This window comes from Phyllobates terribilis, unplaced genomic scaffold (assembly GCF_046119375.1).
Source record: "Phyllobates terribilis strain yellow unplaced genomic scaffold, ASM4611937v1 Scaffold_11__3_contigs__length_659146591, whole genome shotgun sequence".
Classification (NCBI taxonomy): Eukaryota; Metazoa; Chordata; class Amphibia; order Anura; family Dendrobatidae; genus Phyllobates; species Phyllobates terribilis.
Window position 1 is genome coordinate 96,671,672 of NW_027362771.1, and position 72,089 is coordinate 96,743,760.

The following is a 72,089-nucleotide window of genomic DNA, read 5'->3' on the forward strand; positions in this document are numbered from 1 at the left end:
TTTGTTTGCCTGCCATTGGTTTTAACGGTGTTCGAAGGTGTTCGACGAACAGTTCGACGAACAGTTCGGCGAACACACGGGTGTTCGACGAACCGAACCGAACTCGAACACTACGGGGGTGGCTCAACACTAATAAAGAGCCCTGACACACATCACCATCAATGAGTTTAACTGACAAACAAACAAATTCTTCCCTTATCACTCCTAAACACTTTTTGCATAATAATTTGGAACGCAGTGTACATGTGCTTTTCCACAAAACACCAGCGGTTCACGTAGTGAATCTTACAGTTCTAACTTGCCAACCGTGGTCTGTATGGAGTTGTTCAATAAAGGGCCCAAAATTAAGATAACATAGATGGGAGAGGTCTCTATGAATAGGAATTCCTAAGTATTCGATACCCTGTGAGGGACAGGCAAAGGGAAAGTTGGACTGGTTGGAATCCTATATGGATTTGGGGAGGGAGACATCGAGGGCCTCAGACTTCGCTGCATTGATTTTAAAATTTGACCATGTAACAAAGTGATCTATTTCAGCCATAACAGCAGGGATGGATATATGTGATTGAGTGATATATACTAGGACATCATCAGCAAATAGAGAGCACTTGTACTCGGTGCCTCCCACCTCAATCCACCTAATATTGGGGTTATGGCGAATTGATGAGAGCAGGTGCTCCGTCACTAGGATGAAATAAGAGAGGGGACAGAGAACATCCCTGCCTTGTCCCATTGGTGATTGTGAAAGGTGATGAAAATGTTCTGACGAGCCCCCTGGGCCTTGGGACACCCGGAGCCGGACCCTTTTTGGTGGATGCTGGTGGTTGTAGTCTCCGTGGCGGCAACCCGGTTCCGTGGCTCAGGGCGGTCAAACCAGTGGCGGAACTATTTATGTGGTTTTGATGTTTAAATGTCCGACTACGCCACCCGTGGATTGCGGTCAGAGTGAACCGCCGCTCCAGGGCAGACTGCTGAGGCTGGTGTTGTGGGTGCAGCAGAGCGTAGCATAACTCCCCACGGGAGGAGTATAGCCTCAGGGCAGTGTATGCGGAGGATGGGGGCGATGGTGCAGGGCAGCAGCAGTAACGACACGGAGTCAGTGATGCAGTCCAGGGCCTTTACTCACAGTTCTTATTATCCAGACCACGTCTGCAGGTAACGGCTGCTCACGTCGTACTGTGCTCACCAGGTGAGGGGCTCAGACAACTCCCAGATAACTTTGGAGCACTTCACAGGACCCCCTTTGTGTGTCCTTTGTCTGGCCTTTCTTACCAACACTTCTGTCCGGCTGCCTCGGGCCTCCTCTTGGTAAACTTGGCGCCAGTTTCCCTGACCCTATGTGGTGCCTTCCTAGCGGGTGTAGCGAGGGGCTGCGCCACATAAAATGTCAGAGCCTCCGGTTTCTAGCTGAGGGTCGTTTCCTGCCTCCACTAGTTCGGGGACCGGTCTCCCCCTTTGGCCTGACCCCTCCACGCAGGTGGATTCGGGCGTGCGGTGGCGACTCGCCCGTCCGCACCCCTGGGATCCCTTCATTCCTCGTTCCTGGAGCCTTCTCCACTCCTCTTCCTTCCTTCTCCCTCTTCCAGGCCTGGGCCTCTGTTACTAGGCCCGCCTCCGGAGCAGAGCTCATGCAGAGCCCCTGCTCCCTGCCACTTCTGCTCAGACTTCTCTGCACTGAACTAAGATGGTGCCCACCTTTTATACTCCCTTCTCAATGCACCCAGGAACTGCTTCCTCCCTGCTCCTGCACTACAGGGTTCCCCTTCCTCAGTGTTCCCTCCCCCCACTCCAGCCAGGGACAGGGACTGTCGTGCCCATCTCAGGGGCATATTGGTCGCCCTGCCCCACGGCAATGTGGTGTAATGCATGCAGGTGTCGGGTCCTGATCCACACTCCATCCTTATCTGAGAGTGAGATATCACACCTCTGGGTGAGGTGCAATACGTCTGTAGCAACCGAGCCCTCAGGGTGCTACAGTTCCATTTATCTTCAGCCTAGGTGACGTATTGCGATACAGGGCCGTGATTTTGGCTATAAAAGGGTCCCCTAGACCCCTACCCCAAGCTTTTTAAGAGAATCATATATGGCGTGCCAGGAGACTCTATGGAATGCTTTCTCAGCATCCAACGAGAGTATCTAATTACAAATTTTTAACTGCATCTAGCCCAGGAAATACTTTGTGCCTAGTAGCAGTGTCTGCTAGTCAGCGGATTATCCCGGCTGTTAAGCAAGCTACACCACCTGTAGTTTAGACACTTAATTTTTTCAAAGGAAATGATTCGGGACCATGGGATACTTAGTGAAGAGCATCAGGAGGCACCCCAAGGCATAGGGGCTGGGACTGGCATTAGGATGCCTTGCGGTGGACAGCCGAGCTCGATCCTTATAAAAGCTTTTTAACTGCAGCAGCTTTAGTGGACGCTACTGGAGCTGGAATTACGCGGCTGCTGGCATGAGACTTGCCCTCCAATAGATCCTTGTAAATGAATTTAAAGTGTATTCATTCAAATTAGAGAGACAATTTAAATTAAAAAGCTTAGAGCTGCCTCCACCACAGGGGGGCTCGCTCGACCCACCAGCAGACAGGCACCAGTATTGGGAGAGGGGGGCTGGCCGTCAGGGTTCACCGCGGCTCTGGCACAAACCCGGCGACACGGAGGTGGCACGGGCAGGAGCGGACTGGCCGTGTCGGCTTCTCACTTTTTGGATTTTAGAAGGGCATGACATGCCTATATCTGTGTCTCCCCCTCCTTTTACTCCTCCACCTCTTTTATTTTCGCATGACTATATGTACTTGTCACTTTTCCATGTGTTAGTTATGTCTTCTGAGCAGTTTGTCAGCTTTTGGACACCTTTGAAGGTGTTTTCTATGAGTTTCTATGTGTTTTTGTTTGCCTGCCATTGTTTTTAACGGTGTTCGAAGGTGTTCGATGAACAGTTCGACGAACAGTTCGGCGAACACACGGGTGTTCGACGAACCGAACCAAACTCGAAAACTACGGGGGTGGCTCAACCCTAGTCTTGACATGGTAACTTGCAGCAAGAAGTTTTTAGTAATTGATTATTTATATTAAAACAAGTCAATTAATAGTATCAACATTGAAATGTTTTTTGTTTTTTTTTAGAATTGATACTATTAAAAATTTGTCTTACCAAGGAAGCAATTTACAACTACAAGGGGATAAGTAATTGCCGCCTTCTTGGAAGGAAATGATCAATATGATTTATTATGATTAAATGCTTGAAGATTTAAAATCCCTCTAAGTGCTTTTATATTTGTACTATAGAATAATGTGTACATTGCTGCCTTCTTGATATTAAACATGACCTTTTGATTTCTGAAGGATGATATGCTTCCTAGTGTCATAGTGAAATGTGTACTATTCTCAAATTGCCTATAAATATTGAACAAGACTCCAAAATAGTATTGTTTTTAATTTGTAAAGCATGTAATGAATACAAAAAAAGGACAACTTCTAGTATTGTTTGTAGATGTTCTTAGATCCTTACATTTACCTTATTATAGTAGAAACCACAAAATAGTTATTACTAGTGTTGTGCGATACCTTCCGACATCGGGAAATATCGGATCGGATTGTATCAGATCGATACCCAAAAAATATCGGATATCGCCGATTCCGATACCGGAAACCAATGCAAGTCAATGGGACACAAATATTGGAAGGAAAATAAACCCTTTCTTTCCTTGTAGGTTAACTCTACATGAAGGAAAACAACTAAGAATAATGTAGAATGTATTGGGGGAGGTGGGGGAGACAATAAAGGCATAGAGGTTTAGCCCAATCAAATGGAATAGCAGGAATTAATATTTTTTTTTAGACGTTCTGAGTTACGGAAATATTGACTATGTTAGGTTTTTTTATATTTTGTCAGATATTTATGTTTCACTACTTCCATGCTCTTCACCTTCTTTTTTACTTCTCCCACACTTTCTCCTTCATCATCCTCAGCATCAGCATCTTTTTCATCAACTTCTTCACCTTCTTCATCTTCTTCTTCTTCACCTTCTTCGTATTATTCTATTTTTTTACATTCTTCATATTCTTCTTATTCAACTATTATTCTTCCTCATATTCTACTTCTTCATCTTCTTCATATTCTTCTTCTTCATCATATTCTTATTTGTGACAGGCATTCCTGTAGTTGTTATCTATGAAAGTTTGAACATTACACCTTTCGTTCTGCCCGTCACAAAAGATTTACAACAGGATTTGTCCGCGTTCAGTTTGGCCTGCAGCAGCAGGACCTTTCCACGGGCACCACGAGGAGGAACGGACTCACCCCCATACACTGCTTAGTCTTCTTCTGCTTATAATTTAGATAATATCTTTTGCTCTAATTTTTAGTCTTATGCTTAATGTTCTTCCTCTTTTTGTTCTGCAGCTTCTTGTACTTCTGCTTCTTGGTTTTCTGTCTCTTGTTCTTCTGTATCTTGGTGGTTGTCTTCTTGTTCTTTGTCCCCTTGGTCATCTTCTTCAGGTCACTTTCTTGGTCTTTTTCGGGGTGGTCTTCAGGGTCGTCTTCAGGGTCGCCGTCTTCGGGGTCCTCGTCTTCTTCGGGGTGGTCTTCAGGGTGGCCGTCTTCAGGGTCATCTTCGGGGTCCTCGTCTTCTTCGGGGTGGTCTTCAGGGTCGTCGTCTTCAGAGTCATCATCTTCGGGGTCCTCATCTTCTTCGGGGTGGTCTTCAGGGTCGTCGTCTTCAGGGTCGTCGTCTTCGGGTTCCTCGTCTTCTTCGGGGTGGTCGTCAGGGTCCTCGTCTTCAGGGTCGTCGTCTTCGGTGTCCTCGTCTTCTTTGGGGTGGTCTTCAGGTTACTCGTCTTCAGGGTCGTCGTCTTCGGGGTCCTCGTCTTCTTCGGGGTGGTGTTCAGGGTCCTCGTCTTCAGGGTCGTCATCTTCGGGGTCCTCGTCTTCTTCGGGGTGGTCTTCAGGGTCCTCGTCTTAAAGGTCATTGTCTTCGGGTCCTCGTCTTCTTCGGGGTGGTCTTCAGGGTCCTCGTCTTCAGGGTCGTCGTCTTCGGGGTCCTCGTCTTCTTCGGGGTGATCTTCAGGGTCCTCGTCTTCAGGGTCCACATCAGGGAGATCCAGAGTGATTACCAAGAACCATTTCAAAAATCTTGAACTTGGAAATGTAGCAGAAGGTACCAGAAGGCTGAGGAACTGCCGAGAACCAGCTGACGTTACTGGAACCCGGATGGGTAGCAGAAGGTACAAGAGCCAATGGAACTACCGAGGACCAGCTGACGGTACTGGAACTCAGTTACTAAGCAGGAGGTACCTGTGCCAGAAAGCACTACCAGGACCAGCAGACGTTGGTGGAACTTGGATACCGAGAAGGAGGCACCTAAGCCAAAGGCACTGCCGAGAACCAGCTGACGGTACTGGAACCCAGATGGGTAGCAGAAGGTACAAGGGCCAATGGAACTACCAAGGACCAGCTGACGGTACTGGAACTCAGTTACTAAGCAGGAGGTACCTGTGCCAGAAAGCACTACCAAGGACCAGCAGACGTTGGTGGAACTTGGATACCGAGAAGGAGGCACCTAAGTCAAAGGCACTGCCCAGAACCAGCTGACGGCACTGGAATCCAGATGGGTAGCAGAAGGTACAAGAGCCAATGGAACTACCGAGGACCAGCTGACGGTACTGGAACAAGGTTACTAAGCAGGAGGTACCTGTGCCAGAAAGCACTACCAGTACCAGCAGACGTTGGTGGAACTTGGATACCGAGAAGGAGGCACCTAAGCCAAAGGCACTGCCGAGAACCAGCTGACGGTACTGGAACCCAGATGGGTAGCAGAAGGTACAAGGGCCAATGGAACTACCGAGGACCAGCTGACGGTACTGGAACTCAGTTACTAAGCAGGAGGTACCTGTGCCAGAAAGCACTACCAAGGACCAGCAGACATTGGTGGAACTTGGATACCGAGAAGGAGGCACCTAAGTCAAAGGCACTGCCCAGAACCAGCTGACGGCACTGGAATCCGGATGGGTAGCAGAAGGTACAAGAGCCAATGGAACTACCGAGGACCAGCTGACGGTACTGGAACCGGGTTACTAAGCAGGAGGTACCTGTGCCAGAAAGCACTACCAAGGACCAGCAGACGTTGGTGGAACTTGGATACCGAGAAGGAGGCACCTAAGCCAAAGGCACTGCCGAGAACCAGCTGACGGTACTGGAACTCGGATGGGTAGCAGAAGGTACCCATGAAAAATAAAGTTGCAAGGCCGCGAGCCGGCCGCAGTTGCCAAAACCCACAGTCCCACAGGGGGTGCTTGTCCTATTGGCACTATGGAACCAGCCTTCATTGCCTGATGCCTCAGCCCACATAGGAGTCACCTAAACTGCAGGCACCATAGAGTCGGCTAACCCGACCACAACACGACAGGACAACGCATTGGAGGCAAAGTGACGTTGACACTACCCGGAAACAGCTGGCGTGCTGGAACCAGGCTGGGCAGGAGGGAGTACCCGTGCCAAAGACACTGCCGAGAACCTGCTGACGGTACTGGAACTCGGATGGGTAGCAGAAGGTACAAAAGCCAATGGAACTACCGAGGACCAGCTGACTGTACTGGAACCCTGTTACTAAGCAGGAGGTACCTGTGCCAGAAATCACTACCATGGACCAGCAGACGTTGGTGGAACTTGGATACCGAGAAGGAGGCACCTAAGCCAAAGGCACTGCAGAGAACCAGCTGACGGTACTGGAACCCGGATGGGTAGCAGAAGGTGCAAGTGCCAATGGAACTACCGAGGACCAGCTGACGGTACTGGAACCCGGTTACTAAGCAGGAGGTACCTGTGCCAGAAAGCACTACCAAGGACCAGCAGACGTTGGTGGAACTTGGATACCGAGAAGGAGGCACCTAAGCCAAAGGCACTGCCGAGAACGGTGCTGGAACTCGGATGGGTAGCAGAAGGTACCCATGAAAAAAAAGTTGCAAGGCCGCGAGCCGGCCGCAGTTACCAGAACCCACAGTCCTACAGGGAGTGCTTGTCCTATTGGCACTATGGAACCAGCCTTCATTGCCAGATCCCGCAGCCCACATAGGAGTCACCTAAACTGCAGGCACCACAGAGTCGGCTAACCCGACCGTAACACGACAGGACAACGTATTGGAGGCAAAGTGACGTTGACACTACCCGGAAACAGCTGGCGTGCTGGAACCAGGCTGGGAAGGAGGGAGTACCCGTGCAAAAGACACTGCTGGGAAACAGCTGGCGGTGCTGGAACACAGGGTAAATACTAAAAATAGAGTGGAGCCAGAGGCCTAATTGGAGCAACTTTAAAATCAGTAGTAGACTAGTAGTGTGAATGTGGACAGAGCAGGAGAAATTGTCGTACACACAGCAGGGGAAGAGCTGACATTACTGAACCCCAATAACAGGGCAGCAAGTGTTGACTGTGCAGATGGCACTTCTGAGTGCCAACTGGCGGTGTTGGAGCTCATGGATAATACTGAAAACAGGAGCCAGAGGTGTAATTGGAGCAACTTTAAAATCTGTAGTAGTGTGAATGTGGACAGAGCAGGAGAAATTGCCATACACACAGCAGGGGGAACAGCTGACGCTACTGAACCCCAATAACACGGCAGCAAGTGTTGACTGTGCAGACGGCACTTCTGAGCGCCAACTGGTGGTGTTGGAGCTCAGGGATAATACTGAAAACAGAGGAGCCAGAGGTGTAATTGGAGTAACTTTAAAATCTGTAGTAGTGTGAATGTGGACAGAGCAGGAGAAATTGCCGTACACATAGCAGGGGAACAGCTAACGTTACTGAACCCCAATAACACGGCAGCAAGTGTTGACTGTGAAGACAGCACTTCTGAGCGCCAACTGGCGGTGTTGGAGCTCAGGGATAATACTGAAAACAGAGGGGCCAGAGGTGTAATTGGAGTAACTTTAAAATCTGTAGTAGTGTAAATGTGGACAGAGCAGGAGAAATTGCCGTACACACAGCAGGGGAACAGCTGACGTTACTGAACCCCAATAACACTGGAGCAAGCGTTGACTGTGCAGACGGCACTTTTGAGCAGCAACTAGCAGTGTTGGAGCCCAGGGTAAATACTAAAAACAGAGGAGCCAGAGGTATAATTGGAGCAAGTTTTAAATTAGTAGTACAGTGGATGTGGACAGAGCAGGAGAATTTTCCTGACACACAGCTGGGGATCAGCTGACGTTACTGAGCTCCAATAGCACTGGAGTAAGCGTTGACTGTGCAGACGGCACTTCTGAGCAGCAACTAGCGGTGTTGGAGCCCAGGGTAAATACTAAAAACAGGGGAGCCAGAGGTATAATTGGGGCAAGTTTTAAATTAGTAGTAGTACAGTGGATGTGGACAGAGCAGGAGAATTTGCCGGACACACAGCTGGGGATCAGCTGACGTTACTGAACCCCAATAACACTGGAGCAAGCGTTGACTGTGCAGACGGCACTTCTGAGCAGCAACTAGCGGTGTTGGAGCCCAGGATAAATGCTAAAAACAGAGGAGCCAGAGGTATAATTGGAGCAAGTTTTAAATTAACAGTAGTACAGTGGATGTTGACAGAGCAGGAAAATTTGCCGGACACACAGCTGGGGATCAGCTGACGTTACTGAACCCCAATAACACTGGAGCAAGGGTTGACTGTGCAGACGGCACTTCTGAGCAGCAACTAGCGGTGTTGGAGCCCAGGGTAAATACTAAAAACAGAGGAGCCAGAGGTTTAATTGGAGCAAGTTTTAAATTAGCAGTAGTACAGTGGATGTTGACAGAGCAGGAGAATTTGCCGGACACACAGCTGGGGATCAGCTGATGTTACTGAACCCCAATAACACTGGAGCAAGCGTTGACGGTGCAGATGGCACTTCTGAGCAGCAACTAGCAGTTTTGGAGCCCAGGGTAAATACTAAAAACAGAGGAGCCAGAGGTATAATTGAAGCAAGTTTTAAATTAGTTGTGGCACAGTGGATGTGGACAGAGCAGGAGAATTTGCCGGACACACAGCTGGGGATCAGCTGATGTTACTGAGCCTCAATAACACTGGAGCAAGAGTTGACTGTGCAGACCGCACTTCTGAGCAGCAACTAGCGGTGTTGGAGCCCAGGGTAAATACTAAAAACAGAAGAGCCAGAGGTATAACTGGAACAAGTTTTAAATTAGTAGTAGTACAGTGGATGTGGACAGAGCAGGAGAATTTGCCGGACACACAGCTGGGGATCAGCTGACGTTACTGAGCCCCAATAACACTGGAGCAAGCGTTGACTGTGCAGACGGCATTTCTGAGCAGCAACTAGCGGTGTTGGAGCCCAGGGTAAATACTAAAAACAGAGGAGCCAGAGGTATAATTGGAGCAAGTTTTAAATTAGTAGTAGTACAGCGGATGTGGACAGAGCAGGAGAATTTGCCGGACACACAGCTGGGGATCAGCTGACGTTACTGAACCCGAATAGCACTGGAGCAAGCATTGACTGTGCAGATGGCACTACTGAGCAGCAACTAGTGGTGTTGGAGCCCAGGGTAAATACTAAAAACAGAGGAGCCAGAGGTATAATTGGAGCACGTTTTAAATTAGTAGTAGTACAGTGGATGTGGACAGAGCAGGAGAATTTGCCGGACACACAGCTGGGGATCAGCTGACGTTACTGAACCCGAATAACAGTGGAGCAATCGTTGACTGTGCAGACGGCACTTCTGAGCAGCAACTAGCGGTTTTGGAGCCCAGGGTAAATACTAAAAACAGAGGAGCCAGGGGTATAGTTGAAGCAAGTTTTAAATTAGCAGTAGTACAGTGGATGTTGACAGAGCAGATGAATTTGCCGGACACACAGCTGGGGATCAGCTGATGTTACTGAACCCCAATAACACTGGAGCAAGTGTTGACTGTGTAGACGGCACTGCTGAGCAGCAACTAGCGATGTTGGAGCCCAGGGTAAATACTAAAAACAGAGGAGCCAGAGGTATAATTGGAGCAAGTTTTAAATTAGTAGTAGCACAGTGGATGTGGACAGAGCAGGATAATTTGCCGGACACACAGCTGGGGATCAGCTGATGTTACTGAGCCTCAATAACACTAGAGCAAGCGTTGACTGTGCAGACCGCACTTCGGAGCAGCAACTAGCGGTGTTGGAGCCCAGGGTAAATACTAAAAACAGAAGAGCCAGAGGTATAACTGGAACAAGTTTTAAATTAGTAGTAGTACAGTGGATGTGGACAGAGCAGGAGAATTTGCCGGACACACAGCTGGGGAACAGCTGACGTTACTGAGCCCCAATAACACTGGAGCAAGAGTTGACTGTGCAGACGGCATTTCTGAGCAGCAACTAGCGGTGTTGGAGCCCAGGGTAAAAACTAAAAACAGAGGAGCCAGAGGTATAATTTAAGCAAGTTTTAAATTAGCAGTAGTACAGTGGATGTGGACAGAGCAGGAGAATTTGCCGGACACACAGCTGGGGATCAGCTGACGTTACTGAACCCCAATAACACTGGAGCAAGCATTGACTGTGCAGACGGCACTACAAAGCACCAACTAGCGGTGTTGGAGCCCAGGGTAAATACTAAAAACAGAGGAGCCAGAGGTATAATTGGAGCACGTTTTAAATTAGTAGTAGTACAGTGGATGTGGACAGAGCAGGAGAATTTGCCGGACACACAGCTGGGGATCAGCTGACGTTACTGAACCCGAATAACACTGGAGCAAGCATTGACTGTGCAGACGGCACTTCTGAGCAGCAACTAGCAGTTTTGGAGCCCAGGGTAAATACTAAAAACAGAGGAGCCAGGGGTATAATTGGAGCAAGTTTTAAATTAGCAGGAGTACAGTGGATGTTGACAGAGCAGATGAATTTGCCGGACACACAGCTGGGGATCAGCTGATGTTACTGAACCCCAATAACACTGGAGCAAGTGTTGACTGTGTAGACGGCACTGCTGAGCAGCAACTAGCGATGTTGGAGCCCAGGGTAATACTAAAAACAGAGGAGCCAGAGGTATAATTGGAGCAAGTTTTAAATTAGTAGTAGCACAGTGGATGTGGACAGCGCAGGATAATTTGCCGGACACACAGCTGGGGATCAGCTGATGTTACTGAGCCTCAATAACACTGGAGCAAGCGTTGACTGTGCAGACCGCACTTCTGAGCAGCAACTAGCGGTGTTGGAGCCCAGGGTAAATACTAAAAACAGAAGAGCCAGAGGTATAACTGGAACAAGTTTTAAATTAGTAGTAGTACAGTGGATGTGGACAGAGCAGGAGAATTTGCCGGACACACAGCTGGGGATCAGCTGACGTTACTGAGCCCCAATAACACTGGAGCAAGAGTTGACTGTGCAGATGGCATTTCTGAGCAGCAACTAGCGGTGTTGGAGCCCAGGGTAAAAACTAAAAAGAGAGGAGCCAGAGGTATAATTGGAGCAAGTTTTAAATTAGCAGTAGTACAGTGGATGTGGACAGAGCAGGAGAATTTGCCGGACACACAGCTGGGGATCAGCTGACGTTACTGAACCCCAATAACACTGGAGCAAGCATTGACTGTGCAGACGGCACTACTAAGCACCAACTAGCGGTGTTGGAGCCCAGGGTAAATACTAAAAACAGAGGAGCCAGAGGTATAATTGGAGCACGTTTTAAATCAGTAGTAGTACAGTGGATGTGGACAGAGCAGGAGAATTTGCCGGACACACAGCTGGGGATCAGCTGACGTTACTGAACCCAAATAACACTGGAGCAAGCGTTGACTATGCAGACGGCACTTCTGAGCAGCAACTAGCGGTGTTGGAGCCCAGGGTAAATACTAAAAACAGAGGAGCCAGGGGTATAGTTGGAGCAAGTTTTAAATTAGCAGTAGTACAGTGGATGTTGACAGAGCAGATGAATTTGCCGGACACACAGCTGGGGATCAGCTGACGTTACTGAACCCCAATAACACTAGAGCAAGCATTCACTGTGCAGACGGCACTACTAAGCAGCAACTAGCGGTGTTGGAGCCCAGGGTAAATACTAAAAACAGAGGAGCCAGAGGTATAATTGGAGCACGTTTTAAATTAGTAGTAGTACAGTGGATGTGGACAGAGCAGGAGAATTTGCCGGACACACAGCTCTGGATCAGCTGACGTTACTGAACCCGAATAACACTGGAGCAAGCGTTGACTGTGCAGATGGCACTTCTGAGCAGCAACTAGTGGTGTTGGAGCCCAGGGTAAATACTAAAAACAGAGGAGCCAGAGGTATAATTGGAGCAAGTTTTAAATTAGCAGTAGTACAGTGGATGTGGACAGAGCAGGAGAATTTGCCGGACACACAGCTGGGGATCAGCTGACGTTACTGAACCCCAATAACACTGGAGCAAGCATTCACTGTGCAGACGGCACTACTAAGCAGCAACTAGCGGTGTTGGAGCCCAGGGTAAATACTAAAAACAGAGGAGCCAGAGGTATAATTGGAGCACGTTTTAAATTAGTAGTAGTACAGTGGATGTGGACAGAGCAGGAGAATTTGCCGGACACACAGCTGGGGATCAGCTGACGTTACTGAACCCGAATAACACTGGAGCAAGCGTTGACTGTGCAGATGGCACTTCTGAGCAGCAACTAGCGGTGTTGGAGCCCAGGGTAAATACTAAAAACAGAGGAGCCAGGGGTATAGTTGGAGCAAGTTTTAAATTAGTAGTACAGTAGATGTGGACAGAGCAGGAGAATTTGCCGGACACACAGCTGGGGATCAGCTGACGTTACTGAACCCCAATAACACAGGAGCAAGCGTTGACTGTGCAGACGGCACTACTGAGCAGCAACTTCGGTGTTGGAGCCCAGGGTAAATACTAAAAACAGAGGAGCCAGAGGTATAATTGGAGCAAGTTTTAAATTAGTAGTAGTACAGTGGATGTGGATAGAGCAGGAGAATTTACCGGACACACAGCTGGGGATCAGCTGACGTTACTGAACCCGAAAAACACTGGAGCAAGCGTTGACAGTGCAAACGGCACTTCTGAGCAGCAACTAGCGGTGTTGGAGCCCAGGGTAAATACTAAAACAGAGCCGCCAGAGGTATAATTGGAGCAAGTTTTAAATTAGTAGTAGTACAGTGGATGTGGACAGAGCAGGAGAATTTGCCGGACACACAGCTGGGGATCAGTTGACGTTACTGAGCCCCAATAACACTGGAGCAAGCGTTGACTGTGCAGACGGCACTTCTGAGCAGCAGCTGGCAGTGTTGGAGCTCAGGGATTACAGTTCAGGTGGTAGAAACATGAACACAACATGAGACCTGGATACTCTTGCCAGCCAATTATTTATTCTGGAAGAGGACTGGCAAATTGATGCGAGATCCAGGCCTTGTTCATTTTCAGAAAAGTAAGCCGGTCAACGTTATCGGAGGATAGGCGCATGCGACGGTCTGTTAGTACACCACCTGCGGCACTAAAGACGCGTTCCGATAATACACTAGCAGCAGGGCAAGCCAGCACCTCCAATGCATACTGGATAAGCTCTGGCCATGTATCCAGCTTAGAGACCCAAAACTTGAAGGGGGAAGAGCCGTCTGGGAGTACACTGAGAGGGCAAGACATGTAGTCTGTCACCATCTGACGGAATCGTTGCCTCCTGCTGACTGGAGCCGTCTGTGATGGTGTAGACATTTGTCGCGACGGGGACACAAAACTTTGCCACATTTGGGCCATACTGGTCTTGCCTTGTGCTGAGGCGCTGCTTGTGCTCCCTCTTTGTGCAGAGCTTCCTCCACTGCCTCGACGCACTGAGCTGCATTGTAAAGCACTAGCAGCACTGCTCTCGGTTGGAATGGAGAACATGATGGAATGCACCAGTGCGTCTTGGTACTCCGGCATTTTACGCTCGCGGTTCAACGGTGTTATGAGGCTTTGTAAGTTGTCCCGGTAGCGAGGATCTAGGAGGGTGGACACCCAATAATCAGCCATGTTGAGAATGTGGGTGATGCGGCGGTCGTTTCTCAGGCACTGCAGCATGAAATCAACCATGTGCTGCTGACTGCCAACTGGCCAAGAAACGCTGTCCCCTGCTTGAGGCGTTATCTCTGCCTGTTCTGCATCACCCCACCCTCGCTCTAGATACTGACTACTAGAGCATTGTGTACCTCCCTCCTCTGGACAGATGTCTTCCTCCTCCATTGACTCATCCTCATCCTCCTCACAAAGTGTCTCTTGCCTAGGCCCTTTATGAGGAACCACGTTGCTCAGACTGTACAGAAGCAGATGGCATTTGTGACTCTTCATCCTCCACCTCTTCCAAAACCTCCTCCCTTAGTGCTTGCACTGTTTTTTCAAGCAGACAGATAAGGGGGATAGTCATGCTGACTAGTGCATCATCTGCACTCGCCATCCGCGTTGAATAATCGAAGGCACGCAAAACGTGGCAAATGTCCTTCATAGAGGCCCACTCAGTGGTGGTGAAGTGTGAACGGCGCGCACTGCGACTTGTTTGCGCCTGCTGCAGCTGGTACTCCATTAATGCTGCCTGCTGCTCACATAACCTCTCCAACATATGTAACGTTGAATTCCACCTGGTGGGTAGGTCACATATGATGCGATGTTCCGGAAGACGTAATCGGTGCTGCAGAGCTGCAATGCGCAATCTTGCGTTGCTGGAACGCCGCAAGTGAGCGCACTCTATGCGGACCTTGTGCAGCAGTGCATCAAGATCCGGATAGTCCCTCAAAAAACTCTGCATGACCAAGTTGAGCACATGTGCCAGACATGGGATGTGAGTGAGGTTGCCTAGGCCCAGAGCTGCCACCAGATTTCGGCCAATGTCACACACTACCATGCCTGGCTGGAGATTCGCTGGCACAAACCACACATCGCTCTGCTGCTTAATGGCATTCCAGAGCTCCTGCTCTGTGTGGCTTCGAATCCCCAAAGAAATTAATTTTAATACGGCCTGTTGACGTTTGGCCACGGCTGTGCTCATATCGGTCATCATAACAGGTAACCATTCACAGGTCGATGTGGAGGTAGACCGTGATGGCTCCTGCAGGGCTGATTCAGAGGAACTGGAGTATGAGGAGGAGTCAATGTGTACAGACTGGATTCCTGCAATCCTTGGAGTTGGCAGAACATGTACAGCGCCACTCTCAAGATCTGTACCCGGCTCCACAACATTTACCCAATGGGCAGTGAGGGAAACGTATCATCCCTGTCCATGCTTACTGGTCCACGCATCGGTGGTCAGGTGGACCTTGCTACTGATGGCGTTTTGTAGCGCATGTTTAATTTTTCCCTCCACATGCTGTTGCAGGGCAAGGACTGCTTGCCTGCTGAAATAAAAGCGACTGGGCACGATGTATTGTGGGACTGCCAATGCCATAAAGTTACGGAAGGTGTCAGTCTCCATAAGCCTGAATGATAGCATTTCAAGGGCCAGTAGTTTTGCAATGCCAACATTCAGAGCCTATGCTCGGGGGTGGTTTGCCGAGTATGGGCGCCTTTTCTCCCATGCCTGTGCTAACGATGGCTGTAGACTGAGCTGGGAGTGTGAGGATGACAGGGAAAGTGGTACTGTGGGTGGAATTACACTGTGTCTCTGTACAACAGTGCCAGAGGTTCTTCCATGGCGATCATGTGAGGAAGCCGAACCAGCTGTGTGTGAGCTGGAGGAAGAATCTACAACATGAGCTGATGAGGTGGTAGGTGGCGCTGAAGGTTGGCCTAGGTCTTCAGTGTGTTTTTGTAACTCCACCACGTGCTTGGTCCGCACATGTTTCCACATATTTGTGGTATTGAGGTTGCTGACACTTTTCCCTCTTTTCACCTTCTGATTACACAGCTTGCATTTGACAAAGCAAATGTCATCTGCAACTGTGTCAAAAAAGGACCAGGCACTACAAGTCTTGGGAGCGCCCGCTTTGGATTTTGGAAGGGCCATGCTCCTAATGGGTGCCGAAATGGATGCTACAGGCAACCAAGTCTGCCCCCTCCCTCTCCCTCCTTTTTGGGCCGTTCGGGGAATCTCTTCCTCAGAGCTGCTCCCACCATCTCCTGTCCCTCACGCCATGATGGGTCAAGGACCTCATCATCTACACCACTCTCTTCAAACTACTGCTTCTCCTGGGTAGTCTCGACTGCACAGTACGCACCAGAAATTGGCACCTGAGTCTCATCATCAGATGCGTACTGAGGTGTGCTGCTGACCATAGGCACTGGCCCACCCGCCTCTCCAGGTTCAGAGAGACAAAACGGTTGCGCATCACTGCATACTACCTCTTCTTCAAATTCTCGAATTCTGCTTGGCTGGCCCCCTCTTTCCAAGCCAAGAGATTCAGAGAACAGAAGTAGAGATGGCTCCTGTCCAGGGCTCTCTGACTGCCTTGGCAATTTGGCAGGTGGTGAAGAGACAGATGGGTGCTCTTCAGTGTTCAGGACCTGAGAGGATCTGGAACTAATTGAAGTCGATGAGTTAGCTGCCATCCATCCGACAACGGCTTCAATTTTGTCCTCCCGCAGCAGTGGGGTACGGCTAGCTCCTACAAAGCTGCCTTAAAGGACTGTTCCCTGGTAAAACTGGGGGATGCTGAGTCACTGGTGCTTGTAGCAGGCACAGAATCCCCACGTCTTCTGCCTGCAGGCACAGAATCCTCATGTCCTCTCCCTGCAGAAACTCCACGCCCACGCCCATGCCCACGACCACATGCCTTTATCCCTGCCTTCTTCATCTTGGTAGACTGATAAAGATAGGCAGATAAGTACTAAGGGCTTAGTGTGCTTATTCCTGAACAGCTGCTAACAGGTATAAAAAACACTAATTTTATAAAGTGTGGACTAGACTTTAATATGAGCTAATGTGGCCTACACAACTGTAAAGTGGAGTGTTTGGTGAACTTTATTTAGGTTTTTTTTGTCACAAAAAGACACTGGATGTGCCCAAAGATGTAATACCGATAGCATCACAAACTTTTTGTAGCTATTACAATGCAGGAAGGTAACATACAATGCTATAGATGAGGCTGCAAAAAATAGGCTAATACTGATCTGGCTGGGCTGCAGGGCACAATGCTGCAGAAAGGCTCCTCTATCTACTCCTATATAGTGTGTTTGGATCCAATGTAGCTGTATACGGATGGAACCACCACACTAATAGGAGAAATCAGGAAAAATGATCAATTAGCAAAAAAGGACAATGTATGAGGCAGTGACGCACGCTGAGCGCACTACAACCAGACGTGGCTGAAGCACACATTACAGCATGAGCTGCACTCACACACAGAGACCTTGCAGACAGCCGTGAACAGTGCAGATGCAGAGCACTGTGCACTAGTGCTGCAAGACAAAAAAAAAATTCTCTATCTACTCCTATATAGTGTGTTTGGAACCAATTTAGCTGAATACGGATGGAACCACCACACTAATAGGAGAAATCAGGAAAAATGATCAATTAGCAAAAAAGGACAATGTATGAGGCAGTGACGCATGCTGAGTGCACTACAACCAGACGTGGCTGAAGCACACACTACAGGGTGAGCTGCACTCACACACAGAGACCTTGCAGACAGCAGTGAACAGCACAGAGAACTGTGCACTAGGCGGCAGCTTTTATAGTGCATCATGACATCATTTCAGCAGCCAATCACAGCCATGCCATTAGTTAACATGCCTACATGCCTTACAGGATGTGCCCACACTTCTTAGGATCCTCATTGGCTGAATAAAATTAAACTGGCTCATTGCATACGATATTCTAAAAGTATCGGAATTAAGTATCGGAATTCCTATACCGCGATTATCGGCCGATACCCGATATTTCAGTATCGGAATGCTCAACACTAGTTATTACACAAACTTGCCAAGGATTCTAGATTAAAAAATATATAATAATTAAAAACCCAAAGTATATGTAAATTGTATATGTGCTTAAAGAAGGAATGTATTGCAAGGATGCTGGGGATAGAAAACGCTTTTTAAAATATTAGCAGCCTATTCAGGACCATCATCAACTAGTCACAAAATATATTAGATATATATGAGCCCTGGTTTGCCCAGTCTGATGGATTTGCTTCAAAATTTTAACTTTTGGCGTTTTCATGGCGCTTCCGGGCAGAGTGAGCGGAGTTGGAAAGGAGAATGGATGGGACAACATGGTAACGTCCACCTAACCATCAAAAGTGCTGGTGTTCTTTACATTTCGGGTGACAGGCATGCCACTGATAAGTTGCACCAAATTCATTAAGTAGCGTGCACCTCTTAGTGAAATCAATGAACCTTATTCCATCACGTCCCTCATTAAGACTGGAGTACAAAATGAATGCCACGCTTAATGAATCAGGGCCTTGGTTTCAGGATTTTTGCTTAACAGCAAAATTAGGACAAAGGGGTATTAGAATGGCCTCCTTCTTTGAAGTTTGTGAAGAATAAAAAAATGCTGTTATTAAGATTCTGTTATTACAATATATCACACATCAATCAATTCACATTCACACTGAGTGACTATGCAGGTACAGGACCTTCATATATCACTTGAATTTTTGGTTTATTATTCATAAGCTGAGACTAGCATCCCATTATCAGTGTATGGGTTCCTACTCATCTGCGAGAAAAAAGACGGTCCGATGTTGTTCCTGAAAAGTAGGATGAGTGTCATGCAAGTACAGTGTGATTTTTTTCTCATCTAGCATCCGTATGACATCTGTATGCAATGTGGATACTCTTTGACCAAAGTGTGGAACTTCATCTGCAGATTGCTGGCTCCTGATTTGAGACTGTAAGCTATTCAATATTTTTGGACGGAAATAGCTGAATTTACTTTATCAGATCATAAAAATGTTGATGTAATCCTTTTATTTTTCACTCAATGCAGTTGTTTGAGGGCTTATTTTTCATGGAGCAAGCTGAGGTTTTTATTGATAGCAATTAGAGCTAGACATGCTTTGATCGGTTCTTATTGCAATTTTTGAAACCCACAATTCCAGCGTTTCGATTTTTTTTCTTTTTTCATACTGTGGTGTTTTTTGATGTGGTGAATTTTATATTTTGATTGATCAGATTTTTAATGGAGAAAAAGGTGGAGTGATTCAAATGTTTATATATTTTATTCTTTACAAAAACAATTTTTTAAATTTTTACTGTTTTTTTTTCTAGTTCCTGTAGGATATTTGAACCTGCGATCATCCAATCACTTGCACTACATACAACAATACCAAGGTTTTGTATATAGTAGAAATTATGGTCTGTGACGTGCCCAGGGGATAACTACTCGGCGCCTGAGCCTTGCTGTTAGTTTTGGGGGATGTCGCGGTGGTCGGCTCCCGGGCCCGTACCCTGGGGTCACTCTTAAAAGCAAGGGAAAGGGGAAAAGGTGTATAGGAAAGGGGGAATTGTTTGTGACGCCACCCGTGGTGTCTAGTGAGGATCACCAACACTGCGACAGTCCTCTGAGGCCGGTGTTCAGGCAGCTTAGTTGATGCGGCTCCCCACAGGTGGAGCGGAGCCTCAGGGCAGCGTAGGAAAAGGGATGCAGGACGGAGGGGACCCAGCCGGGTCAGAAGAAGAATAGTCACACTCACAACAGTTCACTTCAGTACCTTTACTGGTGGTGTTTCAGGCACGATCCAGGACACTGTAGGGTGACTGGTGCATTTCAGGACTCTCCCCAGTGAGCGGGTGTGGGGCCTCCTGTTTCTTGCCTTTTCCTGATAAGTTAATGACCTGCCTGAAGCTAGGCTTAACTTGGTCTCTGTCTTTCACTGGCTGACCTGGTGGTAGGGCCTTCTGTTGGAGATCACACTCCCTGGTCTCTTGGGCCTCTGTGACTCCTGACCCTGGTATAACGGTCAGCTTTTGGTGTTCCTGGGACATATAGTTCGCCAGGGGTTCCGGTTGTCTCTGCTGGTAATAGAGATCCCTGTAGACGTGGACCCGATGTCCGGTAAATGATCTTGGGGTGAGCTGGCTAAGCTCCTCTGCCCCCTATGTAGCTTGCTTACTCCACTTGCCTTCGGCCGTGTTCGGGGCCCTCACTAGGCTTCACACTGGTAGTAGGCCTCGCTACTCTTCACCGCTCTTATGGCCTCGGCACGCCTTATGCTCACTAACTGAGCTCTCAGAGTCTGAACTGACCTGACAACCTCTCTGGCTGCAGCAGACTTTAGACTGCATACTCCAGACTGCATACTCCTGACTGCATACTCCAGACAGAGCTGCCTAGCTCCACCTTCCCTTTTTATATCCCTAATGGGCTCCCTCTGCTGGTCTGAGGTGGAAGGTGGAGGTGTGTGAATGCTATGAGGGCCGCTTGTGGAGGAATCCGTCCATGCACCCCTCTGGGATCTGTGGCACCAATGCGCAGCAGGGCGCCACATTCCCCCCTAGCAAAGCTCAGTACTCCCGGACTGAAGTAATTTTTATAACAACAATAACTCTTCCCTTTATGGGAGGCACTTTGCTTAAACATTGCATATAAAACATTAGAGATAATAAATAGATATGTACAATTCAATAAGCAACCTCAGAATTCAAGTCTGTTCCGGTGAGGTCCCCTAGCAGGGTGTCCATCTCACAGGTTAAAGTACTTGGTAGCTTGAGGGACCTGTCCAAAGCAAACCCTCAACGTAGGCCCTGGGGTGGCTGCAGGGCATGGCGATCCTGAGTTGGACCTCCGCTTGTGCCATGCCAGACAGGTTTTTGTTCTGAGGTTACCTAAAGGGGCACTCCAGGGAGTGCAATTATTTACAGCAAACAGTTTTTGGGCTGCACACAGTCCTCAGCCACAAAGTTCTTTATGTACCCTTACGGGTAACTAGAGAGAACAAGGGAAGTGTCCATATCACTTAAATTGTCCATTGCAAGCATAACACAAAGTAATAAATACATATACATGAAAATACACAAGACAATACCCCAGGGGCAACTATCTACACTGTCAAAGTTTCCTTCTCTATTCTCTGTATCTGACAGAGATCTGACCTCGTGTGCTACATGTCGACCTACGTGGTACTGGGATGCGTGAGGCATTAGTATTTGCACTACCTCCCATTCTGTAAGTTCTAAGTGTTGGGAGACTGCAGGGTTGCCTTAACCTCACTACAGGACTGGCAAGTATACCATTGACTGGGCCTTCTTGCTCTGCTCCAACCGGGGATCCTTCTTCCGGGGATTCTTCTTGAGCAGGCTCTTCTGAAGCACTTACAGATTCTACTTGCTGTGGAGGGTCTTCTGGCTGTTGAAAGAAGTGGATCACAGGTATTATTACTGCTCCTCCTAGTTGAGGCCAATCTGCCGGGAAATCTCCTAAGTCAGTATGGAGTATTGCATTTTTAGGCTCCTCCGGTACGGTGAAAGGCACTTCTTCTTGGGGCTTTAGCAGGTCTGGACACAACTTCAGATGGTCTCTAGATACCGTTGCAGTCGTTATTCCTCCGTCTTTGCTAATCAAACAGGTCTTCTTGCTATCAAACCTTGAATTTAACACAGTGTAGGGTTCTCTCTCCCACTGGTCATCAAGTTTGTGGTTTCTCCTTTTCCTCTTTAACACCACTTCTCCTGGTGTGAAGGGTTCTGCGGGGGCACTTTTATTGTAGTGGCCTTAGTGCTTGTCCCGAGTGAGACTGTCTTCGACACAGGCCTGTACTCTTCTGTACTACTCCTGTTTGGTCGTGTCCCAGTCCTCAGTGGACATATCTGCTTCTGGTTCTACTACACCAAGCTCCAGGTCCATGGGCAACTTCCCGGGTCTGGCTCGCATGAGATATGCTGGAGTACAATTGGTGGAGCTCACAGGTATGTGGTTGTACTGATCTACGAGGTCAGGTAGTAGGTCTGGCCACTGATTTCTCTCCTCTAGTGGTAAGGACTTCAGCAGGTCGATGACGGTGTTATTCATCTTTTCACAGAGACCGTAGGTTTGGGGGTGGTATGGTGTAGTCCTGATCTTTTTACACCCGTACAGATGGCAGAACTCCTTGAACAATTCAGCCTCGAAGGCTGAGCTTTGATCTGTCACCACCTGCTCCGGGTATCCATGGGGCCTGCAGAAGTACGCCTGAAACGTCCTCACTGCTGTCTCTGCCATCAGATCCTTGACGGGGGCGACCACCAGGAACCGGGAGTAGTGATCCATCATGGTCAGGGCATAGGAATATCCTGACCTGCTGGGTGACAGCTTGACATGATCCAGGGCCATGATCTCCAGGGGATGAGTCATCTTGATGGGTTGCAGGGGTGCCTTCTGGCTGCTGTAGTCTTTTCTTCTGAGGCTACAGGGTCCACAATTCTGGCACCACCTCTCAATGGAACTGCGCATTCCAACCCAGTAAAACCAACACTTCAGCAGGGTTTCTAGATTCTTCCACCCAAAGTACCCCGCCTGATCGTGGTAGGCTTCCAACACCATCTGGATGTCTGTCTTGGGCACCACTATCTGCCATACCATCTCATGGGCTTTGGGGTTGACGTACCTCCGGCACAGCTTCTCTCTATAGATGAACGGCCGGCTCTTCTCATTCCACAGCTGCTTGGCTTGGAGAGATGCTTCCTTCTCCAGGGAGGAACCTTCCTTGGTTATCAGTTCTTTGATACGGCTGACAACTGGGTCACTGTCCTGGGTCTCCTTCAATCTGTGGTGAGGCAGGGGGTTTAACGTCTTACCATGTTGCCTCCTGGAGGCTCGTTGCTCGTTGACCATCCCATTCCGATGAAAGGCAGGTAGTTCAATCTCCTCCAGGTCATCCACTTCTTCTTCAGTGTCCGACTGGTGAGGCAACCTGAACAGGGCATCGGCGTTGGCGTTCTTGCGGCCCGCCCTGTGAATTAGTAGTTTGACAGCCGAGACATCCATCATTGCTTCATGGCTCCTAGCTTGTCTGTTTCTAGATGAGTCAAGGGGTTGTTATCAGTGTAGGCAGTGAACTTACTGAAGGCTAGGTAGTGCTTGAACCGCTCGGTGATGGCCCAGACCAGGGCCAGGAACTCTAACTTGAAGCTGCTATAGTTCTCCGGGTTCCTCTCGGTCGGGCGGAGCTTCCTGCTTGCATAGGCGATCACCTTCTTTCGGCCATTCTGCTTCTGACTTAGTACAGCTCCTAATCCTTCGTTGCTGGCATCAGTGTACAGCAGGAATGGTTGGCTGTAGTCAGGGTAGGCTAGGATCTCTTCGCTGGTCAGGATCTCCTTCGTCACCTTAAAGGATTCAGCTTGTTCCTTACCCCACTGGAACGGGGGGGTTCTGCCTTTCCTGGACTGTCCTACCAGGAGATCTTGCAAAGGCGCCGCTTTCTTGGTATAGTCCTTCACAAACCTCTGGTAATACTCGACTAGTCCCAAGAACTGACGTACCTCCTTGAGGCTCTTCGGCTCTGGCCATTTCTGGATGGCAGTGACCTTCTCCGGGTCTGGTGCTACTCGCTTTGGACTAAATATGTGTCCCAGGTACTGTACCTTTCGCTTGAGCAGGTGGCACTTTGAGGGCTTCAGCTTCATCCCATACCGGGACAGCAACTCAAATACCTCCGCCAGGTGCTTCAAGTGGTCCTCATACGTCTTGGAGTACACTATCACGTCGTCCAGGTATAGTTGTACAGTCTCGAAGTTGCGGTGTCCCAGGCAGCACTCCATCAATCTCTGGAACGTTCCGGGGGTGTTTCAGAGTCCAAACGGCATACTATTGAACTCGCAGAGTCCCATCGGGGTGGTGAAGGCCATCTTCTCCCGATCTTCCTCAGAAACAGCTACTTGCCAGTACCCACTAGTGAAGTCAAGGGTGGAGAAGTAATTTGCAGACTTCAAGGCAGCCAGGGAATCCTCTATACGTGGTAAAGGGTATGCATCTTTATGTGTAATGCGATTCACTTGTCTGTAATCTACACACATTCTCATGCTTCCGTCCTTTTTCCTGACTAGAACTAGGGGAGCTGCCCAGGGACTACAACTATCCCTTACTATCCCTGCCTTCTTCATGTCGTGCAACATCTTCTTCGCCTTCTGGTAGTGTGCTGGTGGTATAGGCCTGTAACATTCTTTGATGGGTGGATGGTCACCTGTGGTGTTGAACCCCCTTAATAGTCCCAAAGTCAAGTGGGTGTTTACTGAATACCTGCTTGTATTCCTGAACCACCCTGTGTACACCCTGCTTCTGATGGGCAGGAGTGGTATCCATCCCAACATGGAGCTGTTGACACCAATCCTCCACCTGGGTTGCCGGGTCATTATCCTCCACTTCATCTGGTGAGATTAAGGACTCCGCCGTGTGTATGGAGTTGTTATTTACTGTGTACAATTTGACAACAGTGGCATAGCGTGGTAATCTAACCTCGTCCTCCCCATAGTTTAGGAGGCATACGGGCACCCTCCCTTTGCGTACATCCACTACCCCTCTGCCAGTTAAGATTGTAGGTCTATGCTCTGAGCTAAGGGGGTCTAATACCGCCTGGTAGTTCCGTCCTTTGAGACCTATTGCTGCTCTACACCAAATCAGCATTTCACTCATCGGGGGAATCACAATGGGTACTGGGTCTGTCACCCGTACTTTACAAATTTCACCCCCTGTTAGCTTTACCTGTTTCTAGTACATAAGGGCTCAGATCTCTTTCTGGAGCGCCCTCCTCTGCCCTGGTCTAGCAGTGTCAGCTATCTGTTGGAGCAAGAACACCACTTCTCCCAAACAGTTACTAACAATATTTGTGCCAAGTGCCATATACAAGTCTGTATCATCAGGATTAGTCTCTACTACAATTAGTCCCTAGTTCTTCAGTTCCACTCTTCCCACCTTTACGGCCACATCCTTAACCCCGACTAGGTCAAGGGGGAGGCCGTTTGAGGCATACACGGAAAGATTTGGATCTGGTGGGTGAAGTTCGTCTATGGACCAGAACCTTTTGTAGAGGACATCAGGCATGATGGTTACCTGAGATCCTGTGTCCAGCAGAGCAGGTGTTGCAATGCCGTCCAGCACGATGGACAGGAAAGGTCTTCCTCCCACGAACCTGTGGTACCAGTTTGATTGGCCTGAGGGGTCTACTCCTGGGTGTTGACCCTCGGCCCCAGGGTTTGCTCGTTTAAAGGACAGCTCTGGACGGCGTGACCTGTCTTGTGGCAGCGGTGGCAGACAGGGTCCTTCGGTGGGCGGCGTTGGTCGGTGGTCCTCCCAGGGGGTGGCATTGCCCTCCTCCTCCTTCTCATCCAGGGGACATCCTCAGGGCTGTCGGCTAGCAGGATCCTTCCTTCCTCCTCGGGCTCTGTCCGCAGCTGCAGGGCACTCAGTACAGTAGTTAGAGTTTTGCTCAACTGACGCACTTCAGAGCTCAGGCTGTCCATCTCACTAGTGGACATTGCTAGAACCTTGGCTTCAGCAGCCACCGGGGAAAAGGAAGATGCTGCAGGCACTGGGGTGGTCCCACCCTGGTAACATTGGATAGCAGTTGTTTCCAGGGGCTGCAGTCCTTTTATAGCCATGTCCTTAACGGTGTCAAAGGTGGCATCTGGATGATCCAGGGACCACCAACGCAGATGTAGCGCCCCGAGGGTTCGGCCGCTACAGGGGTATTGCACCTCAGTCCAGAGGTGTGATATTCCACTCCCGGGTAAGGATGGAGTATGGACCAGGGCTCAGTTAGCTGCATGCAGCACACACACCCCATTTCCGAGGGACAGCTCAACGGTGCTCCCACTAGACATAAGTGCAGGCACGACCGACCATGTCCCTGCTGGAGTGGGGAGGGAGGGGTGGAACACCCAGTGCTGTAGGGGCAGATAGGGGGCGGTTCCTGAGCGTAGGTAGGAGCCCATTGGTTGCTGGTCACCTGGGCTCATGGTCAGAGGGAGGTATAAAAGGTGGGCACCATCTTAGTTCTGGGTTCGTTCAGCCAGAGGAGAAGACAGGGAGTAGAGGCTCCGTAGGAGCTCTACTCCAGGAGGGCCTAGTGAGAGGCCAAGGAGGAGGTGAAGGGGAGCTGAGATTCTGGCTCATCTCAGCTCCAAGAGAAAGGAACAGAAAGGAACAGAACAGGAAAGAAAGAGAAGAAGAGACAGAGAAACAGAAGGGCTCAGGAACAAGAAGGTGGAAGGGACCCTAAGAACCCACGAGAATCCAGGGTGCAGGGTCAGGCAGATTAAGGGTACCGGATCCCAAGTTGGTGGAGGAGAAACAACCCTCAGCCAAAGACCGGTCGTCGTGATCATCTATTGGTGCGACACCTCATCAAACCTGCTAGGAAGGCACCATATAGGACAGCGGAGGACGGGGCCCACGTTTAACCGCACAAGTCCGCGGCAGCCGGACAAAAGTGGGTCACTGGTGAGGCAGGCCAGAGAAAGGATTAGAGGGGGTCCTGTGCCATTCTCCTGAACTGCCTGGGAGTTGACCGAGCCCCTCACCTGGTGGACGCAGCACGGCTCTGGCGGTCACTGCCGACGGAAGTGACCCGGTGCAAACGAACTGTGAGTAAAGACCCTGGACTGTAACTTGTTGTCCGTGTGCTCCTTCGCTCCTCCGGCACTACCGGTACTGGGACTCTCACCACCATCACTTCCACCAGCCACTACACTGCCCTGGGGCCGCACTCTTCCCGTGGGGAGTCACACTACCCTAGCTGTACACTTCATCAGCCCCAGCGGTCTGTATGCAGCGGCGGTTCCTAATAACCGCAATCCACGGGTGGCGTAGTCGGACATTATCTCAAGTACGTAGCAGACTACCAATGGCCTGACCACCCTGAGCCGCGGGACCGGGCCGCCACTACTACTACCCCCGTCATTCCCCTATCGCCCGGATCCGCGTGCCCCACGGCCCAGGGGGCGAGTCACAGAGTCCTGCTCTCCTCTTGAGACCTCAGTCCCCAGATAAACTGTTCCTTCAGCATTTTATTCTCATTGTTGATGCTGGTTGGACTAACCTGTTTCAGAGCTTGCAGGGCCCCTTGTAAACGCCAGGCATAGTTCCGAACACTGTCCTCCGGTTGCTGAGAGCAGTTGTAGAACCTCATCCAGAGGTCTGTCTCAGTCAATCCTCAAAGACAGTCTGTAACTTTTTAAATATTGCGGACACTGACTCCTGGTCTGCGGCCGACCAGGTTTCTGCTTCTCACTCCGCAGCACCTGTCAATTGTCCCAATACAACAGTGACTCTTTGCTTGCCTGTCATAGAGTACATGTCCAGTATACCGCATATTTTCCTTTTGAATCCAGACAGGGTATCTGGTTTGCCGCTGTACTGGGGGAGCCACTTCGCTCCAGGGATGTACGGTAGGGCCATGGGTATGACAGGGGTTACAAGCCCTGCTGGTGGAGCGACTGCTCCGGCCTGCTCGGCGCCGGGCGCGGGTTGAACATCAGAGCCGGTAACCGGTACTCCGGCGTTGTGCTGTTCTTCGGACATTCTGGCGCCCCCCTAGCAAACCGTGGCCTACGTTCTTTTCTTTTCTTCCAGTAGGCCGCAGCTCCGCAGGTGACGGTCTTCCTTCAGGACCTTGAGTCGCTTGCGTCCTACTTCAGAGCGCTCACTGGGGCTCCTTCCAGGACCTGGCGCTTCCTGGTTTGACGTCGAGGCGTGGGGCGTGTCCAGAGCTTCGCGCGCTTCAGCGGGTACGCCTCTCAGTTTCCCGCGGTTACGCCGTTCTTCCCGCTCGGCGGCACAACAATGGCGGCTATCTTCGCCACAGTTAAATACACAGTTTTTGATTAAAGGCGCACAGTACCCGGTGGCAACGGGCACAACAGCAGGCATGGAATCCTGTTCTTGACGCCAGGAAGAGATGACGCGCCCAGGGGATGGGGACGACTTGGCACCCGGGCCTTGTTGTTGGTTTTGGGGGATGCCGTGGTGGCCGGCTCCTGGGCCCATACACTGGGGTCACTCTTAAAAAGGGGGGAATAATGGGGGAAAGGTGTATGGGATAGGAAAAGCTTGTGACGCCACCCGTGGTGTCTGGTGAGGATCACCAGCGCTGCTACAGTCCTCTGAGGGCGGTGGTCAGGCAGCTTAGTTGGTGCAGCTCCCCACAGGTGGAGAGGAGCCTCAGGGCAGCGTAGGAAAAGGGATGCAGGACAGAGGGGAACCAGCAGGGTCGGAAGAAGGATAGGCACACGCACGACAGTTCACTTCAGTACCTTTACTGGTGGTGTTTCAGGCATGATCCAGGGCACTGTAGGGTGAAGGGTGCATTTCAGGACTCTCCCCACTGAGTGGGTGTGGGGCCTCCTGTTTCTTGCCTTTTCCTGATAAGTTTATGACCTGCCTGGAGCTAGGCCTAACTTGGTCTCTGTCTTGCACCTGCTGACCTGGTGGTAGGGCCTTCTGTTGGAGATCACACTCCCTGGTCTCTTCTGCCTCTGTGATTCCTGACCCTGGTCAGCTTCTGGTGTTCCTGGGGCATGTAGTTCGCCAGGGGTTCCGGTTGTTTCTGCTTGTCCTAGAGATCTTTGCAGACACGGACCCGGTGTCCGGTATATGATTGTGGGGTGAGCTGGTTAAGCTCCTCTGCCCCCTATGTAGCTCGCTTACTCCACTTGCCTTCGGCTGCTCGGGACCCTCACTAGGCTTCACACTGGCAGTAGGCCTCGCTACTCTTCACCGCTCTTATGGCGTCGGCACGCCTTAGGCTCACCAACCTGAGCTCCCTGAGTCTGGGCTGGACTGCCAACCTCTCTGGCTGCAGCAGGCTGCCTGTAGATTCCAGACTGACTGTAACTGAACTCCTTACAGACTTGACTTCAGACCAGACTGAACTGCCTAGCTCCACCTTCCCTATTTATATCCCTAACGGGCTCCCTCTGGTGGTCTGAGGTGGAAGGTGGAGGTGTGTGTATGCTGTGAGGGCCTCTTGTGGAGGAATCCGTCCATGCACCCCTCTAGGATCTGTGGCACTAATGCGCTATCTATCTATTTACACCAGCGGTCGACGCTCATAGAAAGTGAGCAAATCTGCTACACACAGGCGATCTGATCATCACCTGTGTGTAGTACAAGAGATCAGACAAGTGCTGCTTCTAGTCTCCCACATAGACTATTGAAGCATGCAAAAGTGTAAAAAAAAGTTTTTAAAAATATAAAAAAAATTTGCCCCATTCAAAATAAAACAGTAAAAAAAAAACACTCATACACATATTTGGTATCGCCACGTTCAGAATTGCCCGATCTATCAATATTAAAAATAATTAATCCGATCAGTAAACGGCATAACGAGAAAAAAAATCTAAACGCCAGAATTACTTTTTTTTGGTTGGCACAACATTGCAATAAAATGAAATAATGGGCGATCAAAACATTGGCTCTATCCCAAAATGGTATCAATAAAAACGCCAGCTCGGCGCACAAAAAAATAAGCCCTCATCAGTGTATGTGGCAGACTGCAGTGCATGTAGCAAGAGGGTCCATTGAACATCATGTTAGTCTAGGTTTTCCACAATATATATATATATATATATATATATACAGTAAAGACCAAAAGTTTGGACACACCTTCTCATTGAAAGATTTTTCTGTATTTTCATGACTATGAAAATTGTACATTCACACTGAAGGCATCAAAACTATGAATTAACACATGTGGAATTATATACTTAACAAAAAAGTGTTATACAACTGAAAATATGTCTTATATTCTAGGTTCTTCAAAGTAGCCACCTTTTGCTTTGATGACTGCTTTGCACACTCTTGGCATTCTCTTGATGAGCTTCAAGAGGTAGTCACCGGAAATGGTCTTTCAACAATCTTGAAGGAGTTCCCAGAGATACTTAGCACTTGTTGGCTCTTTTGCCTTCACTCTGCGGTCCTGCTCACCCCAAACCATCTCGATTGGGTTCAGGTCTGGTGACCGTGAAGGCCAGGTCATCTGGCGTAGCACCCCATCACTCTCCTTCTTGGTCAAATATCCCTTACACAGCCTGGAGGTGTGTTTGGGGTCATTGTACTGTTGAAAAATAAATGATGGTCCAACTAAGTGCAAACTGGATGGAATAGCATGCCGCTGCAAGATGCTGTGGTAGCCATGCTGGTTCAGTATGCCTTCAATTTTGAATAAATCCCCAACAGAGTCACCAGCAAAGCACCCCCACACCATCACAACTCCTCCTCCATGCTTCACGGTGGGAACCAGGCATGTAGAGTCCATCTGTTCACCTTTTCTCCGTCGCAAAAAGACACGGTGGTTGGAACCAAAGATCTCAAATTTGGACTCATCAGACCAAAGCACAGATTTCCACTGGTCTAATGTCCATTCCTTGTGTTCTTTAGCCCAAACAAATCTCTACTGCTTGTTTCCTGTGCTTAGCAATGGTTTCCTAGCAGCTCTTTTACCATGAAGGCCGGCTGCACAAAGTCTCCTCTTAACAGTTGTTGAAGAGATGTGTCTGCTGCTAGAACTCTGTGTGGCATTGATCTGGTCTCTAATCTGAGCTGCTGTTAACCTGCGATTTCTGAGGCTGGTGACTCAGATAAACTTATCCTCAGAAGCAGAGGTGACTCTTGGTCTTCCTTTCTTGGGGCGGTCCTCATGTGAGCCAGTTTCTTTGCAGCGCTTGATGGTTTTTGCAACTGCACTTGGGGACACTTTCAAAGTTTGCCCAATTTTTCGGACTGACTGACCTTCATTTCTTAAAGTAATGATGGCCACTCGTTTTTCACCTTAGGGATGGTACGGAGCCAGTCCACAAATTTTTTTGCTGAGAGTCGTATTTACCTCGGTGAAAGGACTGGCATAGAGGGAAACCGTATCTACCCTGCGTGTCATTTCTCTCAGGAAGTCCTCTAAAGCTGCTTGCACTTGAAATGTGGCCTGAACATTACTGCTGGTACTTTTCTGTGGGAACTTGCCTCCTACCAGCCTGGAATATTTCCAGCAAACTATGGTACGACGCCATGGTATTAGCCCTGCCCCCAATACTAGTAGCGAAGCCATTCCCAATTTCCTTCTCAGGAATTTTATTTGGTAGACTGAGTGGCTGCCCAAATAAATTTTCTCACAAATGAGCTGAAGATAGAGTGGCAGTAGGTGCAAGTTTCTCCAACCTGTTAGATATTAGAGGGTGAACGGCAGCACATTGGATCAGTGGTTAGCACTGAAGCCTTGCAGCACTGGGATCCTGGGTTCAAATCCCAGCAAGGACAACATCTGCAAGGACTTTGTATGCTCTCCCCGTGTTTGCGTGTGTTTGCTCCTCAGTAAAAAAGCAGCCATAGAGTGTCCGGGAACCTTCCCACACACTTTTCTTAGCCAAGAATGCTTCTCGACTGGGTTGGACGGTCCTACCAGAGAATCCTCTGGTGTGCCTTGTAGTGTTGAGCCACCCCCGTAGTGTTCGAGTTCGGTTCGGTTCGTCGAACACCCGTGTGTTCGCCGAACTGTTCGTCGAACACCTTCGAACACCGTTAAAACCAATGGCAGGCAAACAAAAACACATAGAAACACATAGAAAACACCTTCAAAGGTGTCCAAAAGCTGACAAACTGCTCAGAAGACACAACTAACACATGGAAAAGTGACAAGTACATATAGTCATGCGAAAAGAAAAGAGGTGGAGGAGTAAAAGGAGGGGGAGACACAGATATAGGCATGTCATGCCCTTCTAAAATCCAAAAAGTGAGAAGCCGAGACGGCCAGTCCGCTCCTGCCCGTGCCACCTCCGTGTCGCCGGGTTTGTGCCAGAGCCGCGGTGAACCCTGACGGCCAGCCCCCCTCTCCCAATACTGGTGCCTGTCCGCTGGTGGGTCGAGAGAGCCCCCCTGTGGTGGAGGCAGCTCTAAGCTTTTTAATTTAAATTGTCCCTCTAATTTGAATGAATACACTTTAAATCCATTTACAAGGATCTATTGGAGGGCAAGTCTCATGCCAGCAGCCGCGTAATTCCAGCTCCAGTAGCGTCCACTAAAGCTGCTGCAGTTAAAAAGCTTTTATAAGGATCGAGCTCGGCTGTCCACCGCAAGGCATCCTAGTGCCAGTCCCAGCCCCTATGCCTTGGGGTGCCTCCTGATGCTCTTCACTAAGTATCCCGTGGTCCCGAAGCATTTCCTTTGAAAAAATTAAGTGTCCAAACTACAGGTGGTGTAGCTTGCTTAACAGCCGGGATAATCCGCTGACTAGCAGACACTGCTACTAGGCACAAAGTATTTCCTGGGCTAGATGCAGTTAAAAATTTGTAAGTAGATACTCTCGTTGGATGCTGAGAAAGCATTCCATAGAGTCTCCTGGCACGCCATATATGATTCTCTTAAAAAGCTTGGGGTAGGGGTCTAGGGGACCCTTTTATAGCCAAAATCACGGCCCTGTATCACAATACGTCACCTAGGCTGAAGATAAATGGAACTGTAGCACCGAGGGCTCGGTTGCTACAGACGTATTGCACCTCACCCAGAGGTGTGATATCTCACTCTCAGATAAGGATGGAGTGTGGATCAGGACCCGACACCTGCATGCATTACACCACATTGCCGTGGGGCAGGGCGACCAATATGCCCCTGAGATGGGCACGACAGTCCCTGTCCCTGGCTGGAGTGGGGGGAGGGAACACTGAGGAAGGGGAACCCTGCAGTGCAGGAGCAGGGAGGAAGCAGTTCCTGGGTGCATTGAGAAGGGAGTATAAAAGGTGGGCACCATCTTAGTTCAGTGCAGAGAAGTCTGAGCAGAAGTGGCAGGGAGCAGGGGCTCTGCATGAGCTCTGCTCCGGAGGCGGGCCTAGTAACAGAGGCCCAGGCCTGCAAGAGGGAGAAGGAAGGAAGAGGAGCGGAGAAGGCTCCAGGAACGAGGAATGAAGGGATCCCAGGGGTGCGGACGGGCGAGTCGCCACCGCACGCCCGAATCCACCTGCGTGGAGGGGTCAGGCCAAAGGGGGAGACCGGTCCCCGAACTAGTGGAGGCAGGAAACGACCCTCAGCTAGAAACCGGAGGCTCTGACATTTTATGTGGCGCAGCCCCTTGCTCCACCCGCTAGGAAGGCACCACATAGGGTCAGGGAAACTGGCGCCAAGTTTACCAAGAGGAGGCCCGAGGCAGCCGGACAGAAGTGTTGGTAAGAAAGGCCAGACAAAGGACACACAAAGGGGGTCCTGTGAAGCGCTCCAAAGTTATCTGGGAGTTGTCTGAGCCCCTCACCTGGTGAGCACAGTACGACGTGGGCAGCCGTTACCTGCAGACGTGGTCTGGATAATAAGAACTGTGAGTAAAGGCCCTGAACTGCATCACTGACTCCGTGTCGTTACTGCTGCTGCCCTGCACCATCACCCCCATCCTCCGCATACACTGCCCTGAGGCTATACTCCTCCCGTGGGGAGTTATGCTACGCTCTGCTGCACCCACAACACCAGCCTTAGCGGTCTGCCCTGTAGCGGCGGTTCACTCTGACCGCAATCCACGGGTGGCGTAGTCGGACATTTAAACATCAAAACCACATAAATAGTTCCGCCACTGGTTTGACCGCCCTGAGCCACGGAACCGGATCGCCGCCACGAAGACTACAACCACCAGCATCCACCAAAAAGGGTCCGGCTCCGGGTGTCCCAAGGCCCAGGGGGCGCGTCAGAACATTTTCATCACCTTTCACAATCACCAATGGGACAAGGCAGGGATGTTCTCTGTCCCCTCTCTTATACATCCTAGTGACGGAGCACCTGCTCTCATCAATTCGCCATAACCCCAATATTAGGTGGATTGAGGTGGGAGGCACCGAGTACAAGTGCTCTCTATTTGCTGATGATGTCCTAGTATATATCACTCAATCACATATATCCATCCATGCTGTTATGGCTGAAATAGATCACTTTGTTACATGGTCAAATTTTAAAATCAATGCAGCGAAGTCTGAGGCCCTCGATGTCTCCCTCCCTAAATCCATATAGGATTCCATCCAGTCCAACTTTCCCTTTGCCTTGCCCTCACAGGGTATCAAATACTTAGGAATTCCTATTCATAGAGACCTCTCCCATCTATGTTATCTTAATTTTGGGCCCTTTATTGAACAACTCCATACAGACCACGGTTGGCAAGTTAGAACTGTAAGATTCACTACGTGAACCACTGGTGTTTTGTGGAAAAGCACATGTACACTGTTTAGGAGTGATAAGGGAAGAATTTGTTTGTTTGTCAGTTAAACTCATTGATGGTGATGTGTGTCAGGGCTCTTTATATCACTGTAAGCAATTGCAGACACCAGTGCTAATTAGTTTGTCAGGTGTGTCCAATGAAAGGCAAGACTACTTAAGAAGGCTCTCTCACATTATTCAGCAGCCTACATTTTCTGCCAAAATGGGAAAGAAAAAGGATGTGTCGGCTGCTGAGAAGCAACAAATTGTGGAGTGTTTAGGTCAAGGCATGACTACAATCAACATTGTGCGATGATCAGGATGAAGTGTCTTGGCAATCAAGAAGTATGTAGCTGATTCACAGTACACACGTGTGCGTGCTGATAAGGGCAAATTGAGGACTCTTTCCTACAGGCAATTACGTCAGGTTGAAAGAGCAGCGGCAAAAAAGCCTTGTCATAGCAGCAGACAAGTTTTTGAAGCTGCTTGTGCCTCCAACGTCCCCCGAACAACAAGATGCAGGGTCCTTCAGAGGTTTGCAGCTGTGCATACGCCATCCTGTCGACCTCCTCTATCCACTTCACACAAGCAGAAACGGCTCCAGTGGGCCAAACATTACATGAAGACTGATTTCAAAACTGTTTTGTTCACGGATGAGTGCCGTGCAGTGCTCGATGGTCCAGATGGATGGAGTGGAGGATGGCTGGTTGATGGACACCCCACGCAAACACGGCTACAGCGCCAACAAGGAGGAGGTGGAGTAATGTTTTGGGCTGGAATCATGGGGAGAGAGATTGTCGGCCCCTTTAGGATCCCTGAAGGCGCTAAAGATGAACTCCATAATGTATGTGGATTTTCTCAAACAGCACTTCCTGCCATGGTTCAAGAAGAAGAACCGTGTATTTCACAGCAAGATCATTTTTCTGCATGATAATGCACCATCTAATGCTGCACATAAAACATCTGCATCTCTGGCTGATATGGGCATAAAAGGGGACAAACTTATGGTGTGACCCCCATGCTCCCCTGACCTCTACCCCATTCAGAACCTTTGGAGCATCATTAAAAGGAGTGTCTATGATGGCGGGAGGCAGTTCACATCTAAGCAACAGCTCTGGGAGGGTATTCTGTTCTCATGCAAAACAATTGAAGCAGAAACCATCCAAAACCTGACAAATTCAATGGACGAGAGAGTTCAGAAGCTCCTTTCGAACAAGGGGTCTATGTGAAAATGTAACATCACCTAGAATAAAGTTTTGAGTTGAAAACTGTTTGATTTCAGTTTCTAACAACCTGCTAATGCTTATAATTTCAAAAATGACCATTTTTTTGGTCTTTATTAAAATGAAAAGGTTGATCGAAAAGTTTGGGGGATCTAAGAGTGTGGCAACCCAGTAGTCATGATTACTTCGAATTCTGACAATATGAGGGTCATGCTGCAGGTAGTGCAGCAAGAAGGCACTTATGTGTCTTGCGCATCTCGGAGCCCCAAAATTATTTTCCGGGCTAGATGCAGCTAAAAATTATTTTTAATTTTAAATCTGGTGGAGCTTATTATAGATGGCCTAATAGGATCAGTGCTGCACACTGCTACAAAGCCCAATTTATTTTCCAGTCAAGATACAGATAAACATGATTAGTAATTTGAAAGCTTAAAACGGTTGGTAGGGTGATTTTAAACAATCATCAAGCTTTTACTCTCCCCAGGATGACACAGGGGTAGAAAAGTCGTTTCGGATCCATGATTTGTTCATCTTTATGAACGTGAGTCTGTCTACATTATCAGTGGAGAGCCGCGTGCGCTTATCTGTCAGCACACCACCAGCAGCGCTGAACACACGTTCAGACAGAACGCTGGCTGCGGGGCATGACAAGATCTCCAAGGCGTAAGTGGCTAGCTCCGGCCATTTATCCAGATTGGAAGCCCAAAAAGAGCAAGGGTCCAGTGACACAGTCGTGGCTTCAATGTTTACTTGGAGATACTCCTGTACCATCGTCTCTAGGCGTTGACTATGTGTCAGACTTCTTGTCTCCTGTGGCCTTGCAAAGGATGGGCTAAAAAAGTGGTGAAATGATTCCGCAAAATTGATGTTACCAGCAGATACTGTGGTTCTGTTACGGTTTGAGTGCTGAACACTTGAAGGTCCCACGGTTGGCAAGTTGGAACTGTGAGATTCACTACGTGCACCACTGGTATTTTGTGGAAAAGCACATGTAAGATTCTGCAACAGTCTCTGCTGATACTCCTGCATGCGTGCATCCCTTTCTATGGCAGGAATAATTTCTGCAAATTTACTTTTGTACCGGGGATCTAACAGTGTGGCAACCCAGTAGTCAGGATTATTTCTAATTCTCACAATTCGAGGGTCATGTTGTAGGTAGTGCAGCAAGAAGGCACTCATGTGTGTTGCGCATCCAGGAGCACCAAGTCCCTGTTGTGTTGGTGGCGAGGTAACAATCATGCTTCCTTCCTCTGTCCTCTCCCCCCAACCTCGCACAACAGAAATGTGATCAAGGTCTCCCTCATCTGATGAGTCTTCCATCAGTTCGTCCTCCACTTCTTCCTGGGCTCCTGCACCTTCCTCACTAGTTTGGCTGCTACCATGCGCCCTGGTAAAACCATCTCCCCCACCCTCACATGCCTGCCTCCTTGGTGCTGCCGACCGTCTGGACCTTGCAGATGTTAGCCCTTCCGCATACAACTCCTCCTCCTCTACTTCCTCCACCTCCTCTTGTGCCACCACCTGACTCCGAATTCTGTTTAACATGTGCTCCAGCATGTAAATCACCGGAATAGTCATGCTGATAATGGCATCGTCAGCACTAAACATCTTCGTCGCCATTTCAAAACTGTGCAGAAGGGTGCATAGGTCCCTGATCTGAGACCACTCCTCCAGCGTGATTTGCCCCACCTCTGAATCTCGTTGGCCCAGGCTATACGTCAGAACGTATTGCACCAGGGCTTGTCGGTGCTGCCACAGTCGCTGCAACATGTGCAGAGTTGAATTCCACCGGGTAGGCACATCGCATTTTAGCCGGTGAAGTGGCAGGCCCAACGACTTCTGTAGAGATGTAAGTCGCTGAGCTGCGGGATGCGAACGGCGGAAGTGAGCACACAGCGACCGTGCCCTCTGCAGAAGGCCATCTAGTCTGGGATAGTGGGCTAAAAATTGCTGGACAACCAGGTTCAACACGTGAGCCATACAAGGCACGTGTGTGACATTGCCCCGGCGAAGGGCCGCACCCAGGTTTGCAGCATTGTCGCACACGGCCTTCCCTGGTTTCAGGTCCAGTGGAGACAACCATTCATGAAATTGGTTCTCCAGAGCTGACCACAACTCCTCAGCTGTGTGACTCACATTTCCCAGACATTTCAATGTAAAAACCGCCTGATGACGTTGAGCCCTACGGCCAGCATAGTAAGGAGGTGTGCAGGATCCCTTCTGCGCAGTTAGAAAGCTTGTGGCATGACCAGACAGGCTTTGGGTGCAGGTGGAAGACCGAGAGGAGGTTGAGGAGGCAGAAGCAGTGGAGGAAAAATGACATAAAGAGGATTGACGCACAACTCGTGGGGACGGCAAGACTTGGACAGCAGCCCCTTGTCCTGCTGTCACCATAGTTACCCAGTGCCCAGTCAGCGACATGTAACGCCCCTGTCCATGCCTACTCGTCCAAGTGTCTGTGGTGAAATGCACCCTGTCACACACAGAGTTTCTCAAAGAAGCGGTGATGTTGTGTGCGACATGCTGGTGGAGCGCAGGCACACCTTTCTTTGAGAAGTAGTGCCGACTGGGCATCTGGTACTGGGGCACTGCGACGGACATAAGGTCTCGAAAATCCTCTGTGTCCACCAGGCGGAAAGGCAGCATTTCTGTAGCCAAGAGCTTGCAGATGGTGAAATTCAACCTCTTAGCTTTCTCATGGCTAGGAGGAAATGGTCTTTTACTTGTCCACATCTGAGGGACCGAGGGCTGGCTATTGTGCTTAGACGGGGTTGATAAGGGTATCCCCGGCAAACTGCCGGTCTGTGAGGAAGATGCAGGCGGACATGTTAGGTTGCCTTGATCCAAAGGTGGTGCTATCGATGTCGGACAGCGCTCAAGACCAGCTGGTGTTACCACCTCCAAAGAAAATGATGACCTGCCAATCACGCTGGCTGTTGCGGGTAAAGAGGTGGCAGGTCTGCGCCCCAAAACAGGTGTGACTGCTGTCCCCCCAGTCACAGAGGATGAAGAGGCCGCGGATGCACAAGGTATGGCAGACGGTGGTTGGCCCGGCCGGCTAGACCGCATTGTAGCACACTGAGCTTCCCACTGCAACTTATGCTTCATGTCCATGTGCCGGTTCATGCATGAAGTACTCAAACTATGTATTTTTTGGCCTCTACTTAGCTTTTGCTGACAAATGTTACAGATAACACGAGTTGGGTCATCTTTATCGATCTGAAAAAATGCCCAGGCTATGCAAGGCTTAGCACCCATGCGACCTGAAGAGCCACCACGACTTGTGGTGAGAGGCAGAGTTGTGTTTGAGGATGCAGTTGTTGACGTGCTTCCAGTACTACGTCTCTGTCCAGGAAGGCGCAACCTGACCTCGTCGTCACTAGCATCTTCCTCCACCTCCTCTGCTGACCTCATCTCTTGGCTGACTGTGGGTTGACAGTAAGTGGGATCTCCGACCTCATCATCATCACCCTGTGCGTTATCACACCCGTCGTCCTCAGAGCCAACCTGTTCCTGCCCTGACAAAAAACTAAAGTTGTCGCTCCAATCAGGTATTTGAGTCTTATCATCGTCTTCCTCATTGTCTCCACCAACAGGAGTTACAGTTTGGGAATGAGGGTCTACATTATGGTCAGAACCTTCTGCGTCTGGTCCTGGATCCGACTCATAAAGATTCTGGGCATCAGTACAGATCATTTCCTCGTCTGGATTCACAGAAGCGCTGGAGTCGACCTCTGATTCCCAGGCTATAGTATGAGTAAACAGCTCTGCAGACTCAACCATCTGTTCTACCTCATACTCAGACGGGCAGCTGGAGATTTGGGAGCTGTGAGGAAGCAAGTGCGATTTGGGTGACACCTTTGAGGACTGGAGTATTTGTGATGTTGAAGTTGATGTGGAGGAGAGCCCACTTAAAGGAGCACTTGATATCCGTTGAAGCACCTGCTGTTTTTGTGCCTCATCTGGAATTTGTAGCGATTGGCGTGGCCGTAAGAAAGGGATCTTATCACATTGTCCGCTAAAAGAAGTAGACATTTTAGTTTGGCTGGAAGATGGTCTTTCTTCTGCACCTACCCCACGGACACAACCTTTTTTCCCCTTCCCAACACGCCTATTCCCCTTTCCACCAGCAGCAGGCCTTTTTCCACTCATTTTGGTGGTTAACTAATTCACAACTCTGGAGTTGTTTGCACAAAAAAACAATGGATGGTAACCGAGCAGAGCTGAGTGGCCAAACTGTGGTATTAGGCCAAAACTATTGGCTGGGTTAGATGCAGAAAAAAATTATTTTTAATTTGCAACCTGATGGAGGTCAGTATAGATGGACTAATAGACCAAGTCCCACACACCGCTAGAAGCCCAAATATTTTTTCAGAGCTAGATGCAGAAATTTTTTTTATTCAATTTGCAACCTGATGGAGGTCAGTATAGATGGACTAATAGACCAAGTCCCACACACTGCTAGAAGCCCAAATATTTTTTCAGAGCTAGATGCAGAAAAAAATTATTTTTAATTTGCAACCTGATGGAGGTCAGTATAGATGGACTAATAGACCAAGTCCCACACACCGCTAGAAGCCCAAATATTTTTTCAGAGCTAGATGCAGAAAAAAATTATATTCAATTTGCAACCTGCTGGAGGTCAGTATAGAAGGACTAATAGAACAAGTCCCACACACTGCTAGAAGCCCAAATATTTTTTCAGAGCTAAATGAAGAAAAAAATTATTTTTAATTTGCAACCTGATGGAGGTCAGTATAGATGGACTAATAGACCAAGTCCCACACACTGCTAGAAGCCCAAATATTTTTTCAGAGCTAGATGAAGAAAAAAAATATTTTTAATTTGCAACCTGATGGAGGTCAGTATAGATGGACTAATAGACCAAGTCCCACACACCGCTAGAAGCCCAAATATTTTTTCAGAGCTAGATGCAGAAAAAAATTATATTCAATTTGCAACCTGCTGGACGTCAGTATAGAAGGACTAATAGAACAAGTCCCACACACTGCTAGAAGCCCAAATATTTTTTCAGAGCTAAATGAAGAAAAAAATTATTTTTAATTTGCAACCTGATGGAGGTCAGTATAGATGGACTAATAGACCAAGTCCCACACACTGCTAGAAGCCCAAATATTTTTTCAGAGCTAGATGCAGAAAAAAATTATTTTTAATTTGCAACCTGATGGAGGTCAGTATAGATGGACTAATAGACCAAGTCCCACACACCGCTAGAAGCCCAAATATTTTTTCAGAGCTAGATGCAGAAAATTTTTTTATTCAATTTGCAACCTGATGGAGGTCAGTATAGATGGACTAATAGACCAAGTCCCACACACTGCTAGAAGCCCAAATATTTTTTCAGAGCTAGATGCAGAAAAAAATTATTTTTAATTTGCAACCTGATGGAGGTCAGTATAGATGGACTAATAGACCAAGTCCCACACACTGCTAGAAGCCCAAATATTTTTTCAGAGCTAGATGCAGAAAAAAATTATTTTTAATTTGCAACCTGATGGAGGTCAGTATAGATGGACTAATAGAACAAGTCCCACACGCTGCTAGAAGCCCAAATATTTTTTCAGAGTTAAATGAAGAAAAAAATTATTTTTAATTTGCAACCTGATGGAGGTCAGTATAGATGGATTAATAGACCAAGTCCCACACACTGCTAGAAGCCCAAATATTTTTTCAGAGCTAGATGCAGAAAAAAATTATTTTTAATTTGCAACCTGATGGAGGTCAGTATAGATGGACTAATAGATCAAGTCCCACACACCGCTAGAAGCCCAAATATTTTTTCAGAGCTAGATGCAGAAAAAAATTATATTCAATTTGCAACCTGCTGGAGGTCAGTATAGAACGACTAATAGAACAAGTCCCACACACTGCTAGAAGCCCAAATATTTTTTCAGAGCTAAATGAAGAAAAAAAATATTTTTAATTTGCAACCTGATGGAGGTCAGTATAGATGGACTAATAGACCAAGTCCCACACACTGCTAGAAGCCCAAATATTTTTTCAGAGCTAGATGCAGAAAAAAATTATATTCAGTTTGCAACCTGATGGAGGTCAGTATAGATGGACTAATAGAATGATGCTATGCCCAAAAGATTTTACTTCACTAGGTGCAGTAAAAAAATTGGTATTCTATACACAGGTGGTATATCTTGCAACACAGATAGGCTACTCCACTGACTAACACACTCTGCAATAGGCCAAAAAGGATTAGCTTTGCTAGATTCAGCCAAATGCTGTGAAAAAAACTTGCACAGCACTGGCACAGACCTGCCTGGCAAAAACTGATAGGAACTGATGTAACCTAGTCCTGAAAAGGACTCCAATTACAATTAGTCTTTACTCCCACAATCTATCTATTTAAGAGCACAGACCTGCCTGATAAAAGTCGTAGGAAATGCTGTAACCTAGTCCTTAAAAGGACTGCAATCACAACTATTCCCTACTCCCAAGCTATCTGTATATTTGTGCGAAAATTGGCTTGAAATTAACAAGGTATAGCGCACACAGCAACAGCGGTGCCGTCTAACACGCAGCTGCAGCAGTGAGAAAATGGTGGCGACGGGGAAAATGGCTTGGTCTTATAGGGCAAGGACATGTGACATACACTGCCAATCACACATGCCCTTGCTTGTGTGAAAAAAAGCACTTCGCTCCGTGTGTGCGCTGCTGATAGGCTGACAGATTGCACCTCCCCACTGCAAATGCGGGAAAGAGAAAAAAAAATGGAGATCTTCATTGTTCCTGCAGAGATCCATCCCCTGCCCCTCCCCCCGCCCCGCTGTACACTCAAACTGCGTATTAACATTAATTTTCATCATTACTGAGAAAAAATCCAGTTATGATTTTGGTGCACGAACAGTTATCGAACATAACCTCGAACAGCCGAATTTTTCTCAAATTGTTCGTGTTCGCCGACCGGCTCGAACACCGCCCAAAACAGCTCGAATTTGAGATTGGCGAACAGTTCGAGTAGAACAACGCTCATCTCTAGTGCCTTGGCTTTTACCTAAGGAGAGTTCATGATAGCGCTAACTTTGCAGCTGCTATGGGGCTCTTGAGCGGTTGAGAAAGGTTAACCCTCAGAATCAAATCCTCTGGTGGGCACAATGTTTTTCAATCTTAAACAGCTTCTCAGTAAGAGTTGTATTTCACCACAGCCATAATCTTTAGCTCAGTGAAAGGACTGGCATACAGGGAAACTGCATCTACCCCGGCTGTCATTTCTCTGTCACCAGGTTCCGCCCATTGTCACACACGACCATGCCTAGCTGTATGTTCAGCGGTGAGAGCCACAGATCAGGCTGCTGTGTTACAGCTTTCAATAACTCTGCAGTGCAGGGCGGTTTGTCAATTAAGCATGTTATCTTCAGCACAGCCTGTTGCCGCTTGGCCAAGGCAGTGCTGCAGTGCTGTCAGCTTGTGACTGATCTGGTCATTTCGGAGATGGAGGAGGAGGTGCATGAGCTGAACAATGTGATTACATTGAGGTAAAATTGGTGACGCTGTTTTTTATACTAAAGAAAGATCCTATTGTTTTGTTTTTTTACGCTATTTTTGAAGACAAATGCATTCACCGGGAAATGTCATTTTAACATTTTACAACCTTATCTGGCAATGTGGTGTGTGACACATCATCAGACACATCCTTTTTATTTATGATGGAGGGACTCTGAAAGTCATAAAGCCTATTTTTATAGGGACATCAGACGACCCTTACTATTCTTGAAAGGCCAGCAGTCGGCCCTAGCTTTTGTTAGAGAGCCATCAGCTGGCTATGCTTTGTTGTTCCCATTATTAACAAATGGGTCTCCTATACTGTTATTGCGTATCCAGTGACTGCAAGGGCTGAATAAAAATTTGGACGCAACCCAATACCCCTTTGAAGAGATATAGAGGAGGGTCTCAGTAAAAAAATTGTTCCCATTATAAAGGAGCGGGTTTCCTATAGTGGTAATGCCCGTGCTGTGACTGCAAGGGCTGCCAAAATTTGGGAAAAACCCCACTAAGAATTTAAAAACACATAGAGCAGGGCCACAGTAACAAGGTACGACATGTTCCCATTAGAAAAGAGAGGGTCTGCTATCCAGTTATAGGGTATGCAGTGAGTCCAACGGCTGACCAATTTTAGGAAAAAACCCCACTAAGAATTTAAAGACACACAGAGCAGGGCCACAGTAACAAGTACGACATGTTCCCATTAGAATGGAGAGGGTCTGCTATACAGTTATAGGGTATGCAGTGAGTCCAATGGCTGACCAATTTCAGGAAAAATCCCACTAAGAATTTAAAGACACACAGAGCAGGGCCACAGTAATGACAAATTCCCATTAGAAAGGATAGAGTCTCCCATAGTGTTGGCCTATGCAGTGAATGCAAGGGCTGCCAAAAATTTATAGGCACTTCAATGGCCCTTGGAAGAGACGTGAAGGAGGGCCTCATAAAATAATGTTCCCATTATAAAGGAGCGGGCCTCCTATACTTGTAATGCCCATGCACTAAGTGTATGGGCTGACAAACATTTACCCCTGGGGGGTATACATGAATATACTGTATAAAAATTTTTTTTTTTTACGGGCATCATAAACACCCTTTAAAAAAATTATGTGGATGTTGCATCATGGACCACGGTCACCCTGGTGATATGGTGGTGGAGGATGAGGAGAAGGAGGAGGACAAGAGGAAATAGACAAAATCAGAAAGCGTATACCCATGTGTGGGTGTGAAAAGGTGCATGGGAATACACCTCCCAAGAAAAGACACTGGATTTGAGTTTATGTTACGCTGCTATCATTCGGTGGTGTTGAGAAGTCTGGCCCAATCCAGCCCTTGTTCATTTTTATAAGCGTCAGCCTGTGAGCATTTTCAGTTGACAGGCGGATGCACTTATCAGTTATAATTCCACCAGCAGCACTAAAAACCCGCTCTGATAAAACGCTGGCGGCAGGGCAGGCCAGGACCTCCAAGACATAGAGAGCCAGTTCATTCCACATATCCACCTTGGATACCCAATAATTATAAAGCACAGCGGAATCACGGAGGACGTTGGTACGGTCGGCAAGGTACTCCCTCAGCATCTTCCCAAACTGTGCACTCCTTGTGAGAGTACCCCGCGCCTCAGGGCCTGGGCGATGGGATGGTCTGAGAAAACTCTCCCAGAACTTTGACAGTGTTCCCCTGCCTCTGCTGGATTGAAGTTGTGTCTCTCTCGCCTGTACTCCTTGGTTGTCCAAGGAAGTGTGCCCTCTGCTGCCAGCGTTTTCAGATGGGAATTTTTTTAATAGTTCCGTAACAAGGGCCTTCTGGTGCTGCCCCAATTTTGTAGACCTGTCCGCCTCAGGAATAAGAGATATAAAGTTCTCCTTGTAGCATGGGTCTAGAAATGTCACCAACCAGTAATGACTGTCACCCAAAATTTTGAGAACGCGAGGGTCATGGGAAAGGCAGCGTAACAGAAACTCAGCCATGCGTGCCAGACTACTAACAGGCAAGAATTCCATGTCCTCACCAAGAGGATGACTGACCATGCTCTCCTCCTCTCTGTCCTCTGGCCATCCACGCTGAACAGACGGTATGACAGCTGTGCAGGTAGTACCATCTATAGTGCATGAAACTAGCTCCTGTCCTTCCTCCTCCTCCTCCTCTTCCTCATTGTCACCCAATCCACATTGGGATGAGATGAGGCTTGGCTGTGTGTAATCACCCTGTATGGTTCCTTGCTCCATCTCATCGTGCTCCGCCTGCAATGCATCCTCTTTGATTGTGAGCAGAGCATTTCAGAAGACAGAGAAGCGGGATGGTGACGATAATTATGGCGTCATCGCCGCTCACCATCTTGGTGGAGTCCTCAAAGTTTTGGAGGATGGTACATATGTCTGACATCCATGTCCACTCCTGAGGTCTTATGTGTGGTGTCTGAACTGAATACCAACGGCCTTGTTGATGCTAGTACTCAACAATAGAGATGAGCGGTGTTCGACTAGAACTGTTCGCCAATCTCAAATTCGAGCTGTTTTGGGCGGTGTTCTAGTTGTTCGACGAACCCGAACGATTTGCAAAAAATTCGGCTGTTCGAGGTTATGTTCGATAACTGTTCGTGCACCAAAAGCGTGTCCTGCATGTCTGGTGCTATTTAGAGCACCAATCATGCAGGGATTGTCTGCCACTCACTGTAATGCCACAGCCATGGTGGTTGTGGCATTACAGTGGTTGCCCAAATCGATGGGAACAGTGCTCACAGTGAAACATGAAAAGCCGTCAATTCAGCAGCGGCATACACCGGTACCCGACAATTTAAAACCGAAAGAATAGAGCTTCACACATAGATTAGATAGATATAAACATGTCAGCCACATATTTACGAAGTACAGTGAAAGTGCTGCTTACTGTACTTGTCATTTAGCGTAAAGGATTTATCAAAAAAAATAATAGTGTTTTCATGCACCGTCTCTTTAAAAAAGCCGGCCGGCAATTCAGCAGCGGTACCCGACAATTTAGAATAGAAGGAATAGAGAATCACACATAGATTAGATAGATAGAAACATGTCAGTCACATATATATGAAGTACAGTGACAGTGTTGATTACTGTACTTGTCATTTAGCGTAAAGTATTTATCAAAAAAAATAATAGTGTTTTCATGCACCGTCTCTTTAAAAAAGCCGGCCGGCAATTCAGCATCTGTACCCAACAATTTAGAATAGAAGGAATAGAGAATCACACATAGATTAGATAGATAGAAACATGTCAGTCACATATATATGAAGTACAGTGACAGTGTTGCTTACTGTACTTGTCATTTAGTGTAAAGGATTTATTAAAAAAAATAATAGTGTTTTCAAGCACTGTCTCTTTAAGAAAGCCGGCCGGCAATTCAGCTGCGGTACCCGACAATTTATAACAGACAGAATAGAGCTTCACACATAGATTAGATAGATAGAAACATGTCAGTCACATATATATGAAGTACAGTGATAGTGTTGGTTACTGTACTTGTCATTTAGTATTAAAATAAAGGATTTATTATTAAAAAAATTGGCGTGGGGTTCCCCTTAATTTTAGGCTCTAGCGGAGGTTAAGCAGACAGCTGGGGCAGATGTTTGAAGCCTGGGAAGGGGGTAATACCCACGGAGCTTCCCAGGCTACTAATATCAGCCCCCAGCTGAATACATTGCCTTTACTAGCTATTAAAATGGGGGACCCCCCCAAAAAAATGACGTGGGGTCCAACCTAATTTAATAGCTAGCAAAGGCTAGGCAGACAGCTGGGGGCTGATATTAATAGCCCAGGAAGGGAGCCATGAATATTGGCCCCCTCCCAGGCTAGAAACACCAGCCGTCAGCCGCCCCAGAAATGGCGCATTCATAGGATGCGCCAATTCTGGCACTTAGCCTCGCTCTTCCACGCTGCCCTGGTGCGGTGGCAGGGGGTAATAGGGCTGGGGTTGATGTCAGCTTATAATGCCAGCTGACATCAAGCCCAGGTTAGTAATGGAGAGGCGTCTATAAGACACCCCCATTACTAACCCCATAGTCAAAGTTAAAAAAAACACAAACACCCAGAATAAAGTCCTTTAATTGAAATAAAGACACAATTCTTTATTGTTCTAAATTAAACCATACTTACCATCACGCCCATTCCAGCTGAAGCCAACGATCTCCTGCAATAAAAGTAAAATAATAAAGCAACCTCATCCTTACCTTTCCATGGTTCCCACGACAGCTTCAGCTCTGCTACATCGAGATGACAGGCTGGACCGCAGCAGAAAGCTGCCATCCAGCCTGTCATCCCGCAGACACTGAGAAGAGCAGGCATGCTTGCGCTCCACATTGTCTCTCTGTGACGGCATAAAGATGAGCCGAGGTCATGTCCAATGAACTCGGCTCACCTCATGCACGTCACTTACAGCGTGGGAGAATTCTCACGCTGAAGCGCTGAGTGCAGGAGAATTTTCCCACGCTGTCAGTGACGTGCATGAGGTGAGCTGAGTTCATTGGACATGAGCTCACCTCATGCACGTCACTGACAGAGTGGGAGAATTCTCCTGCACTCAGCACTTCAGCGTGAGAATTTTCCCACGCTGTCAGTGACGTGCATGAGGTGAGCTGAGTTCATTGGACATGAGCTCACCTCATGCACGTCACTGACAGCGTGGGAGAATTCTCCTGCACTCAGCACTTCAGCGTGAGAATTTTCCCACGCTGTCAGTGACGTGCATGAGGTGAGCCGAGTTCATTGGACATGACCTCGGCTCATCTTTATGCCGTCACAGCCAGACACTGAGGAGCGCAAGCATGCCTGCTCTTCTCAGTGTCTGCGGGATGACAGGCTGGATGGCGGCGTTCTGCTGCGGTCCAGCCTGTCTTCTCGATGTAGCAGAGCTGAAGCTGTCGTGGGAACCATGGAAAGGTAAGGATGAGGTTGGTTTATTATTTTTCTTTTATTGCAGGAGATCGTTGGCTTCAGCTGGAATGGGCGTGATGGTAAGTATGGTTTAATTTAGAACAATAAAGAATTGTGTGTTTATTTCAATTAAAGGACTTTATTCTGGGTGTTGTGTTTTTTTTAAATACTTTACTAGAAATTCATGGCGGTCATGTCTAATACTGGCGTGACCCCATGAATTTTGGGCTTGGGGCCAGCTGATAATACCAAGCTGGCCCTAACCCCTTTATTACCCAGTGAGCCACCGCACCAGGGCCCTGGATGAGTTGGGTACAGCGCCAGAAGATGGCGCTTCTATGAACGCGCCATTTTCCGGGGTGGCTGCGAACTGCAATTTGCAGCGGGGGGGGCCCAGAAAGCTTGGGCCTCCCTGCGCTGCAGATTCCAGCCCCCAGCTGCCTAGTTGTACCTGGCTGGACACAAAAATAGGGGGAAGCCCCACGTATTTTTTTTTAATTATTTCATGAAATTCATGAAATAATTAAGAAAAAAAGGCCTTCCCTATATTGTTGTGTCCGGCCAGGTACAAATAGGCAGCTGGTGGTTGGGGGCAGCCCGTTCCTGCCTGCTGTACCTGGCTGGACACAAATATAGTGCGAAGCCCCACTTCAATTTTTTAAAATTATTTCAGGAAATTCATGAAATAATTAAGAAAAAAATTGACGTGGGGCTTTGCACTATATTTGTGTCCAGTCAGGTGCAGCAAGCAGGAACGGGCTGCCCCCAACCACCAGCTGCCTATTTGTACCTGGCCGGACACAACAATATAGGGAAGCCCTTTTTTTCTTAATTATTTCATGAAATAATTTAAAGAAAATTGACGTGGGGCTTCGCCCTGTTTTTGTGTCCAGCCAGGTACAACTATGCAGCTGGGGGCTGGAATCCGCAGCGCAGGGAGGCCCAAGCTTTCTGGGCCACCCCCGCTGCAAATTGCAGTCCGCAGCCACCCCGGAAAATGGCGCGTTCATAGAAGCGCCATCTTCTGGCGCTGTACCCAACTCATCCAGGGCCCTGATGCGGTGGCTCACTGGGTAATAAAGGGGTTAGGGCCAGCTTGGCATTATCAGCTGGCCCTAAGCCCAAAATTCATGGGGTCACGCCAATATTAGACATGACCACCATGAATTTCTAGTAAAGTATTTAAAAAAAACACAACACCCAGAAAAAAGTCCTTTAATTGAAATAAACACACAATTCTTTATTGTTCTAAATTAAACCATACTTACCGTCACGCCCATTCCAGTTGAAGCCAACGATCTCCTGAAATAAAAGAAAAATAATAAAGCAACATCATCCTTACCTTTCCATGGTTCCCATGACAGCTTCAGCTCTGCTACATCGAGAAGACATGCTGGACCGCAGCAGAACGCTGCCATCCAGCCTGTCATCCCGCAGACACTGAGAAGCGCAGGCCTGCTTGCGCTCCACAGTGTCTCTCTGTGAGGGCATCCAGATGAGCCGAGTTAATGTCCAATGAACTCGGCTCACCTCATGCACGTCACTGACAGCGTGGGAAAATTCTCCTGCGCTCAGCGCTTCAGCGTGGGAGAATTCTCACACTGAAGCGCTGAGTGCAGGAGAATTCTCCCACGCTGTCAGTGACGTGCAGGAGGTGAGCTGAGTTCATTGGACATGAGCTCACCTTATGCACGTCACTGACAGCGTGGGAGAATTCTCCTGCACTCAGCGCTTCAGCGTGAGAATTTTCCCACGCTGTCAGTGACGTGCATGAGGTGCGCCGAGTTCATTGGACATGAACTCGTCTCATCTTTATGCCGTCACAGCCAGACACTGCAGAGCGCAAGCATGCCTGCTCTTCTCAGTGTCTGCGGGATGACAGGCTGGATGGCAGCGTTCTGCTGCGGTCCAGCCTGTCATCTCGATGTAGCAGAGCTGAAGCTGTCGTGGGAACCATGGAAAGGTAAGGATGATGTTGCTTTATTATTTTTCTTTTATTGCAGGAGATCGTTGGCTTCAGCTGGAATGGGCGTGATGGTAAGTATGGTTTAATTTAGAACAATAAAGGATTGTGTCTTTATTTCAATTAAAGGACTTTATTCTGGGTGTTTGTGTTTTCTTTTAACTTTGACTATGGGGTTAGTAATAGGGGTGTCTTATAGACGCCTCTCCATTACTAACCTGGGCTTGATGTCAGCTGGCATTATAAGCTGACATCAACCCCAGCCCTATTACCCCCTGCCACCGCTACAGGGCAGCGTGGAAGAGCGAGGCTAAGTGCCAGAATTGGCGCATCCTATGAATGCGCCATTTCTGGGGCGGCTGACAGCTGGTGTTTCTAGCCTGGGAGGGGGCCAATATTCAAGGCTCCCTTCCTGGGCTATTAATATCAGCCCCCAGCTGTCTGCCTAGCCTTTGCTAGCTATTAAATTAGGGGGGACCCCACGTCATTTTTTTGGGGGGGTCCCCCATTTTAATAGCTAGTAAAGGCTATGTATTCAGCTGGGGGTTCATATTAGTAGCCTGGGAAGCTCCGTGGGTATTACCCCCTTCCCAGGCTTCAAACATCTGCCCCAGCTGTCTGCTTAACCTCCGCTAGAGACTAAAATTAAGGGGAACCCCACGCCAATTTTTTTTAATAATAAATCCTTTATTTTAATACTAAATGACAAGTACAGTAACCAACACTATCACTGTACTTCATATATATGTGACTGACATGTTTCTATCTATCTAATCTATGTGTGAAGCTCTATTCTGTCTGTTATAAATTGTCGAGTACAGATGCTGAATTGCCGGCCGGCTTTTTTAAAGAGACGGTGCATGAAAACACTATTATTTTTTTTAATAAATCCTTTACACTAAATGACAAGTACAGTAAGCAACATTGTCACTGTACTTCATATATATGTGACTGACATGTTTCTATCTATCTAATCTATGTGTGAAGCTCTATTCTGTCTGTTATAAATTGTCGGGTACAGATGCTGAATTGCCGGCCGGCTTTTTTAAAGAGACAGTGCATGAAAACACTATTATATTTTTTAATAAATCCTTTACACTAAATGACAAGTACAGTAAGCAACACTGTCACTGTACTTCATATATATGTGACTGACATGTTTCTATCTATCTAATCTATGTGTGAGGTTCTATTCCTTCTTTTCTAAATTGTCGGGTACCGGTGTATGCCGCTGCTGAATTGCCGGCCGGCTTTTTTAAAGAAAGCGTCTTCTGAGCAGTTTGTCAGCTTTTGGACACCTTTGAAGGTGTTTTCTATGTGTTTCTATGTGTTTTTGTTTGCCTGCCATTGGTTTTAACGGTGTTCGACGGTGTTCTAAGGTGTTCGACGAACAGTTCGATGAACAGTTCCTCGAACATCCCGGTGTTCGACGAACCGAACCCGAACACTACGGGGGTGGCTCAACACTACTCAACAACTGCCCTCTTCTGCTCACAAATCCTTCCCAACATCTGCAGTGTAGAGTTCCATTGCGTGGGGACTTCACATACCAGTCTGTGAGCCGGAAGCTGCAAACGCTGCTGAAATACAGCAAGGGCGGCGGAAGCTGTAGCTGACTTTCTAAAATGGGCACACAGGCGGCATTCTTTAACAAGCACATCCGGCAGCTCCGGGTAGGATTTGAGAAACCGCTGAACCACAAGGTTAAGCACATGTGCCAGGCATGGTACGTGTGTGAGCTCGCCTCGCCTCGGAGCCACCACCAGGTTCCGGCCATTGTCACACATGACCATGCCTGGCTGTAGGTTCAGCGGTATGAGCAACAGATCTGCCTGCTCTTTCAGAGCTGTCACCAACTCTTCAGCATTGTGCGGTTTTTCACCCAAGCATATTAGCTTCAGCTCAGCCTGTTGCTGCTTGGCCGAGGCAGTGCTGCAGTGCTTCCAGCTTGTGACTGATGTGGTCATTTTGGAGATGGAGGCTGAAGAGGAGGAAGAGGGTGAAGAGGATGAGGTGCAGGAGCTGTAGACCGTGGGGGCAACCCTGATTGACCTAGGGCTCGCAATCCTTGGCGTCGGGAGGACGTGTTCCATCCCAAGGTGCAACTGGGTCCCGTCTTCCACTATGTTAACCCAGTGTGCCGTCAGCGAGATGTACCTTCCCTGCCCACAAGCACTTGTCCACGTGTCCATGGTTATGTGGACTTTACCTGTAACTGCGTTGTTGAGAGCACGGCTAATGTTTTTTGACACGTGCTTGTGTAATGCGGGGACGGCACACCTGGGGTAATAGTGGCGGCTGGGGACCAAGTACCGAGGGACGGCGCCGCCATCAGGTTGCGGAATGCTTCCGTCTCCACGAGCCTAAAAGGCAACATTTTGAGCGCAAGCAGTCGTGAAATGTGAGTGTGGCCTGTGGGGCGTTGGCTGCCTATTTGCGCTTGCGTTCCAAGGACTGGGGTATGGACAACTGAACGCTGCACTGGGAGAAGGACATGGACGTGCTTCCTGTTGCTGCTACTTGAGAGTGTGCAACGACAGGTGCAGGGCAGGAGGCGTCTTCGCATGCACCATGGACAGGGGATTGGCTTGCATGCACAACAGTGGAAGTAGCAATGGTGCCTCCCGCAGACACTGTTCCTGGACCCTGGTGTTCGGCCCACAATGTCGGGTGCTTTGCTGCCATGTGCCTGATCATGCTGGTGGTGGTCAGGCTGGTCGTTTTGCCACCCCTGCTGATGCTGGCCTGGAAGGTGGTGCAAATGGCCTTTTTGGGGTTATAGGCAGAGTCTTTTAAAAACAACCAGACTCGGGAAGACCTAACAGTTGTACTGGCAACTTCCTTCGTGTTGGTGTTACGGGGAACGGTTGCCTGCCTTCTGTCTGCGGCCACCACACTGCTTCTTCCTGCCTGTTGGGGTGCTCTGCCTCCCTCCCCCTGTGTGCTGCTGTCTTCGCTCTGCATGTCCTGCTGCCAGGTTGGGTCAGTTACTATATCATCCACAACCTCGTCTTCCACTTCCGCACCCTTGTTCTCCTCCTGACTTTCAGGCAATTATGTCTCTTCATCGTCCACCTCTTGTGACACTTTCCCACCGTCGCCTTTGTGTGACCGTGGCTACTCAAATATTTGGGCATTGATACACATGATCTCCTCTTCCCCCGCTTCAAGTGGACTGGGCGAGAGGCCCGAATCTATTAATGGAAAAGTGAACAGCTCTTCAGAGTGTCCAAGTGTGGGATCAGTTGTCTCTGGGCACTTGGCATGGTGGGAGGAAGGAGGATCAGGGTGAGGAATATGCGGTCCAGACTCACGGCTACTGAGACTTGACCGTGTGGAAGACAGGGTGGTGGTGGTGGCTAAGTGACTGGAAGCATTATCCGCAATCCAACCAACAACCTTTTGACACTGCTCTGGGTTCAATAGTGGTGTGCTGCGGTCCCCTAGGAACTGGGACAGAAAGGTCGGGCGAGAAGATGTGGGTGTTTGTTGTGACACAGTTTCAGCTTGCCCACGGCCTTGTCCTCGGCCTCTGCATGCACCATCACCATCACGTCCTGTTCCCCGTCCCTTGCCACGTGACTTGCCCATTTAAATGGAGGACAGTATCTTCCACGCTCACTACAAATGACTGAGTTTGGAGCGAACTTATATGTGATCGTGTGATGGAGAAAACAGAGTTTTAAATACCTGGCCTGTAGGTAAGTAGTTTGAACAGCAAACTGGTGTGAATTGCTTCACTGACACACTGAAAGAAATTTTTAATTGAGGCCAGAAATGGCAGTATTTTCTGACAATGTATATGTGATCCGTGTGACGGAGAAAACAGAGTTTTAAATACCTAGCCTGTAGGTAATTAGTTTGAACAGCAAACCGGTATCAAAAATCTCGCTGACACAGTGAAAAAAAATTGGAATGGAGGCCAAAAATTGCAGTATTTTCTGAAAACGTATATGTGATCCGTGTGACGGAGAAAAAACAGTTTTAAATAGCTGGATTTCTAGCGCTGTAATATGGAAAGGACCTGGCTGTATTCTGCAGTGCCAACAAGCAAATGATGCAGAAAAACAGTGTTCTCTGGATTGCTTTTTAAGCAAATAATGAGGATTAAGATCCAAAAAAAGGAATCCTGGCCCCTGAGACCTGGGCCTATGTATAGAAATATCTAACAGCAGCAGAAGGCAGAATTGGAATGGAGCCTCTTGTGCTATATGCACTGCAGTCTGGTTTATACCCTTCCTGCCTATATACACTGCCTGCCTGATATCTCTGCAGATGGATTAGTTAGTCCTCAAAATGACTGTTTGTTAAGATGGATATGTGTAATGTACGGTTTTTCTCCCTTCACTACCTAATACACAAGCATATCTCTCCCTGACGCAGCTGCACCTCTCCCTACTCTGCCTGATTCCGGAGTGACTGTGACGAGCACAGCGGTGACAAGTCTGATATAGACCTGATGACGCTGTGCGGCCATCCAATCACTGTAATGCCACAATCACTAGGGCTTCGGCATTACAATGAGTGGCAGGCAAACCCTGCAAGTTGATTGGCACTCTAAAGAGCGCCAAAGATGCAGGGAGGGGACCCGAGCTCCCATAGAGCAACGCCGGAAATACTCGGCGAGCGCCGAGCATCTCGAGCAGTGAGATGCTCGGGCGAGTACCATGCAGTAGCGAGCATGCTCGCTCATCACTATTCAAGATCCAAATAAACTATTTTTTCTTTAGATGTATTGCTAGTGAACGATAAGCTCCAATCATTTTGGTTTAACTCTTTCACAAAGGACTCTGCATCACTTGTTGTGCCCCTCCATATTATAATTAGATCATCGATATATCTGCGATAATATCGAATGTGATCCTTGTATTTTTGGGGGCTGTGAGTGGCGACAGGGACTCGAGTCGCCCCATGAATAAATTTGCAAAACTGGGTGCGACCCAAGTCCCCATCACAGTCCCGAACTGCTGCAGGTACAGTGTGTTTTGGAACCAAAAAAGATTGTGTTTGAGTATAAGTCTCAGACTTTTGAGCAGAAAGATTTTTTGTTCCATCAACACCGCTACGTCGTTTGATAAATAATAATCTATAGATTCGATACCCAGGTCGTGATCTATATTTGAATATAGCGCACAAATGTCAAGGGTCAAAGAAAGAACATTGGTCTCCCATTCTATACCTCTAGTTTACAATATCAATTGTATGGAATCTTTAAGATTTGGGGGTAATTTTGATACATAACCCTGTAAGAATTAATCAACATAATGGGAAAGGGAGCTGGTTAAGGAACCAATTCTGGAAATGATGGGTCTTCCCGGGGGAGTTTTATTGTCTTTATGAATTTTGGGTAAATGGTAAAATATTGCCTAATTAGAATGATTATTGGTTAAGAACCGTTTTTCTTTTTTGCTGAGTACTTTTGCTTGATACGCTTAATTTATCAGGATGTTATATTCTTTTTCATAGGATTTGGTAGGATCTACTGTAAAAATTTTGTAGTATTTATTATCAGACAGCATATTTAATGCTTCCTTGATATAATCATCTCAATCTTGTACAACCACCCCCCTCCATTGTCAGCTTGTCTTATGACAATTTTGGTGTTATTTTGTAGCCATTGTAAAGCCAAACTTTCCCCTTTTCATAAATTGTATATACTTGCTTTAGTTTTATTAATACTTTCGAACTCCCCCATGACAAGGGGATAAAAGGTTCCAAGAAAGTGTCCTCTATGATGCAGAGGATAAAATTGGGATTATGGTGCAACTGGTTGATGTATGCATACATCTGACTCTAAGGCTATGTGCCCACAATGCAGAAATGCTTCATATTTTTTACGCTTCTCCCTGGCAGGAAAAACGCATGCGGTTTTTACATGCGTTTTTCCCGCCAGGTAGAAGCGTTTGTCAAGCGTTTTTGCATGCTTTTCTGCATGCGGGTTATCAAGCACTTTTCCAAGCGATTTTAGCATCACTTGGAAAAGTGCTTGATAACTTGTTCACACTATATAAATCCATGCAACCGGCATGGATTTATAGTAGTGTGACCAAGTTAGTTAAAAAAAAGAATGAGAATAGTAAAAAAATAAAAAATAAAGATTATACTCACCTTCCGATGTCCTCCCGGTGTTATCTCAGCTGCATCCGGTCTCTTCCATTGCTCAAGCTGTTGTGAAGGACCTGCGGTGACGTCATTCTGTCATGTGTCAGGTCACATGACTCAATGACGTCATGGCAGGTCCTTCACAACAGCGCGAGCAATGCAAGAGGCCGGACGCAGCAGACAAAACACCTGGAAGACACCGATAGGTGAGTATAATCTTTATTTTTTATTTTTTTTTACAGTTTCTATGGTACCCAGGTCTGGATGAGAGTCTCCTCTCCTCCAGGCCTGGGTGCCATCCGCACATTGAACCGTGTGATATCCACGTAGTGATGCGGATGTCACGCTGTCCAATGCAAGTCAATGGCGGCGATTACGCTGCGTGTCCGCAAAATTAATGGACATGCTGTGGATTTTTGAGCGCAGCATAAATGCTGCGCAAAAATCCGCAGCATGGGCATTGACATTGCGGCTTGTCATTGGGGACCATGGGGGGCGGATTACCAAGCGTTTCCCAAGCATTTACGCTGCGGAAATTCCGCAGCGTAAATGTTTGGAAAATGCTTTGTGGGCACGCAGCCTAAAGCCAAAGGTTCAGATTTCACTTTGTTTTTTTCAATCTGGAAGTGTCTGTCTAGGGTGAGTTTGCGAACAAACCTATTTATATCCAGGAATAGTTAATATTCACTAGCTTGTTGTGAGGGACAAAATTTTAACCCTTTGGTCAGGAGATTAGTTTCAAAGTCATCGAGTCTATGTTGTGATAAGTTGAAAATCTTTACAGTTTGAGAGCTTTTTTTGTGGCGGCGTATTTTGGGGGACTGTTGGTGTTTTCTTCCTCCTTGTTTTCCCCGCAATGTTCTTTTCTTTTTCAGGATGATTTGAGTGGTGGAAAGAACATTGTTATGGAGTGTGACTGGAGGGATAGAGGAGGAGGGAGGGTAGTGGTGGGGCATATGTGCCCTGAAAATGTCAAGGACAGGCGTGTGGGGCCCAATCCTAAAAAATAAATGTCGGATGCATTGCTGAATGTGGATGCGACTGAGGATGAAGATGATTGGGGAGACTGGGAGGACGGAGGTGTGATATTCGTGGGAACTATGGTATTTTGTGAAGAAGAATAGGCTGAAGTGTCATAAACAGAGATATTGCTGAGATTAATAGGAGAAAGAGTACCAGATCCAGAAGATAAGGGGGTATCTCCTTTTTAGTAGTGATTAGTGTTGAGGTACTCGCCCGAGCATCTCACTACTCGGGATGTTCGGCAAGCACAGAGCATTTCCGGGTTACGCGGGCGGGAGCTCGGGTCTCTGCCCTGCATGTTTGGCGCTCTTTACAGAGCCAATGAACATGCAGGGATTGCCAGCCAGTCACTGTAATGCCGCAGCCATGTTGGTTGTGGGCATTACAGTGATTGGCTGGCCGCACAGCGTCACCTCGAGTATTTAAAACCGGGCGCCGCCATCTTGGACACAGTCGCTCCGGATCAGACAGTGTAGGGAGAGTGCTGCTGAGTTAGGGAGAGAATTATACTGCGAAATAGGTAGTGTAGGGTCTCTAAAACCTGCAAAATCAAACGAACAGTCTTTCTCAGGACTAATATTCATCCCAGATATCAGGCAGGCAGGCAGGCTGTATAGGGGACGCAATGGTTATACCAACAAACACTGCATTACTGTCCTGTGTGCAGCTTTTCAAATTGATAGACTTAGCCCCAGGTCTCAGGGGCCAGGAAAAATCCTTTATTTTTTCATCTAAATCCTCTTTTTTTTTTTTTTCCCTCAGTCAGACTGTACAAATACCCATCTTATTAACCTTTTGGTATTTCCTCCCCCCAAAAAAAAATTGAGTGTGTCTGTGAGTGTTCAGACCTAAATATATCTGTTTAAAAGAGTCTGGCGTAGGCCAGATTACTAGAACTGTGGTTTTGCAGTTCCATGGTTCAAATTTCTGTGTTATCCACTTTTTTGCCTTTTCTCCATAAAAAAAAACATTTTCAGAGTCTCGCTGAGTGTTCAGACACAAATATATCTGTTTAAAAGATTCTGGTGTAGGCCAGATAACTAGAACTGTGGTTTTCCTCTTCCACGGTTCAAATCTCTGCATTATCCACTTTTTTGCCTTTTTTCAATAAAAAAAATATTTTGAGTGTCTCGCTGAGTGTTCAGACACAAATATATCTGTTTAAAAGATTCTGGTATAGGCCAGATAACTGGAACTGTGGTTTTCCTCTTCCACGGTTCAAATCTGGGTGTAATCCACGTTTTTGCTTAAAAAAAACATTTTGAGTGTCTCGCCGACTGTTCAGACACAAATATATCTGTTTAAAAGATTCTGGTGTAGGCCAGATAACTAGAACTGTGGTTTTGCAGTTCCACAGTTCAAATCTCTGTATTATCCACTTTTTTGCCTTTTTTCCATAAAAAAAAACATTTTGAGTGTCTCGCTCACTGTTCAGACACAAATATATCTGTTTAAAAGATTCTGGTATAGACCATATAACTAGAACTGTGGTTTACATCTTCCACGTTTCGAATCTTCGTGTAATCCACCTTTTTGCATAAAAAAAGACATTTTGAGTGTCTCGCTGACTGTTCAGACACAAATATATATGTTTAAAAGATTCTGGTGTAGGCCAGATAACTAGTTCAAATGCAAGAGAAACATTCTGGCATCACGCTGTTTTTTCAAAGGATCAATCACCAGGGCATAATTCAGACTGTGTGCTTCAAGACTTAGACGGTGGTGCACATCCAAGAAATATTTCAATCACAAGCAAGAATAGAAGGAAAGGCAGCACTCACCCAGTCTTCTTTAAAACGTTCCTTTATTTTTGTGTGCAAAGCATTTCAGCGTGCAGCATTGGACTGAGACCCCAAAGGGTATGCGGGGGAGAGGAAAAAAGGGACAACGGCCGTTTCGCTGCCTTCCGGCGCTTCAACGGGTCCAAAGTAAGTGACACACCTGTTCACTTCCTTTTAAACCAATACAAACACATGTGTGAATAAATTAAAACATAATGATATGCATAAAAACATTTTCCATCATTAAGCTGAAAAAACATTATAAGATGAAGCAAACAAGTAAATAGCGGTATCATAAGAAAACTGACAGTTCTACCTTTTCATTCAACCCTAATGGGTCCTGGGCTTCAGAATTTAATATCCATCTAGCCTCATGTTGCAATAGTATTTTTTTGCGGTCTCCTCCTTCCCTTGGCAGTCTAACATGTTCTAACCCTGCAAAACATAACACAGTCGGGTCAGCATTATGGCATTCAGAGATATGTTGAATTAATCTAGGGGAACCTTTCTTTGATACTATAGAATTATAGTGTTCCCTGAACCGAATAAATAAAGGTCTGATAGTTTTGCCAATATAATAAAACTGGCAGGAATATGTAATTATGTAAACTACATAATTCGTTCTACAAGAAATAAAATCCTTGACTGTGTGTGATAAATGTCCTGTTCTAAAAGATTTATCGATTCTATGAAATTTACAAAAGGAGCAATGCCCACACTTAAAGTTCCCCTTTGGAGTACCACTTTCTAACCAGTTAACAGAATCCTCTTGGAATCTGTTGTGCACCAGGATGTCTCCCAGATTGCAGCTACGTCTATAGGAAACAATTGATTTTTTGCTGGCTCTTTCAGTCAGATCTTTGTCACTCTCCAGAAGGTGCCAATTATTGTTAATAGCCTTTTTAATTATATCTGACATCGGACTAAATTTGAAAGTTAGAATGAATTTTTGATCTTTTTTGGACACTCTTTTTTGTCCTTTTAATAATTCTTTTTGAGTTTTTTATCGGCTTTAGCGCGAGCTGAATTTACTTCTTGAATGGGATATCCTCTATCAAGAAATCTTTTTGAGAGGTCATCTGATTGTTCTTCAAATTTTTTATTAGAGTTATTAATTTTTCGAAGTCTTAAAAATTGACTGTAAGGCAGTCCACGTTTTGCATGATTCGGACGATAACTATTAAAATGTAATAACATATTAGTGGCAGTGTCTTTCTGAAACGATTCTGTCACAATAGTACCTTCCTGAATGGATACATGCACATCTAAAAAATTTAACACATGACCTCCAAAAGTGGAGGTGAACCTCATATTTTCTAAATTCACTGAATTAAGAAGAGTCACAAATAGAGATGAGCGGTGTTCGACTAGAACTGTTCGCCAATCTCAAATTCGAGCTGTTTTGGGCGGTGTTCAAGTTGTTTGACGAACCCGAACGATTTGCAAAAAATTTGGCTTTTCGAGGTTATGTTTGATAACTGTTCGTGCACCAAAAGCGTGTCCTGCATGTCTGGTGCTATTTAGAGCACCAATCATGCAGGGATTGTCTGCCACTCACTGTAATGCCACAGCCATGGTGGTTGTGGCATTACAGTGATTTCCCAAATCGATGGGAACAGTGCCAACAGTGAAACATGAAAAGCCGGCAATTCAGCAGCGGCATACACCGGTACCCGACAATTTAGAACCGAAAGAATAGAGCTTCACACATAGATTAGATAGATATAAACATGTCAGCCACATATATACGAAGTACAGTGAAAGTGCTGCTTACTGTACTTGTCATTTAGCGTAAAGGATTTATCAAAAAAAATAATAGTGTTTTCATGCACCATCTCTTTAAAAAAGCCGGCCGGCAATTCAGCAGCGGTACCCGACAATTTAGAATAGAAGGAATAGAGAATCACACATAGATTAGATAGATAGAAACATGTCAGTCACATATATATGAAGTACAGTGACAGTGTTGATTACTGTACTTGTCATTTAGTGTAAAGGATTTATCAAAAAAAATAATAGTGTTTTCATGCACCGTCTCTTTAAAAAAGCCGGCCGGCAATTCAGCAGCGGTACCCGACAATTTATAACAGACAGAATAGAGCTTCACACATAGATTAGATAGATAGAAACATGTCAGTCACATATATATGAGGTACAGTGACAGTGTTGATTACTGTACTTGTCATTTAGTGTAAAGGATTTATCAAAAAAAATAATAGTGTTTTCATGCACCGTCTCTTTAAAAAAGCCGGCCGGCAATTCAGCATCTGTACCCAACAATTTAGAATAGAAGGAATAGAGAATCACACATAGATTAGATAGATAGAAACATGTCAGTCACATATATATGAAGTACAGTGACAGTGTTGCTTACTGTACTTGTCATTTAGTGTAAAGGATTTATTAAAAAAAATAATAGTGTTTTCATACACCGTCTCTTTAAGAAAGCCGGCCGGCAATTCAGCATCTGTACCCGACAATTTATAACAGACAGAATAGAGCTTCACACATAGATTAGATAGATAGAAACATGTCAGTCACATATATATGAAGTACAGTGATAGTGTTGGTTACTGTACTTGTCATTTAGTATTAAAATAAAGGATTTATTATTAAAAAAATTGGCGTGGGGTTCCCCTTAATTTTAGGCTCTAGCGGAGGTTAAGCAGACAGCTGGGGCAGATGTTTGAAGCCTGGGAAGGGGGTAATACCCACGGAGCTTCCCAGGCTACTAATATGAGCCCCCAGCTGAATACATAGCCTTTACTAGCTATTAAAATGGGGGACCCCCCCAAAAAAATGACGTGGGGTCCCCCCTAATTTAATAGCTAGCAAAGGCTAGGCAGACAGCTGGGGGCTGATATTAATAGCCCAGGAAGGGAGCCATGAATATTGGCCCCCTCCCAGGCTAGAAACACCAGCCGTCAGCCGCCCCAGAAATGGCGCATTCATAGGATGCGCCAATTCTGGCACTTAGCCTCGCTCTTCCACGCTGCCCTGGTGCGGTGGCAGGGGGTAATAGGGCTGGGGTTGATGTCAGCTTATAATGCCAGCTGACATCAAGCCCAGGTTAGTAATGGAGAGGCGTCTATAAGACACCCCTATTACTAACCCCATAGTCAAAGTTAAAAAAAACACAAACACCCAGAATAAAGTCCTTTAATTGAAATAAAGACACAATTCTTTATTGTTCTAAATTAAACCATACTTACCGTCACGTCCATTCCAGCTGAAGCCAACGATCTCCTGTAATAAAAATAAAATAATAAAGCAACCTCATCCTTACCTTTCCATGGTTCCCACGACAGCTTCAGCTCTGCTACATCGAGATGACAGGCTGGACCGCAGCAGAACGCCGCCATCCAGCCTGTTATCCCGCAGACACTGAGAAGAGCAGGCTCCACATTGTCTCTCTGTGACGGCATAAATATGAGCCGAGGTCATGTCCAATGAACTCGGCTCACCTCATGCACGTCACTTACAGCGTGGGAGAATTCTCACGCTGAAGCGCTGAGTGCAGGAGAATTTTCCCACGCTGTCAGTGAGGTGCATGAGGTGAGCTGAGTTCATTGGACATGAGCTCACCTCATGCACGTCACTGACAGCGTGGGAGAATTCTCCTGCACTCAGCACTTCAGCGTGAGAATTTTCCCACGCTGTCAGTGACGTGCATGAGGTGAGCCGAGTTCATTGGACATGACCTCGGCTCATCTGGATGCCGTCACAGCGAGACACTGAGGAGCGCAAGCATGCCTGCTCTTCTCAGTGTCTGCGGCATGACAGGCTGGATGGCAGCGTTCTGCTGCGGTCCAGCCTGTCATCTCGATGTAGCAGAGCTGAAGCTGTCGTGGGAACCATGGAAAGGTAAGGATGAGGTTGGTTTATTATTTTTCTTTTATTGCAGGAGATCGTTGGCTTCAGCTGGAATGGGCGTGATGGTAAGTATAGTTTAATTTAGAACAATAAAGAATTGTGTGTTTATTTCAATTAAAGGACTTTATTCTGGGTGTTGTGTTTTTTTTAAATACTTTACTAGAAATTCATGGCGGTCATGTCTAATACTGGCGTGACCCCATGAATTTTGGGCTTGGGGCCAGCTGATAATACCAAGCTGGCCCTAACCCCTTTATTACCCAGTGAGCCACCCCACCAGGGCCCTGGATGAGTTGGGTACAGCGCCAGAAGATGGCGCTTCTATGAACGCGCCATTTTCCGGGGTGGCTGCGGACTGCAATTTGCAGCGGGGGGGGGCCCAGAAAGCTTGGGCCTCCCTGCGCTGCAGATTCCAGCCCCCAGCTGCCTAGTTGTACCTGGCTGGACACAAAAATAGGGCGAAGCCCCACGTATTTTTTTTTAAATTATTTCATGAAATTCATGAAATAATTAAGAAAAAAAGGCCTTCCCTATATTGTTGTGTCCGGCCAGGTACAAATAGTCAGCTGGTGGTTGGGGGCAGCCCGTTCCTGCCTGCTGTACCTGGCTGGACACAAATATAGTGCGAAGCCCCACTTCAATTTTTTTTAATTATTTCATGAAATTCATGAAATAATTAAGAAAAAAAGGCCTTCCCTATATTGTTGTGTCCGGTCAGGTACAAATAGGCAGCTGGTGGTTGGGGGCAGCCCATTCCTGCCTGCTGTACCTGGCTGGACACAAATATAGTGCGAAGCCCCACTTCAATTTTTTTAAATTATTTCAGGAAATTCATGAAATAATTAAAAAAAAATTGACGTGGGGCTTCGCACTATATTTGTGTCCAGTCAGGTGCAGCAGGCAGGAACGGGCTGCCCCCAACGACCAGCTGCCTATTTGTACCTGGCCGGACACAACAATATAGGGAAGCCCTTTTTTTCTTAATTATTTCATGAAATAATTTAAAGAAAATTGACGTGGGGCTTCGCCCTGTTTTTGTGTCCAGCCAGGTACAACTATGCAGCTGGGGGCTGGAATCCGCAGCGCAGGGAAGCCCAAGCTTTCTGGGCCACCCCCGCTGCAAATTGCAGTCCGCAGCCATCCCGGAAAATGGCGCGTTCATAGAAGCGCCATCTTCTGGCGCTGTACCCAACTCATCCAGGGCCCTGATGCGGTGGCTCACTGGGTAATAAAGGGGTTAGGGCCAGCTTGGCATTATCAGCTGGCCCTAAGCCCAAAATTCATGGGGTCATGCCAATATTAGACATGACCACCATGAATTTCTAGTAAAGTATTTAAAAAAAACACAACACCCAGAAAAAAGTCCTTTAATTGAAATAAACACACAATTCTTTATTGTTCTAAATTAAACCATACTTACCGTCACGCCCATTCCAGCTGAAGCCAACGATCTCCTGAAATAAAAGAAAAATAATAAAGCAACATCATCCTTACCTTTCCATGGTTCCCATGACAGCTTCAGCTCTGCTACATCGAGATGACAGGCTGGACCGCAGCAGAACGCTGCCATCCAGCCTGTCATCCCGCAGACACTGAGAAGCGCAGGCTTGCTTGCGCTCCACAGTGTCTCTCTGTGAGGGCATCCAGATGAGCCGAGTTAATGTCCAATGAACTCGGCTCACCTCATGCACGTCACTGACAGCGTGGGAAAATTCTCCTGCACTCAGCGCTTCAGCGTGGGAGAATTCTCACACTGAAGCGCTGAGTGCAGGAGAATTCTCCCACGCTGTCAGTGACGTGCAGGAGGTGAGCTGAGTTCATTGGACATGAGCTCACCTTATGCACGTCACTGACAGCGTGGGAAAATTCTCCTGCACTCAGCGCTTCAGCGTGGGAGAATTCTCACGCTGAAGCGCTGAGTGCAGGAGAATTCTCTCACGCTGTCAGTGACGTGCAGGAGGTGAGCTGAGTTCATTGGACATGAGCTCACCTTATGCACGTCACTGACAGCGTGGGAGAATTCTCCTGCACTCAGCGCTTCAGCGTGAGAATTTTCCCACGCTGTCAGTGACGTGCATGAGGTGCGCCGAGTTCATTGGACATGAACTCGCCTCATCTTTATGCCGTCACAGCCAGACACTGCAGAGCGCAAGCATGCCTGCACTTCTGAGTGTCTGCGGGATGACAGGCTGGATGGCAGCGTTCTGCTGCGGTCCAGCCTGTCATCTCGATGTAGCAGAGCTGAAGCTGTCGTGGGAACCATGGAAAGGTAAGGATGATGTTGCTTTAATATTTTTCTTTTATTGCAGGAGATCGTTGGCTTCAGCTGGAATGGGCGTGATGGTAAGTATGGTTTAATTTAGAACAATAAAGAATTGTGTGTTTATTTCAATTAAAGGACTTTATTCTGGGTGTTTGTGTTTTCTTTTAACTTTGACTATGGGGTTAGTAATGGGGGTGTCTTATAGACGCCTCTCCATTACTAACCTGGGCTTGATGCCAGCTGGCATTATAAGCTGACATCAACCCCAGCCCTATTACCCCCTGCCACCGCTACAGGGCAGCGTGGAAGAGCGAGGCTAAGTGCCAGAATTGGCGCATCCTATGAATGCGCCATTTCTGGTGCGGCTGACGGCTGGTGTTTCTAGCCTGGGAGGGGGCCAATATTCATGGCACCCTTCCTGGGCTATTAATATCAGCCCCCAGCTGTCTGCCTAGCCTTTGCTAGCTATTAAATTAGGGGGGACCCCACGTCATTTTTTTGGGGGGTCCCCCATTTTAATAGCTAGTAAAGGCTATGTATTCAGCTGGGGGCTCATATTAGTAGCCTGGGAAGCTCCGTGGGTATTACCCCCTTCCCAGGCTTCAAACATCTGCCCCAGCTGTCTGCTTAACCTCCGCTAGAGACTAAAATTAAGGGGAACCCCACGCCAATTTTTTTTAATAATAAATCCTTTATTTTAATACTAAATGACAAGTACAGTAACCAACACTATCACTGTACTTCATATATATGTGACTGACATGTTTCTATCTATCTAATCTATGTGTGAAGCTCTATTCTGTCTGTTATAAATTGTCGGGTACAGATGCTGAATTGCCGGCCGGCTTTTTTAAAGAGACAGTGCATGAAAACACTATTATATTTTTTAATAAATCCTTTACACTAAATGACAAGTACAGTAAGCAACACTGTCACTGTACTTCATATATATGTGACTGACATGTTTCTATCTATCTAATCTATGTGTGAGGCTCTATTCCTTCTTGTCTAAATTGTCGGGTACCGGTGTATGCCGCTGCTGAATTGCCGGCCGGCTTTTTTAAAGAAAGCGTCTTCTGAGCAGTTTGTCAGGTTTTGGACACCTTTGAAGGTGTTTTCTATGTGTTTCTATGTGTTTTTGTTTGCCTGCCATTGGTTTTAACGGTGTTCGACGGTGTTCTAAGGTGTTCGACGAACAGTTCGACGAACAGTTCCTCGAACATCCCGGTGTTCGACGAACCGAACCGAACCCGAACACTACGGGGGTGGCTCAACACTAGTCACAAATTCTTCAAATTGCACTCTTGTCCCAGCCCATACCAAGAAAATGTCATCCACATATCTGTGGTATGCCTTAATATATCTCAGGTAAGGATTAACACCACTCAGAATAAATGTTTCTTCCAAGACAGCTAAAAATAAGTTAGCGAAGGTACAAGCGACGGGCGTACCCATTGCAGTGCCTGTTGTTTGTGTATACCATTCATTCCCAAATTTGAAAGCATTATGGGTGAGTATAAAAGAGAGGCTGTTTTTTACAAAATCTATATAACTCGTTTCATTGCCAGCTTTTTCCAGGATTTTACCAATCGCCTGTACACTCGCATGCTGAGGGATGCGCGTGTACAGGCTTTCAACGTCAAGGGATGCTAATGACCAATCGTCTTGCCATTCAATCTCCTGCAAGATGTTTAAAAAATCTCCTGTATCTTTTACATGTGAAGGTATCTCTTTTAATAATGGTTTCAATAAGCAATCTATATATTTTGATAGAGGTTCTGTGATGGAGCCTATCCCCGAGATTATCGGGCGTCCCGGGGGCTTATGTGAATTTTTATGGACTTTAGGCAAATAGTACCAATGCGGTTTGCGTGGAAAGTCTGGTAATAATTTATCAGCCACTTTTTTTGATAAAGTACCATTATCAACAGCCCTCCTCAATAATGAACGTAACTGCTCTTTATATTTGTGCGTAGGGTCCCCTGACAATTTTTTATAAGTATTTTCATCTGATAGCTGTCTCAGAGCCTCCCTTAAATAAACTGATTTTTTTAGCAGAACTATATTTCCCCCTTTATCCGCTTTACGGAATATCACATCATTCCAGTTTCTTAATTCTTTTATAGCCTCTTTCTCTCTTATGGTTAAATTATCTACTGTTTTTTTATAGATCAATGCTTGTGCATCTGTAATAACTTTCTCTTGGAACAGATCAATCACATTGCCTGGATTCACTGGTGGGACAAAGGTTGATTTGATACCACCTGTGAATGGTGTGTATTGTGCAGATGCAGGGCTTTTATTATTTGTGGAAGGGGGATCGTTCAGACTAAGTAGCAACTCTACTTCCTCTCGTGGTATGTGATCTTGAGCTAACGTACTAAATCCAAATTGATCAATAGTGGTCGGAATTTCACCTATAGCGGGGATTATTGTGCTCTGATCTTTATTTATAAACAATTTGTGCAAATGCATTTTTCGCGTGGATTTATAAGGATCTATTTTAAAGTCCGTTGAATCGAACTGTTCAGGGATACAAAAATTTAAACCCTTTTTTAGTATGCTCAGAAGATAATGTTCGGTCTGATAAATTAATGATTTCATTATTCACAATATTTGTGTCCGTTATTTCCTCCAGGAAACTTGCTTGCGTTTCGTGCCACCTGCTGGCATATTTCTTCCTTCTTTTCCAATGTTTCCCTCCTCTCCGGATCCGCTTGGAGGGGGATTGAAGTTTTTTGAACCAGATTCTAATTGCGCTGTATCCATACATTCCATCCGATGATTTTCCTCAATCCCACTTGAATCTGAGTCAGTGGTCCAACCATCATAATCCATTCTTCTCTTCTTCCTGAAATTGGTATTAAAAAATCTGCGTGTTCTGAACGTCTTCTTATTTGTGTTTTGTGAATTTTTATTCCATTTAAATACCATATTCGTTTCATAGTCCTTTTTATCTCTAAGGAATTTTTCTTTTTTCCTCTGTTTTATGTCTGCTTGCAGGGGAACTAATTTCTTATCAAGTTTGGTCAGAAAGGTTTTCATTTGGTTTTCCATAAATCTAGAAGCAAGTTCTGATTTAGCGTTATCTAAAAGTGTGGTGATATTAATTAGTTCTTGCTAATTTCTGGCCAAAACTAGTTTTAGCATTTCTAGGGAACAGTTTAGATGTGCCTTTTCCCATTCGCTCTGGAAGGTTTCATCTTCTTTAAACTGGGAAATCTCCTTATAGACTCGGAGTCCTCGTGGAAATCTGTCTGAGTCAATAGAAGATTTTAGGGATTTAACTGTACAAAACAGTCTTATTTCTTTTTCCGCTAGAGACGTAATCTTTGATTAGATAACTAGTACTGTGGTTTTCCTCTTCCACGGTTCAAATCTGGGTGCAATCCATCTTTTTGCATAAAAAAAAACATTTTGAGTGTCTCGCTGAGTGTTCAGACACAAACATATCTGTTTAAAAGATTCTGGTGTAGGCCAGATAACTAGAACTGTGGTTTTTCTCTTCCACGGTTCAAATCTGGGTGTAAACCACCTTTTTCCAGAAAATAAAAGACATTTTAAGTGTCTCGCTGAGTGTTCAGACACAAATATATCTGTTTAAAAGATTCTGGCATAGGCCATATAACTAGAACTGTGACGTTCCTCGTCCATGGTTCGAATCTGGGTGTAATCCACCTTTTTGCATAAAAAAAAACATTTTGAGTGTCTCTCTGACTGTTCAGACCCAAATATATCTGTTTAAAAGAGTGTGGTGTAGGCCCGAAAACTAGAACTGTGGTTTTCCTCTCCCACGGTTACAAATATCTGTATTATGCACTTTTTTGCCTTTTTTCAATAAAAAAAAACATTTTGAGCGTCTCGCTGAGTGTTCAGTAGAGTTAATACATCGCACTCTCGTATAGATGCAAAGTGTGGTTTATTAAAACAGCATAAGTAGAAATACTTAAACCAGACCAGTGGTAGAAGGCGACAATACAAAGAATATAGTGAACAGTGAAGACGTTTCAGCCCACTCGGCCTTATTCAATTCAGTTGTTACTAAAAGACAAAAAAGTGTGTATCAATATAGGTTGGTATATACAAGTATATTCATGGAATGGTGCATACAGAATATATACGGAAATTATATACAAATATACAAAGAAAAAAATCCATATTAAAAGGGGGGGGAAGGAAGAGCATGAATTCCAGGAACAAGAAGAGGGAGAGAAGGGTAGGGGATGGTATGGGGGAGAAGGGAAGAGGAGACGTTTAAGGAGGGTGGGAGACATAGGTTGGTAATCATCAATTCACAATATAGACTGGGTATAAGTCACATGTCTGGTAGAGATGAGGAGACAGAAAAAAGCAGAGACTTACTTTCTACTGGTTAGTATATGTATAGAATTTATAGCTGTGTATACAGGTAGGTAGGGTTCGTTAGAAGCTAGACTGTGGAGTAGAGATATTGTAATAATCAGTAGTCTGTTACTCAATATATGCAGAGGAAAGAGAGAGAGTGAAGATCCAGGTACCTCTTAGTCCAGGTAAGCGTGTAGGGACCAGTAAAACATCCGGTTAAAGGCTGTCAGGTAATGGTGGATAGCGGTGCTGCCAGCACCTTGCTGTGTGGATCAGCTGTGATCCCCTAATGAAAAGGGCGCCATTTTAAGCGTTCGAGTAGGGGCTGGACTGGAAGGGGGCGTGCCTAAAATTAAGGTCCTTAATGCGTGTGTATAGTAATTTGAGGACCGTGGGAGCGGTCATGTGATCGGAAGGGGCGGGCCAATGGGTGCGGACGTTGCTTAGGGGATTAGAGTAACAGTCTAGCGTTCACATTATATGATCGTATGGGGTTATAGAAAATCTAGGCATAATATTAGGTACATATGATAATCTAGGGACATACATTAGTTTGGAAGGGACCGGCCACCTAGTGTGTATAGTGTTACTTTGATGACCTTAAGAGCGGCCATGTGATCGGAAGGGGCGGGGCAACGGGTCCGATTGATGCTATGGGGATTGGAGTAACAGTGGTTATTGCATTAAGAATAGCGTTCACATCTAAGTTATAGCATCATGTGGGGTTATAGGAGATCTAGGTATATATGATAATCAAGGGTCGTACATTAATTTGGAAGGGGCGGGCCACCAGGTTCGGCTGTTGCTATGGGGACTGGATCAACAGTGGCTTTGTATTAATACAGCATCATGTGGAGTAGGGCTAGTGGGGTTAGGCCAGAATGACTAGGTATGTGGCAGTATGTGGGTTAGTATTACTCAAGATTTAAAAAGATAGGCTACTTACCCCTATGGAGAGGTTGGATCATTGTGTCTGAAAGGGAGAAAACGTATATTGTTATTTAATAGTCATATACTGGATCGTTACATAGGTAGGATAGGCACAAGTTAATTGATCCAATTTAATTCCCTATTAAGACTTTTTGGGGAAAGTGTTTGTAGGGTATAGATCCAGAAAGTTTCCCGATCCTTAAGCAACTGAATGTGGTTGCCTCCCCTTCTTGGTCTTGGGACTTGTTCAATGACCTGGAATCGTAATTGAGCTACGTTGTGTTTGGTGAAATGATTTGGTAGGGGGAGCCAGTTTTTTCCACAGCGAATGGTAGATTTGTGGCTGGTGATGCGGTCCCTCACGTGTTGGGTTGTTTCTCCTACATAAAGTAAGCCACATGGACATTTAATGACATATATCACAAAATTAGAATCACAGGTGAAGAACCTCTTAATTGGGTAGCTTTTACCTGTCCTAGGGTGCGTGACAGTATCAGACTTGGTTACATTTGAGCAGGCCGCACAGTTGAGACAGGGGAAGGTACCGTGTCTCCTTGTGCTGAGGAGGCGCTGTGTGGCGGGGATGCGGGAACTACCCAAGTCAGCCTTAATGATTCTATCCTTGATATTGGGGGCTCTTCTAGTGCACATAAGAGCAGGGTTGGAAAATGCTGGGATTTCCGGGTAGGCCCTGGAGAGTAATGGCCAATGTTTCCTGATAGTAGTATGAATTTTAGACATTAGAGGATGGTAAGTATGTACAAATGGGACCCGTTCCCTTTTGGGGGAGGGGGATCGCTGTTGTTTAGGTTGTAGTGCCCTTGATTTCTCTTCATTGAGGAGTTTGATAGGATAATGTCAGTTTTGGAATTTTTGTGACATAGTTTGCAGTCATTCCGGTAGAAGGTCTGGGTTGCTGACGATACGTGTGACTCGATGAAATTGGGAACGGGGTAGGCTATTTTTGGTGGTCCTAGGATGACTACTGGAAAAGTGTAAGAGACTGTTACAGTCTGTGGGTTTAGAGTATAGGTCTGTGGTAAGGTGACCATCAGAGTCCTTTAGGACCACCGTGTCCAGAAAGCAAATCTTTGTAGGATCGTGACTCATTATAAATTGGAGTTCCGATCGGACAGAGTTGAGTGAGGAAAAGAATGTAGTCAACGTGTTTATAGGTCCTTGCCAGATGAGGAAGATGTCATCTATGTAGCGATGATATGTGATGCAGTATTGTTTGAAGAGTTCATTGTGATAGACAAAGTCCACCTCAAACTTGTGCATATATGTGTTTGCATAAGCCGGTGCCACATTAGAGCCCATCGCGGTGCCACACTTCTGTAGATAGAAGTCAACTCTGAACATGAAGTAGTTTTCATGTAATACCAGGGAGAGTAGTTCTAGACATAGCTGGATTGAGTTAGGTGATAGATTAGATAGAGATAATAGGTAGGAGGTAGCTTCTAGCCCTTTGTCGTGGGAAATAGAGGTGTATAAGCTGTTGACATCCAATGTGACCAATACGCTGTCAGGGGGAACACTATGGGTATTCCTGATGATGTCTAGAAATTGGTTGGTGTCGAGTAGAAAGGCCTTTGTTTTATGGACCATGGGTGTGAGGATCTTCTCCAGATATTTGGCCAAAGGTGATAGGATAGAATCAGTGGAGGCCACAATGGGGCGGCCAGGTGGGTTGGTAAGTGACTTGTGAATTTTGGGTAATATGTAGTGTTGAGCGAGCACTAAAATTCTCGGGTGCTCGAAGCTCGGGCCGAGCTTGCCGTGATACTCGGGTGCTCGACCTGAGCAACGAGCCCAATGTTAGTCTATGGGAGACCCAAACATTTTTGCGGCGGCTCCCCCGGCAGTCTGTAGAAAGCCTAAAAAGTGCCCAAAACGATAGTGACAGTGCTCAAATGACATGGGGACAGCATGGGGATCGCCCCTGGAAGCATTTCTGACCCCCAGGTCACTGCTGTCAACAACGTGGTCAGAGGTATTTAGCCACTTTTACAGGCTCACAATAAAACGTTCAAAAACGAAAGTGAAAGTGCTTTCCTGTGAAATATGTTAACCCTTTAACGACCATGTGTCTTTCTGTTTTTGTGTTTTCCTATTTTGCTCCCCTTCTTCCCAGAGCCAGAACTTTATTAATTTTCGCTCAATATGGCCATTTGAGGGCTTATTTTTTGCGGGACGAGTTGTACT